The sequence below is a fragment of the Pongo pygmaeus genome, chromosome 3 (assembly GCF_028885625.2).
Source record: "Pongo pygmaeus isolate AG05252 chromosome 3, NHGRI_mPonPyg2-v2.0_pri, whole genome shotgun sequence".
NCBI classification, from domain to species: domain Eukaryota; kingdom Metazoa; phylum Chordata; class Mammalia; order Primates; family Hominidae; genus Pongo; species Pongo pygmaeus.
The window spans coordinates 73,616,789-73,688,877 of NC_072376.2; positions in this window are offsets into that span (position 1 = coordinate 73,616,789).

Here is a 72,089-nt window from a genome sequence, read left to right on the forward strand (position 1 = left end):
TGGAAAAGGGAATATCTTCACATAAACACTAGACAGAAGCATTCTCAGAAACTTCTTTGTGATGTGCGCATTCAACTCACAGAGTTGAAGCGGCCTTTTGATAGAGCCGTTTGGGAACAGCCTTTTTGTAACATCTGCAAGTGGATATTTGGAGCGATTTGAGGCCTATGTTGGAAAGGGAAACATCTTCACATAGAAACTAGACAGAAGCCTCCTCAGAAACTTCTGTGTGATGAGTGCATTCAACTCACAGACTTGAACCTTCCTTTTGATAGAGAAGTTTAGAAACACTCTTGCAGAGGCATCTGAATGAGGATCTTGGGAGCGCTTCGAGGCCAATGCTGGGAAACGAAATATCATCACATAGAAACTAGACAGAAGGATTCTCAGAAACTTCTTGGTGATGAGTGCGTTCCACTCACAGACTTGAACGTTCCTCTTGAGAGAACACTTTTGAAACACTCCTTTTGTAGAATCTGCAAGTGTTTATTTGGAGCGCTTTGAGGCCTATGTTGGAAAAGGAAATATCTTCCCACATAAACTAGACAGAAGCATTCTCAGAAACTTCTTTACGATGAGCGCATTCAACTCACAGACTTGAAGCTTCCTTTGGAAAGAGCAGTTTTGAAACACTCTTTTTGTAGAATCTGCAAGTGGATATGTGGAGCGCTTTCAGGCCTCTGCTGGAAAAGGAAATATCTTCACAGAAACACTAGACAGAAGCATTCTCAGAAACGTCTTGGTCATGTGTGCATTGAACTCACAGAGTTGAACCTTCCCTTTGATAGAGAAGTTTGGAAGCACTCTTTTAGTAGAATCTTCAGGTGGATGTATGGAGTGCTTTGAGGCCTATGCTGGAAAAGGAAATGTCTTCCCGTAGAAACGAGACGAAGGCATTCTCAGAAAGGTCCCTGTGCCTTGTGCATTCAACTCACAGAGTTCAGCCTTCTTTTTGATAGAGCAGTTTCGAAACACTCTTTTTGTAGAGTCTGCACGTGGATAATTAGAGCGCTTTGATGCCTATGCTGCAAAAGGAAATATCATTGCATAAAAACTAGATGGAAGCACTCTCACAAACTTCTTTGTGGTGAGTGCATTCAACTCACAGAGTTGAACCTTCGTTTTGATAGACCCGTTTTGAAACTCTGTTTTTTTAGTATTCGCAAGTGGATATTTGGAGCGCGTTGAGGCTGGAGTTGGAAAAAGGAAATCTCTTCACGTACCAGCTAGACGGAAGCATTCTCCGAAACTTCTTTGTCATGTGGGGATTGAACTCACAGAGTTGAACCTTCCTTTTCGTAGAGAGGTTCTGCAAGACTCTTTTTGTGGAAACTGCAAGTGGATATTTGGTGCGATTGCGGCATCCAGTGGAAAGGATCATACATTACGATGAAAACTAGATTGAACTATTCTCAGAAACTTCTTTGCGACGAGTGCCTTCTACTCACAGAGTCGAACCTTCCTTTCGAGAGAACAGTTTTGAAACACTCTTTCTGTGGACTCTGCAAGGGGATCACTAGGTCGCTTTGATGCCTAGGCTGGAAAAGGAAATATCTTCACACGAAAACAAGACAGAAGCATTCTCAGAAACCTTTTCTGATGTGCGCATTCAACTCACCGAGTTGAACCTTCCTTTTCATAGAGCAGTTTCGAAACACTCTTTTTGTAGAATCTGCAAGTGGAGATTTGGAGGGCTTTGAGTCCTACCCTGGAAAAGGAAATAACTTCACTTAGAACCTAGACGGAAGCATTCTCAGAGACTTCCCTGTGCTTTCCGCATTCAACTCACAGAGTTGAACCTTCCTTTTGATAGAACAGCTTTGAAACGCTCTTTTTGTAGAATCTGCAAGTCGATACTTGGAACGCTTTGAGGCCTATGCTGGAAAAGGAAATATCTTCACATAACAACTAGAGAGAAGCATTCTCAGAAACTTCTTTGTGATCTGCGCATTCAACCCAAAGAGTTGAAGCTTCCCTTTGCTATAGCAGTTTTGAAACTCTCTTTGAGTAGAATCTTCCAGGGGATATTCGGTGTGCCGAGAGGCCAACACTGGAAAAGGAAATATCTTCACTTGAAAACTAGACGGAAGCGTTCTCAGAAACTACCCTGTGCTTTATGCATTCAACTCACAGAGAGGACTCTTCCTTTGGAGAGCGCAGTTTTGAAACACTCTTTTTGCAGAATTTGCAAGGGGATGTTTGGAGCTTTTGGAGGCCTATGCTGGAAAAGGAAATATCTTCACAAACCAACTAGACGGAAGCATTCTCACAAACTTCTTTGTGATGAGTGCCTTCAACTCACAGACTTGAACCTTCCTTTGGAAAGAGCAGTTTTGAAACACTCCTTTTGTAGAATCTGCAAGTGGATATTTGGAGCGTTTTGAGGCCTTTGCTGGGAAATGAAATATCTTCACTTAAAAACTAGACAGAAGCATTCTCAGAAACATCATTGCGATGTGTGCATTCAACTCACAGGGTTGAACCTTCCTTTTGATAGAGCAGTTTTGAAACACACCTTGTGTAGAATCTGCAAGTGGATATTTGGAGCGCTTTGAGGCCTATGCTGGAAAAGGGAATATCTTCACATAAACACTAGACAGAAGCATTCTCAGAAACTTCTTTGTGATGTGCGCATTCAACTCACAGAGTTGAAGCGGCCTTTTGATAGAGCCGTTTGGGAACAGCCTTTTTGTAACATCTGCATGTGGATATTTGGAGCGATTTGAGGCCTATGATGGAAAGGGAAACATCTTCACATAGAAACTAGACAGAAGCCTCCTCAGAAACTTCTGTGTGATGAGTGCATTCAACTCACAGACTTGAACCTTCCTTTTGATAGAGAAGTTTAGAAACACTCTTGCAGAGGCATCTGAATGAGGATCTTGGGAGCGCTTCGAGGCCAATGCTGGGAAACGAAATATCATCACATAGAAACTAGACAGAAGGATTCTCAGAAACTTCTTGGTGATGAGTGCGTTCCACTCACAGACTTGAACGTTCCTCTTGAGAGAACACTTTTGAAACACTCCTTTTGTAGAATCTGCAAGTGCTTATTTGGAGCGCTTTGAGGCCTATGTTGGAAAAGGAAATATCTTCCCACATAAACTAGACAGAAGCATTCTCAGAAACTTCTTTACGATGAGTGCATTCAACGCACAGGCTTGAAGCTTCCTTTGGAAAGAGCAGTTTTGAAACACTCTTTTTGTAGAATCTGCAAGTGGATATGTGGAGCGCTTTGAGGCCTCTGCTGCAAAAGGAAATATCTTCACAGAAACACTAGACAGAAGCATTCTCAGAAACGTCTTGGTCATGTGTGCATTGAACTCACAGAGTTGAACCTTCCTTTTGATAGAGAAGTTTGGAAGCACTCTTTTAGTAGAATCTTCAGGTGGATGTATGGAGTGCTTTGAGGCCTATGCTGGAAAAGGAAATGTCTTCACGTAGAAACGAGACAAAGGCATTCTCAGAAAGGTCCCTGTGCCTTGCGCATTCAACTCACAGAGTTCAGCCTTCTTTTTGATAGAGCAGTTTCGAAACACTCTTTTGTAGAGTCTGCAAGTGGATAATTGGAGCGCTTTGATGCCTATGCTGCAAAAGGAAATATCATTGCATAAAAACTAGATGGAAGCACTCTCACAAACTTCTTTGTGGTGAGTGCATTCAACTCACAGAGTTGAACCTTCGTTTTGATAGACCCGTTTTGAAACACTGTTTTTGTAGTCTTCGCAAGTGGATATTTGGAGCGCGTTGAGGCTGGAGTTGGAAAAGGAAATCTCTTCACGTACCAGCTAGACGGAAGCATTCTCCGAAACTTCTTTGTCATGTGGGGATTGAACTCACAGAGTTGAACCTTCCTTTTCGTAGAGAGGTTCTGCAAGACTCTTTTTGTGGAAACTGCAAGTGGATATTTGGTGCGATTGCGGCATCCAGTGGAAAGGATCATACATTACGATGAAAACTAGATTGAACTATTCTCAGAAACTTCTTTGCGACGAGTGCCTTCTACTCACAGAGTCGAACCTTCCTTTCGAGAGAACAGTTTTGAAACACTCTTTCTGTGGACTCTGCAAGGGGATCACTAGGTCGCTTTGATGCCTAGGCTGGAAAAGGAAATATCTTCACACGAAAACAAGACAGAAGCATTCTCAGAAACCTTTTCTGATGTGCGCATTCAACTCACCGAGTTGAACCTTCCTTTTCATAGAGCAGTTTCGAAACACTCTTTTTGTAGAATCTGCAAGTGGAGATTTGGAGGGCTTTGAGTCCTACCCTGGAAAAGGAAATAACTTCACTTAGAACCTAGACGGAAGCATTCTCAGAGACTTCCCTGTGCTTTCCGCATTCAACTCACAGAGTTGAACCTTCCTTTTGATAGAACAGCTTTGAAACGCTCTTTTTGTAGAATCTGCAAGTCGATACTTGGAACGCTTTGAGGCCTATGCTGGAAAAGGAAATATCTTCACATAACAACTAGAGAGAAGCATTCTCAGAAACTTCTTTGTGATCTGCGCATTCAACCCAAAGAGTTGAAGCTTCCCTTTGCTATAGCAGTTTTGAAACTCTCTTTGAGTAGAATCTTCCAGGGGATATTCGGTGTGCCGAGAGGCCAACACTGGAAAAGGAAATATCTTCACTTGAAAACTAGACGGAAGCGTTCTCAGAAACTACCCTGTGCTTTATGCATTCAACTCACAGAGAGGACTCTTCCTTTGGAGAGCGCAGTTTTGAAACACTCTTTTTGCAGAATTTGCAAGGGGATGTTTGGAGCTTTTGGAGGCCTATGCTGGAAAAGGAAATATCTTCACAAACCAACTAGACGGAAGCATTCTCACAAACTTCTTTGTGATGAGTGCCTTCAACTCACAGACTTGAACCTTCCTTTGGAAAGAGCAGTTTTGAAACACTCCTTTTGTAGAATCTGCAAGTGGATATTTGGAGCGTTTTGAGGCCTTTGCTGGGAAATGAAATATCTTCACTTAAAAACTAGACAGAAGCATTCTCAGAAACATCATTGCGATGTGTGCATTCAACTCACAGGGTTGAACCTTCCTTTTGATAGAGCAGTTTTGAAACACACCTTGTGTAGAATCTGCAAGTGGATATTTGGAGCGCTTTGAGGCCTATGCTGGAAAAGGGAATATCTTCACATAAACACTAGACAGAAGCATTCTCAGAAACTTCTTTGTGATGTGCGCATTCAACTCACAGAGTTGAAGCGGCCTTTTGATAGAGCCGTTTGGGAACAGCCTTTTTGTAACATCTGCATGTGGATATTTGGAGCGATTTGAGGCCTATGATGGAAAGGGAAACATCTTCACATAGAAACTAGACAGAAGCCTCCTCAGAAACTTCTGTGTGATGAGTGCATTCAACTCACAGACTTGAACCTTCCTTTTGATAGAGAAGTTTAGAAACACTCTTGCAGAGGCATCTGAATGAGGATCTTGGGAGCGCTTCGAGGCCAATGCTGGGAAACGAAATATCATCACATAGAAACTAGACAGAAGGATTCTCAGAAACTTCTTGGTGATGAGTGCGTTCCACTCACAGACTTGAACGTTCCTCTTGAGAGAACACTTTTGAAACACTCCTTTTGTAGAATCTGCAAGTGCTTATTTGGAGCGCTTTGAGGCCTATGTTGGAAAAGGAAATATCTTCCCACATAAACTAGACAGAAGCATTCTCAGAAACTTCTTTACGATGAGTGCATTCAACGCACAGGCTTGAAGCTTCCTTTGGAAAGAGCAGTTTTGAAACACTCTTTTTGTAGAATCTGCAAGTGGATATGTGGAGCGCTTTGAGGCCTCTGCTGCAAAAGGAAATATCTTCACAGAAACACTAGACAGAAGCATTCTCAGAAACGTCTTGGTCATGTGTGCATTGAACTCACAGAGTTGAACCTTCCTTTTGATAGAGAAGTTTGGAAGCACTCTTTTAGTAGAATCTTCAGGTGGATGTATGGAGTGCTTTGAGGCCTATGCTGGAAAAGGAAATGTCTTCACGTAGAAACGAGACAAAGGCATTCTCAGAAAGGTCCCTGTGCCTTGCGCATTCAACTCACAGAGTTCAGCCTTCTTTTTGATAGAGCAGTTTCGAAACACTCTTTTGTAGAGTCTGCAAGTGGATAATTGGAGCGCTTTGATGCCTATGCTGCAAAAGGAAATATCATTGCATAAAAACTAGATGGAAGCACTCTCACAAACTTCTTTGTGGTGAGTGCATTCAACTCACAGAGTTGAACCTTCGTTTTGATAGACCCGTTTTGAAACACTGTTTTTGTAGTCTTCGCAAGTGGATATTTGGAGCGCGTTGAGGCTGGAGTTGGAAAAGGAAATCTCTTCACGTACCAGCTAGACGGAAGCATTCTCCGAAACTTCTTTGTCATGTGGGGATTGAACTCACAGAGTTGAACCTTCCTTTTCGTAGAGAGGTTCTGCAAGACTCTTTTTGTGGAAACTGCAAGTGGATATTTGGTGCGATTGCGGCATCCAGTGGAAAGGATCATACATTACGATGAAAACTAGATTGAACTATTCTCAGAAACTTCTTTGCGACGAGTGCCTTCTACTCACAGAGTCGAACCTTCCTTTCGAGAGAACAGTTTTGAAACACTCTTTCTGTGGACTCTGCAAGGGGATCACTAGGTCGCTTTGATGCCTAGGCTGGAAAAGGAAATATCTTCACACGAAAACAAGACAGAAGCATTCTCAGAAACCTTTTCTGATGTGCGCATTCAACTCACCGAGTTGAACCTTCCTTTTCATAGAGCAGTTTCGAAACACTCTTTTTGTAGAATCTGCAAGTGGAGATTTGGAGGGCTTTGAGTCCTACCCTGGAAAAGGAAATAACTTCACTTAGAACCTAGACGGAAGCATTCTCAGAGACTTCCCTGTGCTTTCCGCATTCAACTCACAGAGTTGAACCTTCCTTTTGATAGAACAGCTTTGAAACGCTCTTTTTGTAGAATCTGCAAGTCGATACTTGGAACGCTTTGAGGCCTATGCTGGAAAAGGAAATATCTTCACATAAAAACTAGAGAGAAGCATTCTCAGAAACTTCTTTGTGATCTGCGCATTCAACCCACAGAGTTTAAGCTTCCCTTTGCTATAGCAGTTTTGAAACTCTCTTTGAGTAGAATCTTCCAGGGGATATTCGGTGTGCCGAGAGGCCAACACTGGAAAAGGAAATATCTTCACTTGAAAACTAGACGGAAGCGTTCTCAGAAACTACCCTGTGCTTTATGCATTCAACTCACAGAGAGGACTCTTCCTTTGGAGAGCGCAGTTTTGAAACACTCTTTTTGCAGAATTTGCAAGGGGATGTTTGGAGCTTTTGGAGGCCTATGCTGGAAAAGGAAATATCTTCACAAACCAACTAGACGGAAGCATTCTCACAAACTTCTTTGTGATGAGTGCCTTCAACTCACAGACTTGAACCTTCCTTTTGAAAGAGCAGTTTTGAAACACTCCTTTTGGAGAATCTGCAAGTGGATATTTGGAGCGTTTTGAGGCCTTTGCTGGGAAATGAAATATCTTCACCTAAAAACTAGACAGAAGCATTCTCAGAAACATCATTGCGATGTGTGCATTCAACTCACAGGGTTGAACCTTCCTTTTGATAGAGCAGTTTTGAAACACACCTTGTGTAGAATCTGCAAGTGGATATTTGGAGCGCTTTGAGGCCTATGCTGGAAAAGGGAATATCTTCACATAAACACTAGACAGAAGCATTCTCAGAAACTTCTTTGTGATGTGCGCATTCAACTCACAGAGTTGAACCGGCCTTTTGATAGAGCCGTTTGGGAACAGCCTTTTTGTAACATCTGCAAGTGGATATTTGGAGCGATTTGAGGCCTATGATGGAAAGGGAAACATCTTCACATAGAAACTAGACAGAAGCCTCCTCAGAAACTTCTGTGTGATGAGTGCATTCAACTCACAGACTTGAACCTTCCTTTTGATAGAGAAGTTTAGAAACACTCTTGCAGAGGCATCTGAATGAGGATCTTGGGAGCGCTTCGAGGCCAATGCTGGGAAACGAAATATCATCACATAGAAACTAGACAGAAGGATTCTCAGAAACTTCTTGGTGATGAGTGCGTTCCACTCACAGACTTGAACGTTCCTCTTGAGAGAACACTTTTGAAACACTCCTTTTGTAGAATCTGCAAGTGCTTATTTGGAGCGCTTTGAGGCCTATGTTGGAAAAGGAAATATCTTCACATATAAACTAGACAGAAGCATTCTCAGAAACTTCTTTACGATGAGTGCATTCAACGCACAGGCTTGAAGCTTCCTTTGGAAAGAGCAGTTTTGAAACACTCTTTTTGTAGAATCTGCAAGTGGATATGTGGAGCGCTTTGAGGCCTCTGCTGCAAAAGGAAATATCTTCACAGAAACACTAGACAGAAGCATTCTCAGAAACGTCTTGGTCATGTGTGCATTGAACTCACAGAGTTGAACCTTCCTTTTGATAGAGAAGTTTGGAAGCACTCTTTTAGTAGAATCTTCAGGTGGATGTATGGAGTGCTTTGAGGCCTATGCTGGAAAAGGAAATGTCTTCACGTAGAAACGAGACAAAGGCATTCTCAGAAAGGTCCCTGTGCCTTGCGCATTCAACTCACAGAGTTCAGCCTTCTTTTTGATAGAGCAGTTTCGAAACACTCTTTTTGTAGAGTCTGCAAGTGGATAATTGGAGCGCTTTGATGCCTATGCTGCAAAAGGAAATATCATTGCATAAAAACTAGATGGAAGCACTCTCACAAACTTCTTTGTGGTGAGTGCATTCAACTCACAGAGTTGAACCTTCGTTTTGATAGACCCGTTTTGAAACACTGTTTTTGTAGTCTTCGCAAGTGGATATTTGGAGCGCGTTGAGGCTGGAGTTGGAAAAGGAAATCTCTTCACGTACCAGCTAGACGGAAGCATTCTCCGAAACTTCTTTGTCATGTGGGGATTGAACTCACAGAGTTGAACCTTCCTTTTCGTAGAGAGATTCTGCAAGACTCTTTTTGTGGAAACTGCAAGTGGATATTTGGTGCGATTGCGGCATCCAGTGGAAAGGATCATACATTACGATGAAAACTAGATTGAACTATTCTCAGAAACTTCTTTGCGACGAGTGCCTTCTACTCACAGAGTCGAACCTTCCTTTCGAGAGAACAGTTTTGAAACACTCTTTCTGTGGACTCTGCAAGGGGATCACTAGGTCGCTTTGATGCCTAGGCTGGAAAAGGAAATATCTTCACACGAAAACAAGACAGAAGCATTCTCAGAAACCTTTTCTGATGTGCGCATTCAACTCACCGAGTTGAACCTTCCTTTTCATAGAGCAGTTTCGAAACACTCTTTTTGTAGAATCTGCAAGTGGAGATTTGGAGGGCTTTGAGTCCTACCCTGGAAAAGGAAATAACTTCACTTAGAACCTAGACGGAAGCATTCTCAGAGACTTCCCTGTGCTTTCTGCATTCAACTCACAGAGTTGAACCTTCCTTTTGATAGAACAGCTTTGAAACGCTCTTTTTGTAGAATCTGCAAGTCGATACTTGGAACGCTTTGAGGCCTATGCTGGAAAAGGAAATATCTTCACATAACAACTAGAGAGAAGCATTCTCAGAAACTTCTTTGTGATCTGCGCATTCAACCCACAGAGTTGAAGCTTCCCTTTGCTATAGCAGTTTTGAAACTCTCTTTGAGTAGAATCTTCCAGGGGATATTCGGTGTGCCGAGAGGCCAACACTGGAAAAGGAAATATCTTCACTTGAAAACTAGACGGAAGCGTTCTCAGAAACTACCCTGTGCTTTATGCATTCAACTCACAGAGAGGACTCTTCCTTTGGAGAGCGCAGTTTTGAAACACTCTTTTTGCAGAATTTGCTAGGGGATGTTTGGAGCTTTTGGAGGCCTATGCTGGAAAAGGAAATATCTTCACAAACCAACTAGACGGAAGCATTCTCACAAACTTCTTTGTGATGAGTGCCTTCAACTCACAGACTTGAACCTTCCATTGGAAAGAGCAGTTTTGAAACACTCCTTTTGTAGAATCTGCAAGTGGATATTTGGAGCGTTTTGAGGCCTTTGCTGGGAAATGAAATATCTTCACTTAAAAACTAGACAGAAGCATTCTCAGAAACATCATTGCGATGTGTGCATTCAACTCACAGGGTTGAACCTTCCTTTTGATAGAGCAGTTTTGAAACACACCTTGTGTAGAATCTGCAAGTGGATATTTGGAGCGCTTTGAGGCCTATGCTGGAAAAGGGAATATCTTCACATAAACACTAGACAGAAGCATTCTCAGAAACTTCTTTGTGATGTGCGCATTCAACTCACAGAGTTGAAGCGGCCTTTTGATAGAGCCGTTTGGGAACAGCCTTTTTGTAACATCTGCAAGTGGATATTTGGAGCGGTTTGAGGCCTATGATGGAAAGGGAAACATCTTCACATAGAAACTAGACAGAAGCCTCCTCAGAAACTTCTGTGTGATGAGTGCATTCAACTCACAGACTTGAACCTTCCTTTTGATAGAGAAGTTTAGAAACACTCTTGCAGAGGCATCTGAATGAGGATCTTGGGAGCGCTTCGAGGCCAATGCTGGGAAACGAAATATCATCACATAGAAACTAGACAGAAGGATTCTCAGAAACTTCTTGGTGATGAGTGCATTCCACTCACAGACTTGAACGTTCCTCTTGAGAGAACACTTTTGAAACACTCCTTTTGTAGAATCTGCAAGTGCTTATTTGGAGCGCTTTGAGGCCTATGTTGGAAAAGGAAATATCTTCACATATAAACTAGACAGAAGCATTCTCAGAAACTTCTTTACGATGAGTGCATTCAACGCACAGGCTTGAAGCTTCCTTTGGAAAGAGCAGTTTTGAAACACTCTTTTTGTAGAATCTGCAAGTGGATATGTGGAGCGCTTTGAGGCCTCTGCTGCAAAAGGAAATATCTTCACAGAAACACTAGACAGAAGCATTCTCAGAAACGTCTTGGTCATGTGTGCATTGAACTCACAGAGTTGAACCTTCCTTTTGATAGAGAAGTTTGGAAGCACTCTTTTAGTAGAATCTTCAGGTGGATGTATGGAGTGCTTTGAGGCCTATGCTGGAAAAGGAAATGTCTTCCCGTAGAAACGAGACAAAGGCATTCTCAGAAAGGTCCCTGTGCCTTGCGCATTCAACTCACAGAGTTCAGCCTTCTTTTTGATAGAGCAGTTTCGAAACACTCTTTTTGTAGAGTCTGCAAGTGGATAATTGGAGCGCTTTGATGCCTATGCTGCAAAAGGAAATATCATTGCATAAAAACTAGATGGAAGCACTCTCACAAACTTCTTTGTGGTGAGTGCATTCAACTCACAGAGTTGAACCTTCGTTTTGATAGACCCGTTTTGAAACACTGTTTTTGTAGTCTTCGCAAGTGGATATTTGGAGCGCGTTGAGGCTGGAGTTGGAAAAGGAAATCTCTTCACGTACCAGCTAGACGGAAGCATTCTCCGAAACTTCTTTGTCATGTGGGGATTGAACTCACAGAGTTGAACCTTCCTTTTCGTAGAGAGGTTCTGCAAGACTCTTTTTGTGGAAACTGCAAGTGGATATTTGGTGCGATTGCGGCATCCAGTGGAAAGGATCATACATTACGATGAAAACTAGATTGAACTATTCTCAGAAACTTCTTTGCAACGAGTGCCTTCTACTCACAGAGTCGAACCTTCCTTTCGAGAGAACAGTTTTGAAACACTCTTTCTGTGGACTCTGCAAGGGGATCACTAGGTCGCTTTGATGCCTAGGCTGGAAAAGGAAATATCTTCACACGAAAACAAGACAGAAGCATTCTCAGAAACCTTTTCTGATGTGCGCATTCAACTCAATGAGTTGAACCTTCCTTTTCATAGAGCAGTTTCGAAACACTCTTTTTGTAGAATCTGCAAGTGGAGATTTGGAGGGCTTTGAGTCCTACCCTGGAAAAGGAAATAACTTCACTTAGAACCTAGACGGAAGCATTCTCAGAGACTTCCCTGTGCTTTCCGCATTCAACTCACAGAGTTGAACCTTCCTTTTGATAGAACAGCTTTGAAACGCTCTTTTTGTAGAATCTGCAAGTCGATACTTGGAACGCTTTGAGGCCTATGCTGGAAAAGGAAATATCTTCACATAAAAACTAGAGAGAAGCATTCTCAGAAACTTCTTTGTGATCTGCGCATTCAACCCACAGAGTTGAAGCTTCCCTTTGCTATAGCAGTTTTGAAACTCTCTTTGAGTAGAATCTTCCAGGGGATATTCGGTGTGCCGAGAGGCCAACACTGGAAAAGGAAATATCTTCACTTGAAAACTAGACGGAAGCGTTCTCAGAAGCTACCCTGTGCTTTATGCATTCAACTCACAGAGAGGACTCTTCCTTTGGAGAGCGAAGTTTTGAAACACTCTTTTTGCAGAATTTGCAAGGGGATGTTTGGAGCTTTTGGAGGCCTATGCTGGAAAAGGAAATATCTTCACAAACCAACTAGACGGAAGCATTCTCACAAACTTCTTTGTGATGAGTGCCTTCAACTCACAGACTTGAACCTTCCTTTTGAAAGAGCAGTTTTGAAACACTCCTTTTGTAGAATCTGCAAGTGGATATTTGGAGCGCTTTGAGGCCTTTGCTGGGAAATGAAATATCTTCACCTAAAAACTAGACAGAAGCATTCTCAGAAACATCATTGCGATGTGTGCATTCAACTGACAGGGTTGAACCTTCCTTTTGATAGAGCAGTTTTGAAACACACCTTGTGTAGAATCTGCAAGTGGATATTTGGAGCGCTTTGAGGCCTATGCTGGAAAAGGGAATATCTTCACATAAACACTAGACAGAAGCATTCTCAGAAACTTCTTTGTGATGTGCGCATTCAACTCACAGAGTTGAACCGGCCTTTTGATAGAGCCGTTTGGGAACAGCCTTTTTGTAACATCTGCAAGTGGATATTTGGAGCGATTTGAGGCCTATGATGGAAAGGGAAACATCTTCACATAGAAACTAGACAGAAGCCTCCTCAGAAACTTCTGTGTGATGAGTGCATTCAACTCACAGACTTGAACCTTCCTTTTGATAGAGAAGTTTAGAAACACTCTTGCAGAGGCATCTGAATGAGGATCTTGGGAGCGCTTCGAGGCCAATGCTGGGAAACGAAATATCATCACATAGAAACTAGACAGAAGGATTCTCAGAAACTTCTTGGTGATGAGTGCGTTCCACTCACAGACTTGAACGTTCCTCTTGAGAGAACACTTTTGAAACACTCCTTTTGTAGAATCTGCAAGTGTTTATTTGGAGCGCTTTGAGGCCTATGTTGGAAAAGGAAATATTTTCCCACATAAACTAGACAGAAGCATTCTCAGAAACTTCTTTACGATGAGCGCATTCAACTCACAGACTTGAAGCTTCCTTTGGAAAGAGCAGTTTTGAAACACTCTTTTTGTAGAATCTGCCAGTGGATATGTGGAGCGCTTTCAGGCCTCTGCTGGAAAAGGAAATATCTTCACAGAAACACTAGACAGAAGCATTCTCAGAAACGTCTTGGTCATGTGTGCATTGAACTCACAGAGTTGAACCTTCCTTTTGATAGAGAAGTTTGGAAGCACTCTTTTAGTAGAATCTTCATGTGGATGTATGGAGTGCTTTGAGGCCTATGCTGGAAAAGGAAATGTCTTCCCGTAGAAACGAGACAAAGGCATTCTCAGAAAGGTCCCTGTGCCTTGCGCATTCAACTCACAGAGTTCAGCCTTCTTTTTGATAGAGCAGTTTCGAAACACTCTTTTTGTAGAGTCTGCACGTGGATAATTAGAGCGCTTTGATGCCTATGCTGCAAAAGGAAATATCATTGCATAAAAACTAGATGGAAGCACTCTCACAAACTTCTTTGTGGTGAGTGCATTCAACTCACAGAGTTGAACCTTCGTTTTGATAGACCCGTTTTGAAACACTGTTTTTTTAGTATTCGCAAGTGGATATTTGGAGCGCGTTGAGGCTGGAGTTGGAAAAGGAATTCTCTTCACGTACCAGCTAGACGGAAGCATTCTCCGAAACTTCTTTGTCATGTGGGGATTGAACTCACAGAGTTGAACCTTCCTTTTCGTAGAGCGGTTCTGCAAGACTCTTTTTGTGGAAACTGCAAGTGGATATTTGGTGCGATTGCGGCATCCAGTGGAAAGGATCATACATTACGATGAAAACTAGATTGAACTATTCTCAGAAACTTCTTTGCGACGAGTGCCTTCTACTCACAGAGTCGAACCTTCCTTTCGAGAGAACAGTTTTGAAACACTCTTTCTGTGGACTCTGCAAGGGGATCACTAGGTCGCTTTGATGCCTAGGCTGGAAAAGGAAATATCTTCACACGAAAACAAGACAGAAGCATTCTCAGAAACCTTTTCTGATGTGCGCATTCAACTCACCGAGTTGAACCTTCCTTTTCATAGAGCAGTTTCGAAACACTCTTTTTGTAGAATCTGCAAGTGGAGATTTGGAGGGCTTTGAGTCCTACCCTGGAAAAGGAAATAACTTCACTTAGAACCTAGACGGAAGCATTCTCAGAGACTTCCCTGTGCTTTCTGCATTCAACTCACAGAGTTGAACCTTCCTTTTGATAGAACAGCTTTGAAACGCTCTTTTTGTAGAATCTGCAAGTCGATACTTGGAACGCTTTGAGGCCTAGGCTGGAAAAGGAAATATCTTCACATAACAACTAGAGAGAAGCATTCTCAGAAACTTCTTTGTGATCTGCGCATTCAACCCACAGAGTTGAAGCTTCCCTTTGCTATAGCAGTTTTGAAACTCTCTTTGAGTAAAATCTTCCAGGGGATATTCGGTGTGCCGAGAGGCCAACACTGGAAAAGGAAATATCTTCACTTGAAAACTAGACGGAAGCGTTCTCAGAAACTACCCTGTGCTTTATGCATTCAACTCACAGAGAGGACTCTTCCTTTGGAGAGCGCAGTTTTGAAACACTCTTTTTGCAGAATTTGCTAGGGGATGTTTGGAGCTTTTGGAGGCCTATGCTGGAAAAGGAAATATCTTCACAAACCAACTAGACGGAAGCATTCTCACAAACTTCTTTGTGATGAGTGCCTTCAACTCACAGACTTGAACCTTCCTTTGGAAAGAGCAGTTTTGAAACACTCCTTTTGTAGAATCTGCAAGTGGATATTTGGAGCGTTTTGAGGCCTTTGCTGGGAAATGAAATATCTTCACCTAAAAACTAGACAGAAGCATTCTCAGAAACATCATTGCGACGTGTGCATTCAACTCACAGGGTTGAACCTTCCTTTTGATAGAGCAGTTTTGAAACACACCTTGTGTAGAATCTGCAAGTGGATATTTGGAGCGCTTTGAGGCCTATGCTGGAAAAGGGAATATCTTCACATAAACACTAGACAGAAGCATTCTCAGAAACTTCTTTGTGATGTGCGCATTCAACTCACAGAGTTGAAGCGGCCTTTTGATAGAGCCGTTTGGGAACAGCCTTTTTGTAACATCTGCAAGTGGATATTTGGAGCGATTTGAGGCCTATGATGGAAAGGGAAACATCTTCACATAGAAACTAGACAGAAGCCTCCTCAGAAACTTCTGTGTGATGAGTGCATTCAACTCACAGACTTGAACCTTCCTTTTGATAGAGAAGTTTAGAAACACTCTTGCAGAGGCATCTGAATGAGGATCTTGGGAGCACTTCGAGGCCAATGCTGGGAAACGAAATATCATCACATAGAAACTAGACAGAAGGATTCTCAGAAACTTCTTGGTGATGAGTGCGTTCCACTCACAGACTTGAACGTTCCTCTTGAGAGAACACTTTTGAAACACTCCTTTTGTAGAATCTGCAAGTGAGTATTTGGAGCGCTTTGAGGCCTATGTTGGAAAAGGAAATATCTTCACATATAAACTAGACAGAAGCATTCTCAGAAACTTCTTTACGATGAGTGCATTCAACGCACAGGCTTGAAGCTTCCTTTGGAAAGAGCAGTTTTGAAACACTCTTTTTGTAGAATCTGCAAGTGGATATGTGGAGCGCTTTGAGGCCTCTGCTGCAAAAGGAAATATCTTCACAGAAACACTAGACAGAAGCATTCTCAGAAACGTCTTGGTCATGTGTGCATTGAACTCACAGAGTTGAACCTTCCTTTTGATAGAGAAGTTTGGAAGCACTCTTTTAGTAGAATCTTCAGGTGGATGTATGGAGTGCTTTGAGGCCTATGCTGGAAAAGGAAATGTCTTCCCGTAGAAACGAGACAAAGGCATTCTCAGAAAGGTCCCTGTGCCTTGCGCATTCAACTCACAGAGTTCAGCCTTCTTTTTGATAGAGCAGTTTCGAAACACTCTTTTTGTAGAGTCTGCAAGTGGATAATTGGAGCGCTTTGATGCCTATGCTGCAAAAGGAAATATCATTGCATAAAAACTAGATGGAAGCACTCTCACAAACTTCTTTGTGGTGAGTGCATTCAACTCACAGAGTTGAACCTTCGTTTTGATAGACCCGTTTTGAAACACTGTTTTTGTAGTCTTCGCAAGTGGATATTTGGAGCGCGTTGAGGCTGGAGTTGTAAAAGGAAATCTCTTCACGTACCAGCTAGACGGAAGCATTCTCCGAAACTTCTTTGTCATGTGGGGATTGAACTCACAGAGTTGAACCTTCCTTTTCGTAGAGAGGTTCTGCAAGACTCTTTTTGTGGAAACTGCAAGTGGATATTTGGTGCGATTGCGGCATCCAGTGGAAAGGATCATACATTACGATGAAAACTAGATTGAACTATTCTCAGAAACTTCTTTGCGACGAGTGCCTTCTACTGACAGAGTCGAACCTTCCTTTCGAGAGAACAGTTTTGAAACACTCTTTCTGTGGACTCTGCAAGGGGATCACTAGGTCGCTTTGATGCCTAGGCTGGAAAAGGAAATATCTTCACACGAAAACAAGACAGAAGCATTCTCAGAAACCTTTTCTGATGTGCGCATTCAACTCACCGCGTTGAACCTTCCTTTTCATAGAGCAGTTTCGAAACACTCTTTTTGTAGAATCTGCAAGTGGAGATTTGGAGGGCTTTGAGTCCTACCCTGGAAAAGGAAATAACTTCACTTAGAACCTAGACGGAAGCATTCTCAGAGACTTCCCTGTGCTTTCCGCATTCAACTCACAGAGTTGAACCTTCCTTTGGATAGAACAGCTTTGAAACGCTCTTTTTGTAGAATCTGCAAGTCGATACTTGGAACGCTTTGAGGCCTATGCTGGAAAAGGAAATATCTTCACATAAAAACTAGAGAGAAGCATTCTCAGAAACTTCTTTGTGATCTGCACATTCAACCCACAGAGTTGAAGCTTCCCTTTGCTATAGCAGTTTTGAAACTCTCTTTGAGTAGAATCTTCCAGGGGATATTCGGTGTGCCGAGAGGCCAACACTGGAAAAGGAAATATCTTCACTTGAAAACTAGACGGAAGCGTTCTCAGAAACTACCCTGTGCTTTATGCATTCAACTCACAGAGAGGACTCTTCCTTTGGAGAGCGCAGTTTTGAAACACTCTTTTTGCAGAATTTGCTAGGGGATGTTTGGAGCTTTTGGAGGCCTATGCTGGAAAAGGAAATATCTTCACAAACCAACTAGACGGAAGCATTCTCACAAACTTCTTTGTGATGAGTGCCTTCAACTCACAGACTTGAACCTTCCTTTGGAAAGAGCAGTTTTGAAACACTCCTTTTGTAGAATCTGCAAGTGGATATTTGGAGCGTTTTGAGGCCTTTGCTGGGAAATGAAATATCTTCACCTAAAAACTAGACAGAAGCATTCTCAGAAACATCATTGCGATGTGTGCATTCAACTCACAGGGTTGAACCTTCCTTTTGATAGAGCAGTTTTGAAACACACCTTGTGTAGAATCTGCAAGTGGATATTTGGAGCGCTTTGAGGCCTATGCTGGAAAAGGGAATATCTTCACATAAACACTAGACAGAAGCATTCTCAGAAACTTCTTTGTGATGTGCGCATTCAACTCACAGAGTTGAAGCGGCCTTTTGATAGAGCCGTTTGGGAACAGCCTTTTTGTAACATCTGCAAGTGGATATTTGGAGCGATTTGAGGCCTATGATGGAAAGGGAAACATCTTCACATAGAAACTAGACAGAAGCCTCCTCAGAAACTTCTGTGTGATGAGTGCATTCAACTCACAGACTTGAACCTTCCTTTTGATAGAGAAGTTTAGAAACACTCTTGCAGAGGCATCTGAATGAGGATCTTGGGAGCGCTTCGAGGCCAATGCTGGGAAACGAAATATCATCACATAGAAACTAGACAGAAGGATTCTCAGAAACTTCTTGGTGATGAGTGCGTTCCACTCACAGACTTGAACGTTCCTCTTGAGAGAACACTTTTGAAACACTCCTTTTGTAGAATCTGCAAGTGAGTATTTGGAGCGCTTTGAGGCCTATGTTGGAAAAGGAAATATCTTCACATATAAACTAGACAGAAGCATTCTCAGAAACTTCTTTACGATGAGTGCATTCAACGCACAGGCTTGAAGCTTCCTTTGGAAAGAGCAGTTTTGAAACACTCTTTTTGTAGAATCTGCAAGTGGATATGTGGAGCGCTTTGAGGCCTCTGCTGCAAAAGGAAATATCTTCACAGAAACACTAGACAGAAGCATTCTCAGAAACGTCTTGGTCATGTGTGCATTGAACTCACAGAGTTGAACCTTCCTTTTGATAGAGAAGTTTGGAAGCACTCTTTTAGTAGAATCTTCAGGTGGATGTATGGAGTGCTTTGAGGCCTATGCTGGAAAAGGAAATGTCTTCCCGTAGAAACGAGACAAAGGCATTCTCAGAAAGGTCCCTGTGCCTTGCGCATTCAACTCACAGAGTTCAGCCTTCTTTTTGATAGAGCAGTTTCGAAACACTCTTTTTGTAGAGTCTGCAAGTGGATAATTGGAGCGCTTTGATGCCTATGCTGCAAAAGGAAATATCATTGCATAAAAACTAGATGGAAGCACTCTCACAAACTTCTTTGTGGTGACTGCATTCAACTCACAGAGTTGAACCTTCGTTTTGATAGACCCGTTTTGAAACACTGTTTTTGTAGTCTTCGCAAGTGGATATTTGGAGCGCGTTGAGGCTGGAGTTGGAAAAGGAAATCTCTTCACGTACCAGCTAGACGGAAGCATTCTCCGAAACTTCTTTGTCATGTGGGGATTGAACTCACAGAGTTGAACCTTCCTTTTCGTAGAGAGGTTCTGCAAGACTCTTTTTGTGGAAACTGCAAGTGGATATTTGGTGCGATTGCGGCATCCAGTGGAAAGGATCATACATTACGATGAAAACTAGATTGAACTATTCTCAGAAACTTCTTTGCGACGAGTGCCTTCTACTCACAGAGTCGAACCTTCCTTTCGAGAGAACAGTTTTGAAACACTCTTTCTGTGGACTCTGCAAGGGGATCACTAGGTCGCTTTGATGCCTAGGCTGGAAAAGGAAATATCTTCACACGAAAACAAGACAGAAGCATTCTCAGAAACCTTTTCTGATGTGCGCATTCAACTCACCGAGTTGAACCTTCCTTTTCATAGAGCAGTTTCGAAACACTCTTTTTGTAGAATCTGCAAGTGGAGATTTGGAGGGCTTTGAGTCCTACCCTGGAAAAGGAAATAACTTCACTTAGAACCTAGACGGAAGCATTCTCAGAGACTTCCCTGTGCTTTCCGCATTCAACTCACAGAGTTGAACCTTCCTTTTGATAGAACAGCTTTGAAACGCTCTTTTTGTAGAATCTGCAAGTCGATACTTGGAACGCTTTGAGGCCTATGCTGGAAAAGGAAATATCTTCACATAACAACTAGAGAGAAGCATTCTCAGAAACTTCTTTGTGATCTGCACATTCAACCCACAGAGTTGAAGCTTCCCTTTGCTATAGCAGTTTTGAAACTCTCTTTGAGTAGAATCTTCCAGGGGATATTCGGTGTGCCGAGAGGCCAACACTGGAAAAGGAAATATCTTCACTTGAAAACTAGACGGAAGCGTTCTCAGAAACTACCCTGTGCTTTATGCATTCAACTCACAGAGAGGACTCTTCCTTTGGAGAGCGCAGTTTTGAAACACTCTTTTTGCAGAATTTGCTAGGGGATGTTTGGAGCTTTTGGAGGCCTATGCTGGAAAAGGAAATATCTTCACAAACCAACTAGACGGAAGCATTCTCACAAACTTCTTTGTGATGAGTGCCTTCAACTCACAGACTTGAACCTTCCTTTGGAAAGAGCAGTTTTGAAACACTCCTTTTGTAGAATCTGCAAGTGGATATTTGGAGCGTTTTGAGGCCTTTGCTGGGAAATGAAATATCTTCACCTAAAAACTAGACAGAAGCATTCTCAGAAACATCATTGCGATGTGTGCATTCAACTCACAGGGTTGAACCTTCCTTTTGATAGAGCAGTTTTGAAACACACCTTGTGTAGAATCTGCAAGTGGATATTTGGAGCGCTTTGAGGCCTATGCTGGAAAAGGGAATATCTTCACATAAACACTAGACAGAAGCATTCTCAGAAACTTCTTTGTGATGTGCGCATTCAACTCACAGAGTTGAAGCGGCCTTTTGATAGAGCCGTTTGGGAACAGCCTTTTTGTAACATCTGCAAGTGGATATTTGGAGCGGTTTGAGGCCTATGATGGAAAGGGAAACATCTTCACATAGAAACTAGACAGAAGCCTCCTCAGAAACTTCTGTGTGATGAGTGCATTCAACTCACAGACTTGAACCTTCCTTTTGATAGAGAAGTTTAGAAACACTCTTGCAGAGGCATCTGAATGAGGATCTTGGGAGCGCTTCGAGGCCAATGCTGGGAAACGAAATATCATCACATAGAAACTAGACAGAAGGATTCTCAGAAACTTCTTGGTGATGAGTGCGTTCCACTCACAGACTTGAACGTTCCTCTTGAGAGAACACTTTTGAAACACTCCTTTTGTAGAATCTGCAAGTGTTTATTTGGAGCGCTTTGAGGCCTATGTTGGAAAAGGAAATATCTTCCCACATAAACTAGACAGAAGCATTCTCAGAAACTTCTTTACGATGAGCGCATTCAACTCACAGACTTGAAGCTTCCTTTGGAAAGAGCAGTTTTGAAACACTCTTTTTGTAGAATCTGCCAGTGGATATGTGGAGCGCTTTCAGGCCTCTGCTGGAAAAGGAAATATCTTCACAGAAACACTAGACAGAAGCATTCTCAGAAACGTCTTGGTCATGTGTGCATTGAACTCACAGAGTTGAACCTTCCTTTTGATAGAGAAGTTTGGAAGCACTCTTTTAGTAGAATCTTCATGTGGATGTATGGAGTGCTTTGAGGCCTATGCTGGAAAAGGAAATGTCTTCACGTAGAAACGAGACAAAGGCATTCTCAGAAAGGTCCCTGTGCCTTGCGCATTCAACTCACAGAGTTCAGCCTTCTTTTTGATAGAGCAGTTTCGAAACACTCTTTTTGTAGAGTCTGCACGTGGATAATTAGAGCGCTTTGATGCCTATGCTGCAAAAGGAAATATCATTGCATAAAAACTAGATGGAAGCACTCTCACAAACTTCTTTGTGGTGAGTGCATTCAACTCACAGAGTTGAACCTTCGTTTTGATAGACCCGTTTTGAAACACTGTTTTTTTAGTATTCGCAAGTGGATATTTGGAGCGCGTTGAGGCTGGAGTTGGAAAAGGAATTCTCTTCACGTACCAGCTAGACGGAAGCATTCTCCGAAACTTCTTTGTCATGTGGGGATTGAACTCACAGAGTTGAACCTTCCTTTTCGTAGAGCGGTTCTGCAAGACTCTTTTTGTGGAAACTGCAAGTGGATATTTGGTGCGATTGCGGCATCCAGTGGAAAGGATCATACATTACGATGAAAACTAGATTGAACTATTCTCAGAAACTTCTTTGCGACGAGTGCCTTCTACTCACAGAGTCGAACCTTCCTTTCGAGAGAACAGTTTTGAAACACTCTTTCTGTGGACTCTGCAAGGGGATCACTAGGTCGCTTTGATGCCTAGGCTGGAAAAGGAAATATCTTCACACGAAAACAAGACAGAAGCATTCTCAGAAACCTTTTCTGATGTGCGCATTCAACTCACCGAGTTGAACCTTCCTTTTCATAGAGCAGTTTCGAAACACTCTTTTTGTAGAATCTGCAAGTGGAGATTTGGAGGGCTTTGAGTCCTACCCTGGAAAAGGAAATAACTTCACTTAGAACCTAGACGGAAGCATTCTCAGAGACTTCCCTGTGCTTTCTGCATTCAACTCACAGAGTTGAACCTTCCTTTTGATAGAACAGCTTTGAAACGCTCTTTTTGTAGAATCTGCAAGTCGATACTTGGAACGCTTTGAGGCCTATGCTGGAAAAGGAAATATCTTCACATAACAACTAGAGAGAAGCATTCTCAGAAACTTCTTTGTGATCTGCGCATTCAACCCACAGAGTTGAAGCTTCCCTTTGCTATAGCAGTTTTGAAACTCTCTTTGAGTAAAATCTTCCAGGGGATATTCGGTGTGCCGAGAGGCCAACACTGGAAAAGGAAATATCTTCACTTGAAAACTAGACGGAAGCGTTCTCAGAAACTACCCTGTGCTTTATGCATTCAACTCACAGAGAGGACTCTTCCTTTGGAGAGCGCAGTTTTGAAACACTCTTTTTGCAGAATTTGCTAGGGGATGTTTGGAGCTTTTGGAGGCCTATGCTGGAAAAGGAAATATCTTCACAAACCAACTAGACGGAAGCATTCTCACAAACTTCTTTGTGATGAGTGCCTTCAACTCACAGACTTGAACCTTCCTTTGGAAAGAGCAGTTTTGAAACACTCCTTTTGTAGAATCTGCAAGTGGATATTTGGAGCGTTTTGAGGCCTTTGCTGGGAAATGAAATATCTTCACCTAAAAACTAGACAGAAGCATTCTCAGAAACATCATTGCGACGTGTGCATTCAACTCACAGGGTTGAACCTTCCTTTTGATAGAGCAGTTTTGAAACACACCTTGTGTAGAATCTGCAAGTGGATATTTGGAGCGCTTTGAGGCCTATGCTGGAAAAGGGAATATCTTCACATAAACACTAGACAGAAGCATTCTCAGAAACTTCTTTGTGATGTGCGCATTCAACTCACAGAGTTGAAGCGGCCTTTTGATAGAGCCGTTTGGGAACAGCCTTTTTGTAACATCTGCAAGTGGATATTTGGAGCGATTTGAGGCCTATGATGGAAAGGGAAACATCTTCACATAGAAACTAGACAGAAGCCTCCTCAGAAACTTCTGTGTGATGAGTGCATTCAACTCACAGACTTGAACCTTCCTTTTGATAGAGAAGTTTAGAAACACTCTTGCAGAGGCATCTGAATGAGGATCTTGGGAGCACTTCGAGGCCAATGCTGGGAAACGAAATATCATCACATAGAAACTAGACAGAAGGATTCTCAGAAACTTCTTGGTGATGAGTGCGTTCCACTCACAGACTTGAACGTTCCTCTTGAGAGAACACTTTTGAAACACTCCTTTTGTAGAATCTGCAAGTGAGTATTTGGAGCGCTTTGAGGCCTATGTTGGAAAAGGAAATATCTTCACATATAAACTAGACAGAAGCATTCTCAGAAACTTCTTTACGATGAGTGCATTCAACGCACAGGTTTGAAGCTTCCTTTGGAAAGAGCAGTTTTGAAACACTCTTTTTGTAGAATCTGCAAGTGGATATGTGGAGCGCTTTGAGGCCTCTGCTGCAAAAGGAAATATCTTCACAGAAACACTAGACAGAAGCATTCTCAGAAACGTCTTGGTCATGTGTGCATTGAACTCACAGAGTTGAACCTTCCTTTTGATAGAGAAGTTTGGAAGCACTCTTTTAGTAGAATCTTCAGGTGGATGTATGGAGTGCTTTGAGGCCTATGCTGGAAAAGGAAATGTCTTCACGTAGAAACGAGACAAAGGCATTCTCAGAAAGGTCCCTGTGCCTTGCGCATTCAACTCACAGAGTTCAGCCTTCTTTTTGATAGAGCAGTTTCGAAACACTCTTTTTGTAGAGTCTGCAAGTGGATAATTGGAGCGCTTTGATGCCTATGCTGCAAAAGGAAATATCATTGCATAAAAACTAGATGGAAGCACTCTCACAAACTTCTTTGTGGTGAGTGCATTCAACTCACAGAGTTGAACCTTCGTTTTGATAGACCCGTTTTGAAACACTGTTTTTGTAGTCTTCGCAAGTGGATATTTGGAGCGCGTTGAGGCTGGAGTTGGAAAAGGAAATCTCTTCACGTACCAGCTAGACGGAAGCATTCTCCGAAACTTCTTTGTCATGTGGGGATTGAACTCACAGAGTTGAACCTTCCTTTTCGTAGAGAGGTTCTGCAAGACTCTTTTTGTGGAAACTGCAAGTGGATATTTGGTGCGATTGCGGCATCCAGTGGAAAGGATCATACATTACGATGAAAACTAGATTGAACTATTCTCAGAAACTTCTTTGCGACGAGTGCCTTCTACTCACAGAGTCGAACCTTCCTTTCGAGAGAACAGTTTTGAAACACTCTTTCTGTGGACTCTGCAAGGGGATCACTAGGTCGCTTTGATGCCTAGGCTGGAAAAGGAAATATCTTCACACGAAAACAAGACAGAAGCATTCTCAGAAACCTTTTCTGATGTGCGCATTCAACTCACCGCGTTGAACCTTCCTTTTCATAGAGCAGTTTCGAAACACTCTTTTTGTAGAATCTGCAAGTGGAGATTTGGAGGGCTTTGAGTCCTACCCTGGAAAAGGAAATAACTTCACTTAGAACCTAGACGGAAGCATTCTCAGAGACTTCCCTGTGCTTTCCGCATTCAACTCACAGAGTTGAACCTTCCTTTGGATAGAACAGCTTTGAAACGCTCTTTTTGTAGAATCTGCAAGTCGATACTTGGAACGCTTTGAGGCCTATGCTGGAAAAGGAAATATCTTCACATAAAAACTAGAGAGAAGCATTCTCAGAAACTTCTTTGTGATCTGCACATTCAACCCACAGAGTTGAAGCTTCCCTTTGCTATAGCAGTTTTGAAACTCTCTTTGAGTAGAATCTTCCAGGGGATATTCGGTGTGCCGAGAGGCCAACACTGGAAAAGGAAATATCTTCACTTGAAAACTAGATGGAAGCGTTCTCAGAAACTACCCTGTGCTTTATGCATTCAACTCACAGAGAGGACTCTTCCTTTGGAGAGCGCAGTTTTGAAACACTCTTTTTGCAGAATTTGCTAGGGGATGTTTGGAGCTTTTGGAGGCCTATGCTGGAAAAGGAAATATCTTCACAAACCAACTAGATGGAAGCATTCTCACAAACTTCTTTGTGATGAGTGCCTTCAACTCACAGACTTGAACCTTCCTTTGGAAAGAGCAGTTTTGAAACACTCCTTTTGTAGAATCTGCAAGTGGATATTTGGAGCGTTTTGAGGCCTTTGCTGGGAAATGAAATATCTTCACTTAAAAACTAGACAGAAGCATTCTCAGAAACATCATTGCGATGTGTGCATTCAACTCACAGGGTTGAACCTTCCTTTTGATAGAGCAGTTTTGAAACACACCTTGTGTAGAATCTGCAAGTGGATATTTGGAGCGCTTTGAGGCCTATGCTGGAAAAGGGAATATCTTCACATAAACACTAGACAGAAGCATTCTCAGAAACTTCTTTGTGATGTGCGCATTCAACTCACAGAGTTGAAGCGGCCTTTTGATAGAGCCGTTTGGGAACAGCCTTTTTGTAACATCTGCATGTGGATATTTGGAGCGATTTGAGGCCTATGATGGAAAGGGAAACATCTTCACATAGAAACTAGACAGAAGCCTCCTCAGAAACTTCTGTGTGATGAGTGCATTCAACTCACAGACTTGAACCTTCCTTTTGATAGAGAAGTTTAGAAACACTCTTGCAGAGGCATCTGAATGAGGATCTTGGGAGCGCTTCGAGGAAAATGCTGGGAAACGAAATATCATCACATAGAAACTAGACAGAAGGATTCTCAGAAACTTCTTGGTGATGAGTGCGTTCCACTCACAGACTTGAACGTTCCTCTTGAGAGAACACTTTTGAAACACTCCTTTTGAAGAATCTGCAAGTGTTTATTTGGAGCGCTTTGAGGCCTATGTTGGAAAAGGAAATATCTTCACATATAAACTAGACAGAAGCATTCTCAGAAACTTCTTTACGATGAGTGCATTCAACGCACAGGCTTGAAGCTTCCTTTGGAAAGAGCAGTTTTGAAACACTCTTTTTGTAGAATCTGCAAGTGGATATGTGGAGCGCTTTGAGGCCTCTGCTGCAAAAGGAAATATCTTCACAGAAACACTAGACAGAAGCATTCTCAGAAACGTCTTGGTCATGTGTGCATTGAACTCACAGAGTTGAACCTTCCTTTTGATAGAGAAGTTTGGAAGCACTCTTTTAGTAGAATCTTCAGGTGGATGTATGGAGTGCTTTGAGGCCTATGCTGGAAAAGGAAATGTCTTCACGTAGAAACGAGACAAAGGCATTCTCAGAAAGGTCCCTGTGCCTTGCGCATTCAACTCACAGAGTTCAGCCTTCTTTTTGATAGAGCAGTTTCGAAACACTCTTTTTGTAGAGTCTGCAAGTGGATAATTGGAGCGCTTTGATGCCTATGCTGCAAAAGGAAATATCATTGCATAAAAACTAGATGGAAGCACTCTCACAAACTTCTTTGTGGTGACTGCATTCAACTCACAGAGTTGAACCTTCGTTTTGATAGACCCGTTTTGAAACACTGTTTTTGTAGTCTTCGCAAGTGGATATTTGGAGCGCGTTGAGGCTGGAGTTGGAAAAGGAATTCTCTTCACGTACCAGCTAGACGGAAGCATTCTCCGAAACTTCTTTGTCATGTGGGGATTGAACTCACAGAGTTGAACCTTCCTTTTCGTAGAGCGGTTCTGCAAGACTCTTTTTGTGGAAACTGCAAGTGGATATTTGGTGCGATTGCGGCATCCAGTGGAAAGGATCATACATTACGATGAAAACTAGATTGAACTATTCTCAGAAACTTCTTTGCGACGAGTGCCTTCTACTCACAGAGTCGAACCTTCCTTTCGAGAGAACAGTTTTGAAACACTCTTTCTGTGGACTCTGCAAGGGGATCACTAGGTCGCTTTGATGCCTAGGCTGGAAAAGGAAATATCTTCACACGAAAACAAGACAGAAGCATTCTCAGAAACCTTTTCTGATGTGCGCATTCAACTCACCGAGTTGAACCTTCCTTTTCATAGAGCAGTTTCGAAACACTCTTTTTGTAGAATCTGCAAGTGGAGATTTGGAGGGCTTTGAGTCCTACCCTGGAAAAGGAAATAACTTCACTTAGAACCTAGACGGAAGCATTCTCAGAGACTTCCCTGTGCTTTCTGCATTCAACTCACAGAGTTGAACCTTCCTTTTGATAGAACAGCTTTGAAACGCTCTTTTTGTAGAATCTGCAAGTCGATACTTGGAACGCTTTGAGGCCTATGCTGGAAAAGGAAATATCTTCACATAACAACTAGAGAGAAGCATTCTCAGAAACTTCTTTGTGATCTGCGCATTCAACCCACAGAGTTGAAGCTTCCCTTTGCTATAGCAGTTTTGAAACTCTCTTTGAGTAAAATCTTCCAGGGGATATTCGGTGTGCCGAGAGGCCAACACTGGAAAAGGAAATATCTTCACTTGAAAACTAGACGGAAGCGTTCTCAGAAACTACCCTGTGCTTTATGCATTCAACTCACAGAGAGGACTCTTCCTTTGGAGAGCGCAGTTTTGAAACACTCTTTTTGCAGAATTTGCTAGGGGATGTTTGGAGCTTTTGGAGGCCTATGCTGGAAAAGGAAATATCTTCACAAACCAACTAGACGGAAGCATTCTCACAAACTTCTTTGTGATGAGTGCCTTCAACTCACAGACTTGAACCTTCCTTTGGAAAGAGCAGTTTTGAAACACTCCTTTTGTAGAATCTGCAAGTGGATATTTGGAGCGTTTTGAGGCCTTTGCTGGGAAATGAAATATCTTCACCTAAAAACTAGACAGAAGCATTCTCAGAAACATCATTGCGACGTGTGCATTCAACTCACAGGGTTGAACCTTCCTTTTGATAGAGCAGTTTTGAAACACACCTTGTGTAGAATCTGCAAGTGGATATTTGGAGCGCTTTGAGGCCTATGCTGGAAAAGGGAATATCTTCACATAAACACTAGACAGAAGCATTCTCAGAAACTTCTTTGTGATGTGCGCATTCAACTCACAGAGTTGAAGCGGCCTTTTGATAGAGCCGTTTGGGAACAGCCTTTTTGTAACATCTGCAAGTGGATATTTGGAGCGATTTGAGGCCTATGATGGAAAGGGAAACATCTTCACATACAAACTAGACAGAAGCCTCCTCAGAAACTTCTGTGTGATGAGTGCATTCAACTCACAGACTTGAACCTTCCTTTTGATAGAGAAGTTTAGAAACACTCTTGCAGAGGCATCTGAATGAGGATCTTGGGAGCACTTCGAGGCCAATGCTGGGAAACGAAATATCATCACATAGAAACTAGACAGAAGGATTCTCAGAAACTTCTTGGTGATGAGTGCGTTCCACTCACAGACTTGAACGTTCCTCTTGAGAGAACACTTTTGAAACACTCCTTTTGTAGAATCTGCAAGTGAGTATTTGGAGCGCTTTGAGGCCTATGTTGGAAAAGGAAATATCTTCACATATAAACTAGACAGAAGCATTCTCAGAAACTTCTTTACGATGAGTGCATTCAACGCACAGGCTTGAAGCTTCCTTTGGAAAGAGCAGTTTTGAAACACTCTTTTTGTAGAATCTGCAAGTGGATATGTGGAGCGCTTTGAGGCCTCTGCTGCAAAAGGAAATATCTTCACAGAAACACTAGACAGAAGCATTCTCAGAAACGTCTTGGTCATGTGTGCATTGAACTCACAGAGTTGAACCTTCCTTTTGATAGAGAAGTTTGGAAGCACTCTTTTAGTAGAATCTTCAGGTGGATGTATGGAGTGCTTTGAGGCCTATGCTGGAAAAGGAAATGTCTTCCCGTAGAAACGAGACAAAGGCATTCTCAGAAAGGTCCCTGTGCCTTGCGCATTCAACTCACAGAGTTCAGCCTTCTTTTTGATAGAGCAGTTTCGAAACACTCTTTTTGTAGAGTCTGCAAGTGGATAATTGGAGCGCTTTGATGCCTATGCTGCAAAAGGAAATATCATTGCATAAAAACTAGATGGAAGCACTCTCACAAACTTCTTTGTGGTGACTGCATTCAACTCACAGAGTTGAACCTTCGTTTTGATAGACCCGTTTTGAAACACTGTTTTTGTAGTCTTCGCAAGTGGATATTTGGAGCGCGTTGAGGCTGGAGTTGGAAAAGGAAATCTCTTCACGTACCAGCTAGACGGAAGCATTCTCCGAAACTTCTTTGTCATGTGGGGATTGAACTCACAGAGTTGAACCTTCCTTTTCGTAGAGAGGTTCTGCAAGACTCTTTTTGTGGAAACTGCAAGTGGATATTTGGTGCGATTGCGGCATCCAGTGGAAAGGATCATACATTACGATGAAAACTAGATTGAACTATTCTCAGAAACTTCTTTGCGACGAGTGCCTTCTACTCACAGAGTCGAACCTTCCTTTCGAGAGAACAGTTTTGAAACACTCTTTCTGTGGACTCTGCAAGGGGATCACTAGGTCGCTTTGATGCCTAGGCTGGAAAAGGAAATATCTTCACACGAAAACAAGACAGAAGCATTCTCAGAAACCTTTTCTGATGTGCGCATTCAACTCACCGCGTTGAACCTTCCTTTTCATAGAGCAGTTTCGAAACACTCTTTTTGTAGAATCTGCAAGTGGAGATTTGGAGGGCTTTGAGTCCTACCCTGGAAAAGGAAATAACTTCACTTAGAACCTAGACGGAAGCATTCTCAGAGACTTCCCTGTGCTTTCCGCATTCAACTCACAGAGTTGAACCTTCCTTTGGATAGAACAGCTTTGAAACGCTCTTTTTGTAGAATCTGCAAGTCGATACTTGGAACGCTTTGAGGCCTATGCTGGAAAAGGAAATATCTTCACATAAAAACTAGAGAGAAGCATTCTCAGAAACTTCTTTGTGATCTGCACATTCAACCCACAGAGTTGAAGCTTCCCTTTGCTATAGCAGTTTTGAAACTCTCTTTGAGTAGAATCTTCCAGGGGATATTCGGTGTGCCGAGAGGCCAACACTGGAAAAGGAAATATCTTCACTTGAAAACTAGATGGAAGCGTTCTCAGAAACTACCCTGTGCTTTATGCATTCAACTCACAGAGAGGACTCTTCCTTTGGAGAGCGCAGTTTTGAAACACTCTTTTTGCAGAATTTGCTAGGGGATGTTTGGAGCTTTTGGAGGCCTATGCTGGAAAAGGAAATATCTTCACAAACCAACTAGATGGAAGCATTCTCACAAACTTCTTTGTGATGAGTGCCTTCAACTCACAGACTTGAACCTTCCTTTGGAAAGAGCAGTTTTGAAACACTCCTTTTGTAGAATCTGCAAGTGGATATTTGGAGCGTTTTGAGGCCTTTGCTGGGAAATGAAATATCTTCACTTAAAAACTAGACAGAAGCATTCTCAGAAACATCATTGCGATGTGTGCATTCAACTCACAGGGTTGAACCTTCCTTTTGATAGAGCAGTTTTGAAACACACCTTGTGTAGAATCTGCAAGTGGATATTTGGAGCGCTTTGAGGCCTATGCTGGAAAAGGGAATATCTTCACATAAACACTAGACAGAAGCATTCTCAGAAACTTCTTTGTGATGTGCGCATTCAACTCACAGAGTTGAAGCGGCCTTTTGATAGAGCCGTTTGGGAACAGCCTTTTTGTAACATCTGCATGTGGATATTTGGAGCGATTTGAGGCCTATGATGGAAAGGGAAACATCTTCACATAGAAACTAGACAGAAGCCTCCTCAGAAACTTCTGTGTGATGAGTGCATTCAACTCACAGACTTGAACCTTCCTTTTGATAGAGAAGTTTAGAAACACTCTTGCAGAGGCATCTGAATGAGGATCTTGGGAGCGCTTCGAGGAAAATGCTGGGAAACGAAATATCATCACATAGAAACTAGACAGAAGGATTCTCAGAAACTTCTTGGTGATGAGTGCGTTCCACTCACAGACTTGAACGTTCCTCTTGAGAGAACACTTTTGAAACACTCCTTTTGAAGAATCTGCAAGTGTTTATTTGGAGCGCTTTGAGGCCTATGTTGGAAAAGGAAATATCTTCACATATAAACTAGACAGAAGCATTCTCAGAAACTTCTTTACGATGAGTGCATTCAACGCACAGGCTTGAAGCTTCCTTTGGAAAGAGCAGTTTTGAAACACTCTTTTTGTAGAATCTGCAAGTGGATATGTGGAGCGCTTTGAGGCCTCTGCTGCAAAAGGAAATATCTTCACAGAAACACTAGACAGAAGCATTCTCAGAAACGTCTTGGTCATGTGTGCATTGAACTCACAGAGTTGAACCTTCCTTTTGATAGAGAAGTTTGGAAGCACTCTTTTAGTAGAATCTTCAGGTGGATGTATGGAGTGCTTTGAGGCCTATGCTGGAAAAGGAAATGTCTTCACGTAGAAACGAGACAAAGGCATTCTCAGAAAGGTCCCTGTGCCTTGCGCATTCAACTCACAGAGTTCAGCCTTCTTTTTGATAGAGCAGTTTCGAAACACTCTTTTTGTAGAGTCTGCAAGTGGATAATTGGAGCGCTTTGATGCCTATGCTGCAAAAGGAAATATCATTGCATAAAAACTAGATGGAAGCACTCTCACAAACTTCTTTGTGGTGACTGCATTCAACTCACAGAGTTGAACCTTCGTTTTGATAGACCCGTTTTGAAACACTGTTTTTGTAGTCTTCGCAAGTGGATATTTGGAGCGCGTTGAGGCTGGAGTTGGAAAAGGAATTCTCTTCACGTACCAGCTAGACGGAAGCATTCTCCGAAACTTCTTTGTCATGTGGGGATTGAACTCACAGAGTTGAACCTTCCTTTTCGTAGAGCGGTTCTGCAAGACTCTTTTTGTGGAAACTGCAAGTGGATATTTGGTGCGATTGCGGCATCCAGTGGAAAGGATCATACATTACGATGAAAACTAGATTGAACTATTCTCAGAAACTTCTTTGCGACGAGTGCCTTCTACTCACAGAGTCGAACCTTCCTTTCGAGAGAACAGTTTTGAAACACTCTTTCTGTGGACTCTGCAAGGGGATCACTAGGTCGCTTTGATGCCTAGGCTGGAAAAGGAAATATCTTCACACGAAAACAAGACAGAAGCATTCTCAGAAACCTTTTCTGATGTGCGCATTCAACTCACCGAGTTGAACCTTCCTTTTCATAGAGCAGTTTCGAAACACTCTTTTTGTAGAATCTGCAAGTGGAGATTTGGAGGGCTTTGAGTCCTACCCTGGAAAAGGAAATAACTTCACTTAGAACCTAGACGGAAGCATTCTCAGAGACTTCCCTGTGCTTTCTGCATTCAACTCACAGAGTTGAACCTTCCTTTTGATAGAACAGCTTTGAAACGCTCTTTTTGTAGAATCTGCAAGTCGATACTTGGAACGCTTTGAGGCCTATGCTGGAAAAGGAAATATCTTCACATAACAACTAGAGAGAAGCATTCTCAGAAACTTCTTTGTGATCTGCGCATTCAACCCACAGAGTTGAAGCTTCCCTTTGCTATAGCAGTTTTGAAACTCTCTTTGAGTAAAATCTTCCAGGGGATATTCGGTGTGCCGAGAGGCCAACACTGGAAAAGGAAATATCTTCACTTGAAAACTAGACGGAAGCGTTCTCAGAAACTACCCTGTGCTTTATGCATTCAACTCACAGAGAGGACTCTTCCTTTGGAGAGCGCAGTTTTGAAACACTCTTTTTGCAGAATTTGCTAGGGGATGTTTGGAGCTTTTGGAGGCCTATGCTGGAAAAGGAAATATCTTCACAAACCAACTAGACGGAAGCATTCTCACAAACTTCTTTGTGATGAGTGCCTTCAACTCACAGACTTGAACCTTCCTTTGGAAAGAGCAGTTTTGAAACACTCCTTTTGTAGAATCTGCAAGTGGATATTTGGAGCGTTTTGAGGCCTTTGCTGGGAAATGAAATATCTTCACCTAAAAACTAGACAGAAGCATTCTCAGAAACATCATTGCGACGTGTGCATTCAACTCACAGGGTTGAACCTTCCTTTTGATAGAGCAGTTTTGAAACACACCTTGTGTAGAATCTGCAAGTGGATATTTGGAGCGCTTTGAGGCCTATGCTGGAAAAGGGAATATCTTCACATAAACACTAGACAGAAGCATTCTCAGAAACTTCTTTGTGATGTGCGCATTCAACTCACAGAGTTGAAGCGGCCTTTTGATAGAGCCGTTTGGGAACAGCCTTTTTGTAACATCTGCAAGTGGATATTTGGAGCGATTTGAGGCCTATGATGGAAAGGGAAACATCTTCACATAGAAACTAGACAGAAGCCTCCTCAGAAACTTCTGTGTGATGAGTGCATTCAACTCACAGACTTGAACCTTCCTTTTGATAGAGAAGTTTAGAAACACTCTTGCAGAGGCATCTGAATGAGGATCTTGGGAGCACTTCGAGGCCAATGCTGGGAAACGAAATATCATCACATAGAAACTAGACAGAAGGATTCTCAGAAACTTCTTGGTGATGAGTGCGTTCCACTCACAGACTTGAACGTTCCTCTTGAGAGAACACTTTTGAAACACTCCTTTTGTAGAATCTGCAAGTGAGTATTTGGAGCGCTTTGAGGCCTATGTTGGAAAAGGAAATATCTTCACATATAAACTAGACAGAAGCATTCTCAGAAACTTCTTTACGATGAGTGCATTCAACGCACAGGCTTGAAGCTTCCTTTGGAAAGAGCAGTTTTGAAACACTCTTTTTGTAGAATCTGCAAGTGGATATGTGGAGCGCTTTGAGGCCTCTGCTGCAAAAGGAAATATCTTCACAGAAACACTAGACAGAAGCATTCTCAGAAACGTCTTGGTCATGTGTGCATTGAACTCACAGAGTTGAACCTTCCTTTTGATAGAGAAGTTTGGAAGCACTCTTTTAGTAGAATCTTCAGGTGGATGTATGGAGTGCTTTGAGGCCTATGCTGGAAAAGGAAATGTCTTCACGTAGAAACGAGACAAAGGCATTCTCAGAAAGGTCCCTGTGCCTTGCGCATTCAACTCACAGAGTTCAGCCTTCTTTTTGATAGAGCAGTTTCGAAACACTCTTTTTGTAGAGTCTGCAAGTGGATAATTGGAGCGCTTTGATGCCTATGCTGCAAAAGGAAATATCATTGCATAAAAACTAGATGGAAGCACTCTCACAAACTTCTTTGTGGTGACTGCATTCAACTCACAGAGTTGAACCTTCGTTTTGATAGACCCGTTTTGAAACACTGTTTTTGTAGTCTTCGCAAGTGGATATTTGGAGCGCGTTGAGGCTGGAGTTGGAAAAGGAATTCTCTTCACGTACCAGCTAGACGGAAGCATTCTCCGAAACTTCTTTGTCATGTGGGGATTGAACTCACAGAGTTGAACCTTCCTTTTCGTAGAGCGGTTCTGCAAGACTCTTTTTGTGGAAACTGCAAGTGGATATTTGGTGCGATTGCGGCATCCAGTGGAAAGGATCATACATTACGATGAAAACTAGATTGAACTATTCTCAGAAACTTCTTTGCGACGAGTGCCTTCTACTCACAGAGTCGAACCTTCCTTTCGAGAGAACAGTTTTGAAACACTCTTTCTGTGGACTCTGCAAGGGGATCACTAGGTCGCTTTGATGCCTAGGCTGGAAAAGGAAATATCTTCACACGAAAACAAGACAGAAGCATTCTCAGAAACCTTTTCTGATGTGCGCATTCAACTCACCGAGTTGAACCTTCCTTTTCATAGAGCAGTTTCGAAACACTCTTTTTGTAGAATCTGCAAGTGGAGATTTGGAGGGCTTTGAGTCCTACCCTGGAAAAGGAAATAACTTCACTTAGAACCTAGACGGAAGCATTCTCAGAGACTTCCCTGTGCTTTCTGCATTCAACTCACAGAGTTGAACCTTCCTTTTGATAGAACAGCTTTGAAACGCTCTTTTTGTAGAATCTGCAAGTCGATACTTGGAACGCTTTGAGGCCTATGCTGGAAAAGGAAATATCTTCACATAACAACTAGAGAGAAGCATTCTCAGAAACTTCTTTGTGATCTGCGCATTCAACCCACAGAGTTGAAGCTTCCCTTTGCTATAGCAGTTTTGAAACTCTCTTTGAGTAAAATCTTCCAGGGGATATTCGGTGTGCCGAGAGGCCAACACTGGAAAAGGAAATATCTTCACTTGAAAACTAGACGGAAGCATTCTCAGAAACTACCCTGTGCTTTATGCATTCAACTCACAGAGAGGACTCTTCCTTTGGAGAGCGCAGTTTTGAAACACTCTTTTTGCAGAATTTGCTAGGGGATGTTTGGAGCTTTTGGAGGCCTATGCTGGAAAAGGAAATATCTTCACAAACCAACTAGACGGAAGCATTCTCACAAACTTCTTTGTGATGAGTGCCTTCAACTCACAGACTTGAACCTTCCTTTGGAAAGAGCAGTTTTGAAACACTCCTTTTGTAGAATCTGCAAGTGGATATTTGGAGCGTTTTGAGGCCTTTGCTGGGAAATGAAATATCTTCACCTAAAAACTAGACAGAAGCATTCTCAGAAACATCATTGCGACGTGTGCATTCAACTCACAGGGTTGAACCTTCCTTTTGATAGAGCAGTTTTGAAACACACCTTGTGTAGAATCTGCAAGTGGATATTTGGAGCGCTTTGAGGCCTATGCTGGAAAAGGGAATATCTTCACATAAACACTAGACAGAAGCATTCTCAGAAACTTCTTTGTGATGTGCGCATTCAACTCACAGAGTTGAAGCGGCCTTTTGATAGAGCCGTTTGGGAACAGCCTTTTTGTAACATCTGCAAGTGGATATTTGGAGCGATTTGAGGCCTATGATGGAAAGGGAAACATCTTCACATAGAAACTAGACAGAAGCCTCCTCAGAAACTTCTGTGTGATGAGTGCATTCAACTCACAGACTTGAACCTTCCTTTTGATAGAGAAGTTTAGAAACACTCTTGCAGAGGCATCTGAATGAGGATCTTGGGAGCACTTCGAGGCCAATGCTGGGAAACGAAATATCATCACATAGAAACTAGACAGAAGGATTCTCAGAAACTTCTTGGTGATGAGTGCGTTCCACTCACAGACTTGAACGTTCCTCTTGAGAGAACACTTTTGAAACACTCCTTTTGTAGAATCTGCAAGTGAGTATTTGGAGCGCTTTGAGGCCTATGTTGGAAAAGGAAATATCTTCACATATAAACTAGACAGAAGCATTCTCAGAAACTTCTTTACGATGAGTGCATTCAACGCACAGGCTTGAAGCTTCCTTTGGAAAGAGCAGTTTTGAAACACTCTTTTTGTAGAATCTGCAAGTGGATATGTGGAGCGCTTTGAGGCCTCTGCTGCAAAAGGAAATATCTTCACAGAAACACTAGACAGAAGCATTCTCAGAAACGTCTTGGTCATGTGTGCATTGAACTCACAGAGTTGAACCTTCCTTTTGATAGAGAAGTTTGGAAGCACTCTTTTAGTAGAATCTTCAGGTGGATGTATGGAGTGCTTTGAGGCCTATGCTGGAAAAGGAAATGTCTTCACGTAGAAACGAGACAAAGGCATTCTCAGAAAGGTCCCTGTGCCTTGCGCATTCAACTCACAGAGTTCAGCCTTCTTTTTGATAGAGCAGTTTCGAAACACTCTTTTTGTAGAGTCTGCAAGTGGATAATTGGAGCGCTTTGATGCCTATGCTGCAAAAGGAAATATCATTGCATAAAAACTAGATGGAAGCACTCTCACAAACTTCTTTGTGGTGAGTGCATTCAACTCACAGAGTTGAACCTTCGTTTTGATAGACCCGTTTTGAAACACTGTTTTTGTAGTCTTCGCAAGTGGATATTTGGAGCGCGTTGAGGCTGGAGTTGGAAAAGGAAATCTCTTCACGTACCAGCTAGACGGAAGCATTCTCCGAAACTTCTTTGTCATGTGGGGATTGAACTCACAGAGTTGAACCTTCCTTTTCGTAGAGAGGTTCTGCAAGACTCTTTTTGTGGAAACTGCAAGTGGATATTTGGTGCGATTGCGGCATCCAGTGGAAAGGATCATACATTACGATGAAAACTAGATTGAACTATTCTCAGAAACTTCTTTGCGACGAGTGCCTTCTACTCACAGAGTCGAACCTTCCTTTCGAGAGAACAGTTTTGAAACACTCTTTCTGTGGACTCTGCAAGGGGATCACTAGGTCGCTTTGATGCCTAGGCTGGAAAAGGAAATATCTTCACACGAAAACAAGACAGAAGCATTCTCAGAAACCTTTTCTGATGTGCGCATTCAACTCACCGCGTTGAACCTTCCTTTTCATAGAGCAGTTTCGAAACACTCTTTTTGTAGAATCTGCAAGTGGAGATTTGGAGGGCTTTGAGTCCTACCCTGGAAAAGGAAATAACTTCACTTAGAACCTAGACGGAAGCATTCTCAGAGACTTCCCTGTGCTTTCCGCATTCAACTCACAGAGTTGAACCTTCCTTTGGATAGAACAGCTTTGAAACGCTCTTTTTGTAGAATCTGCAAGTCGATACTTGGAAAGCTTTGAGGCCTATGCTGGAAAAGGAAATATCTTCACATAAAAACTAGAGAGAAGCATTCTCAGAAACTTCTTTGTGATCTGCACATTCAACCCACAGAGTTGAAGCTTCCCTTTGCTATAGCAGTTTTGAAACTCTCTTTGAGTAGAATCTTCCAGGGGATATTCGGTGTGCCGAGAGGCCAACACTGGAAAAGGAAATATCTTCACTTGAAAACTAGACGGAAGCGTTCTCAGAAACTACCCTGTGCTTTATGCATTCAACTCACAGAGAGGACTCTTCCTTTGGAGAGCGCAGTTTTGAAACACTCTTTTTGCAGAATTTGCTAGGGGATGTTTGGAGCTTTTGGAGGCCTATGCTGGAAAAGGAAATATCTTCACAAACCAACTAGATGGAAGCATTCTCACAAACTTCTTTGTGATGAGTGCCTTCAACTCACAGACTTGAACCTTCCTTTGGAAAGAGCAGTTTTGAAACACTCCTTTTGTAGAATCTGCAAGTGGATATTTGGAGCGTTTTGAGGCCTTTGCTGGGAAATGAAATATCTTCACTTAAAAACTAGACAGAAGCATTCTCAGAAACATCATTGCGATGTGTGCATTCAACTCACAGGGTTGAACCTTCCTTTTGATAGAGCAGTTTTGAAGCACACCTTGTGTAGAATCTGCAAGTGGATATTTGGAGCGCTTTGAGGCCTATGCTGGAAAAGGGAATATCTTCACATAAACACTAGACAGAAGCATTCTCAGAAACTTCTTTGTGATGTGCGCATTCAACTCACAGAGTTGAAGCGGCCTTTTGATAGAGCCGTTTGGGAACAGCCTTTTTGTAACATCTGCATGTGGATATTTGGAGCGATTTGAGGCCTATGATGGAAAGGGAAACATCTTCACATAGAAACTAGACAGAAGCCTCCTCAGAAACTTCTGTGTGATGAGTGCATTCAACTCACAGACTTGAACCTTCCTTTTGATAGAGAAGTTTAGAAACACTCTTGCAGAGGCATCTGAATGAGGATCTTGGGAGCGCTTCGAGGAAAATGCTGGGAAACGAAATATCATCACATAGAAACTAGACAGAAGGATTCTCAGAAACTTCTTGGTGATGAGTGCGTTCCACTCACAGACTTGAACGTTCCTCTTGAGAGAACACTTTTGAAACACTCCTTTTGAAGAATCTGCAAGTGTTTATTTGGAGCGCTTTGAGGCCTATGTTGGAAAAGGAAATATCTTCACATATAAACTAGACAGAAGCATTCTCAGAAACTTCTTTACGATGAGTGCATTCAACGCACAGGCTTGAAGCTTCCTTTGGAAAGAGCAGTTTTGAAACACTCTTTTTGTAGAATCTGCAAGTGGATATGTGGAGCGCTTTGAGGCCTCTGCTGCAAAAGGAAATATCTTCACAGAAACACTAGACAGAAGCATTCTCAGAAACGTCTTGGTCATGTGTGCATTGAACTCACAGAGTTGAACCTTCCTTTTGATAGAGAAGTTTGGAAGCACTCTTTTAGTAGAATCTTCAGGTGGATGTATGGAGTGCTTTGAGGCCTATGCTGGAAAAGGAAATGTCTTCACGTAGAAACGAGACAAAGGCATTCTCAGAAAGGTCCCTGTGCCTTGCGCATTCAACTCACAGAGTTCAGCCTTCTTTTTGATAGAGCAGTTTCGAAACACTCTTTTTGTAGAGTCTGCAAGTGGATAATTGGAGCGCTTTGATGCCTATGCTGCAAAAGGAAATATCATTGCATAAAAACTAGATGGAAGCACTCTCACAAACTTCTTTGTGGTGAGTGCATTCAACTCACAGAGTTGAACCTTCGTTTTGATAGACCCGTTTTGAAACACTGTTTTTGTAGTCTTCGCAAGTGGATATTTGGAGCGCGTTGAGGCTGGAGTTGGAAAAGGAAATCTCTTCACGTACCAGCTAGACGGAAGCATTCTCCGAAACTTCTTTGTCATGTGGGGATTGAACTCACAGAGTTGAACCTTCCTTTTCGTAGAGAGGTTCTGCAAGACTCTTTTTGTGGAAACTGCAAGTGGATATTTGGTGCGATTGCGGCATCCAGTGGAAAGGATCATACATTACGATGAAAACTAGATTGAACTATTCTCAGAAACTTCTTTGCGACGAGTGCCTTCTACTCACAGAGTCGAACCTTCCTTTCGAGAGAACAGTTTTGAAACACTCTTTCTGTGGACTCTGCAAGGGGATCACTAGGTCGCTTTGATGCCTAGGCTGGAAAAGGAAATATCTTCACACGAAAACAAGACAGAAGCATTCTCAGAAACCTTTTCTGATGTGCGCATTCAACTCACCGAGTTGAACCTTCCTTTTCATAGAGCAGTTTCGAAACACTCTTTTTGTAGAATCTGCAAGTGGAGATTTGGAGGGCTTTGAGTCCTACCCTGGAAAAGGAAATAACTTCACTTAGAACCTAGACGGAAGCATTCTCAGAGACTTCCCTGTGCTTTCCCCATTCAACTCACAGAGTTGAACCTTCCTTTTGATAGAACAGCTTTGAAACGCCCTTTTTGTAGAATCTGCAAGTCGATACTTGGAACGCTTTGAGGCCTATGCTGGAAAAGGAAATATCTTCACATAAAAACTAGAGAGAAGCATTCTCAGAAACTTCTTTGTGATCTGCGCATTCAACCCACAGAGTTGAAGCTTCCCTTTGCTATAGCAGTTTTGAAACTCTCTTTGAGTAGAATCTTCCAGGGGATATTCGGTGTGCCGAGAGGCCAACACTGGAAAAGGAAATATCTTCACTTGAAAACTAGACGGAAGCGTTCTCAGAAACTACCCTGTGCTTTATGCATTCAACTCACAGAGAGGACTCTTCCTTTGGAGAGCGCAGTTTTGAAACACTCTTTTTGCAGAATTTGCTAGGGGATGTTTGGAGCTTTTGGAGGCCTATGCTGGAAAAGGAAATATCTTCACAAACCAACTAGACGGAAGCATTCTCACAAACTTCTTTGTGATGAGTGCCTTCAACTCACAGACTTGAACCTTCCTTTGGAAAGAGCAGTTTTGAAACACTCCTTTTGTAGAATCTGCAAGTGGATATTTGGAGCGTTTTGAGGCCTTTGCTGGGAAATGAAATATCTTCACCTAAAAACTAGACAGAAGCATTCTCAGAAACATCATTGCGATGTGTGCATTCAACTCACAGGGTTGAACCTTCCTTTTGATAGAGCAGTTTTGAAACACACCTTGTGTAGAATCTGCAAGTGGATATTTGGAGCGCTTTGAGGCCTATGCTGGAAAAGGGAATATCTTCACATAAACACTAGACAGAAGCATTCTCAGAAACTTCTTTGTGATGTGCGCATTCAACTCACAGAGTTGAAGCGGCCTTTTGATAGAGCCGTTTGGGAACAGCCTTTTTGTAACATCTGCATGTGGATATTTGGAGCGATTTGAGGCCTATGATGGAAAGGGAAACATCTTCACATAGAAACTAGACAGAAGCCTCCTCAGAAACTTCTGTGTGATGAGTGCATTCAACTCACAGACTTGAACCTTCCTTTTGATAGAGAAGTTTAGAAACACTCTTGCAGAGGCATCTGAATGAGGATCTTGGGAGCGCTTCGAGGCCAATGCTGGGAAACGAAATATCATCACATAGAAACTAGACAGAAGGATTCTCAGAAACTTCTTGGTGATGAGTGCGTTCCACTCACAGACTTGAACGTTCCTCTTGAGAGAACACTTTTGAAACACTCCTTTTGTAGAATCTGCAAGTGCGTATTTGGAGCGCTTTGAGGCCTATGTTGGAAAAGGAAATATCTTCACATATAAACTAGACAGAAGCATTCTCAGAAACTTCTTTACGATGAGTGCATTCAACGCACAGGCTTGAAGCTTCCTTTGGAAAGAGCAGTTTTGAAACACTCTTTTTGTAGAATCTGCAAGTGGATATGTGGAGCGCTTTGAGGCCTCTGCTGCAAAAGGAAATATCTTCACAGAAACACTAGACAGAAGCATTCTCAGAAACGTCTTGGTCATGTGTGCATTGAACTCACAGAGTTGAACCTTCCTTTTGATAGAGAAGTTTGGAAGCACTCTTTTAGTAGAATCTTCAGGTGGATGTATGGAGTGCTTTGAGGCCTATGCTGGAAAAGGAAATGTCTTCACGTAGAAACGAGACAAAGGCATTCTCAGAAAGGTCCCTGTGCCTTGCGCATTCAACTCACAGAGTTCAGCCTTCTTTTTGATAGAGCAGTTTCGAAACACTCTTTTTGTAGAGTCTGCAAGTGGATAATTGGAGCGCTTTGATGCCTATGCTGCAAAAGGAAATATCATTGCATAAAAACTAGATGGAAGCACTCTCACAAACTTCTTTGTGGTGAGTGCATTCAACTCACAGAGTTGAACCTTCGTTTTGATAGACCCGTTTTGAAACACTGTTTTTGTAGTCTTCGCAAGTGGATATTTGGAGCGCGTTGAGGCTGGAGTTGGAAAAGGAAATCTCTTCACGTACCAGCTAGACGGAAGCATTCTCCGAAACTTCTTTGTCATGTGGGGATTGAACTCACAGAGTTGAACCTTCCTTTTCGTAGAGAGGTTCTGCAAGACTCTTTTTGTGGAAACTGCAAGTGGATATTTGGTGCGATTGCGGCATCCAGTGGAAAGGATCATACATTACGATGAAAACTAGATTGAACTATTCTCAGAAACTTCTTTGCGACGAGTGCCTTCTACTCACAGAGTCGAACCTTCCTTTCGAGAGAACAGTTTTGAAACACTCTTTCTGTGGACTCTGCAAGGGGATCACTAGGTCGCTTTGATGCCTAGGCTGGAAAAGGAAATATCTTCACACGAAAACAAGACAGAAGCATTCTCAGAAACCTTTTCTGATGTGCGCATTCAACTCACCGCGTTGAACCTTCCTTTTCATAGAGCAGTTTCGAAACACTCTTTTTGTAGAATCTGCAAGTGGAGATTTGGAGGGCTTTGAGTCCTACCCTGGAAAAGGAAATAACTTCACTTAGAACCTAGACGGAAGCATTCTCAGAGACTTCCCTGTGCTTTCTGCATTCAACTCACAGAGTTGAACCTTCCTTTTGATAGAACAGCTTTGAAACGCTCTTTTTGTAGAATCTGCAAGTCGATACTTGGAACGCTTTCAGGCCTATGCTGGAAAAGGAAATATCTTCACATAACAACTAGAGAGAAGCATTCTCAGAAACTTCTTTGTGATCTGCGCATTCAACCCACAGAGTTGAAGCTTCCCTTTGCTATAGCAGTTTTGGAACTCTCTTTGAGTAGAATCTTCCAGGGGATATTCGGTGTGCCGAGAGGCCAACACTGGAAAAGGAAATATCTTCACTTGAAAACTAGACGGAAGCGTTCTCAGAAACTACCCTGTGCTTTATGCATTCAACTCACAGAGAGGACTCTTCCTTTGGAGAGCGCAGTTTTGAAACACTCTTTTTGCAGAATTTGCAAGGGGATGTTTGGAGCTTTTGGAGGCCTATGCTGGAAAAGGAAATATCTTCACAAACCAACTAGACGGAAGCATTCTCACAAACTTCTTTGTGATGAGTGCCTTCAACTCACAGACTTGAACCTTCCTTTGGAAAGAGCAGTTTTGAAACACTCCTTTTGTAGAATCTGCAAGTGGATATTTGGAGCGTTTTGAGGCCTTTGCTGGGAAATGAAATATCTTCACCTAAAAACTAGACAGAAGCATTCTCAGAAACATCATTGCGATGTGTGCATTCAACTCACAGGGTTGAACCTTCCTTTTGATAGAGCAGTTTTGAAACACACCTTGTGTAGAATCTGCAAGTGGATATTTGGAGCGCTTTGAGGCCTATGCTGGAAAAGGGAATATCTTCACATAAACACTAGACAGAAGCATTCTCAGAAACTTCTTTGTGATGTGCGCATTCAACTCACAGAGTTGAACCGGCCTTTTGATAGAGCCGTTTGGGAACAGCCTTTTTGTAACATCTGCAAGTGGATATTTGGAGCGATTTGAGGCCTATGATGGAAAGGGAAACATCTTCACATAGAAACTAGACAGAAGCCTCCTCAGAAACTTCTGTGTGATGAGTGCATTCAACTCACAGACTTGAACCTTCCTTTTGATAGAGAAGTTTAGAAACACTCTTGCAGAGGCATCTGAATGAGGATCTTGGGAGCGCTTCGAGGCCAATGCTGGGAAACGAAATATCATCACATAGAAACTAGACAGAAGGATTCTCAGAAACTTCTTGGTGATGAGTGCGTTCCACTCACAGACTTGAACGTTCCTCTTGAGAGAACACTTTTGAAACACTCCTTTTGTAGAATCTGCAAGTGCTTATTTGGAGCGCTTTGAGGCCTATGTTGGAAAAGGAAATATCTTCACATATAAACTAGACAGAAGCATTCTCAGAAACTTCTTTACGATGAGTGCATTCAACGCACAGGCTTGAAGCTTCCTTTGGAAAGAGCAGTTTTGAAACACTCTTTTTGTAGAATCTGCAAGTGGATATGTGGAGCGCTTTGAGGCCTCTGCTGCAAAAGGAAATATCTTCACAGAAACACTAGACAGAAGCATTCTCAGAAACGTCTTGGTCATGTGTGCATTGAACTCACAGAGTTGAACCTTCCTTTTGATAGAGAAGTTTGGAAGCACTCTTTTAGTAGAATCTTCAGGTGGATGTATGGAGTGCTTTGAGGCCTATGCTGGAAAAGGAAATGTCTTCACGTAGAAACGAGACAAAGGCATTCTCAGAAAGGTCCCTGTGCCTTGCGCATTCAACTCACAGAGTTCAGCCTTCTTTTTGATAGAGCAGTTTCGAAACACTCTTTTTGTAGAGTCTGCAAGTGGATAATTGGAGCGCTTTGATGCCTATGCTGCAAAAGGAAATATCATTGCATAAAAACTAGATGGAAGCACTCTCACAAACTTCTTTGTGGTGAGTGCATTCAACTCACAGAGTTGAACCTTCGTTTTGATAGACCCGTTTTGAAACACTGTTTTTGTAGTCTTCGCAAGTGGATATTTGGAGCGCGTTGAGGCTGGAGTTGGAAAAGGAAATCTCTTCACGTACCAGCTAGACGGAAGCATTCTCCGAAACTTCTTTGTCATGTGGGGATTGAACTCACAGAGTTGAACCTTCCTTTTCGTAGAGAGGTTCTGCAAGACTCTTTTTGTGGAAACTGCAAGTGGATATTTGGTGCGATTGCGGCATCCAGTGGAAAGGATCATACATTACGATGAAAACTAGATTGAACTATTCTCAGAAACTTCTTTGCGACGAGTGCCTTCTACTCACAGAGTCGAACCTTCCTTTCGAGAGAACAGTTTTGAAACACTCTTTCTGTGGACTCTGCAAGGGGATCACTAGGTCGCTTTGATGCCTAGGCTGGAAAAGGAAATATCTTCACACGAAAACAAGACAGAAGCATTCTCAGAAACCTTTTCTGATGTGCGCATTCAACTCACCGCGTTGAACCTTCCTTTTCATAGAGCAGTTTCGAAACACTCTTTTTGTAGAATCTGCAAGTGGAGATTTGGAGGGCTTTGAGTCCTACCCTGGAAAAGGAAATAACTTCACTTAGAACCTAGACGGAAGCATTCTCAGAGACTTCCCTGTGCTTCCCGCATTCAACTCACAGAGTTGAACCTTCCTTTTGATAGAACAGCTTTGAAACGCTCTTTTTGTAGAATCTGCAAGTCGATACTTGGAACGCTTTCAGGCCTATGCTGGAAAAGGAAATATCTTCACATAACAACTAGAGAGAAGCATTCTCAGAAACTTCTTTGTGATCTGCGCATTCAACCCACAGAGTTGAAGCTTCCCTTTGCTATAGCAGTTTTGGAACTCTCTTTGAGTAGAATCTTCCAGGGGATATTCGGTGTGCCGAGAGGCCAACACTGGAAAAGGAAATATCTTCACTTGAAAACTAGACGGAAGCGTTCTCAGAAACTACCCTGTGCTTTATGCATTCAACTCACAGAGAGGACTCTTCCTTTGGAGAGCGCAGTTTTGAAACACTCTTTTTGCAGAATTTGCAAGGGGATGTTTGGAGCTTTTGGAGGCCTATGCTGGAAAAGGAAATATCTTCACAAACCAACTAGACGGAAGCATTCTCACAAACTTCTTTGTGATGAGTGCCTTCAACTCACAGACTTGAACCTTCCTTTGGAAAGAGCAGTTTTGAAACACTCCTTTTGTAGAATCTGCAAGTGGATATTTGGAGCGTTTTGAGGCCTTTGCTGGGAAATGAAATATCTTCACTTAAAAACTAGACAGAAGCATTCTCAGAAACATCATTGCGATGTGTGCATTCAACTCACAGGGTTGAACCTTCCTTTTGATAGAGCAGTTTTGAAACACACCTTGTGTAGAATCTGCAAGTGGATATTTGGAGCGCTTTGAGGCCTATGCTGGAAAAGGGAATATCTTCACATAAACACTAGACAGAAGCATTCTCAGAAACTTCTTTGTGATGTGCGCATTCAACTCACAGAGTTGAAGCGGCCTTTTGATAGAGCCGTTTGGGAACAGCCTTTTTGTAACATCTGCATGTGGATATTTGGAGCGATTTGAGGCCTATGATGGAAAGGGAAACATCTTCACATAGAAACTAGACAGAAGCCTCCTCAGAAACTTCTGTGTGATGAGTGCATTCAACTCACAGACTTGAACCTTCCTTTTGATAGAGAAGTTTAGAAACACTCTTGCAGAGGCATCTGAATGAGGATCTTGGGAGCGCTTCGAGGCCAATGCTGGGAAACGAAATATCATCACATAGAAACTAGACAGAAGGATTCTCAGAAACTTCTTGGTGATGAGTGCGTTCCACTCACAGACTTGAACGTTCCTCTTGAGAGAACACTTTTGAAACACTCCTTTTGTAGAATCTGCAAGTGCTTATTTGGAGCGCTTTGAGGCCTATGTTGGAAAAGGAAATATCTTCACATATAAACTAGACAGAAGCATTCTCAGAAACTTCTTTACGATGAGTGCATTCAACGCACAGGCTTGAAGCTTCCTTTGGAAAGAGCAGTTTTGAAACACTCTTTTTGTAGAATCTGCAAGTGGATATGTGGAGCGCTTTGAGGCCTCTGCTGCAAAAGGAAATATCTTCACAGAAACACTAGACAGAAGCATTCTCAGAAACGTCTTGGTCATGTGTGCATTGAACTCACAGAGTTGAACCTTCCTTTTGATAGAGAAGTTTGGAAGCACTCTTTTAGTAGAATCTTCAGGTGGATGTATGGAGTGCTTTGAGGCCTATGCTGGAAAAGGAAATGTCTTCACGTAGAAACGAGACAAAGGCATTCTCAGAAAGGTCCCTGTGCCTTGCGCATTCAACTCACAGAGTTCAGCCTTCTTTTTGATAGAGCAGTTTCGAAACACTCTTTTTGTAGAGTCTGCAAGTGGATAATTGGAGCGCTTTGATGCCTATGCTGCAAAAGGAAATATCATTGCATAAAAACTAGATGGAAGCACTCTCACAAACTTCTTTGTGGTGAGTGCATTCAACTCACAGAGTTGAACCTTCGTTTTGATAGACCCGTTTTGAAACACTGTTTTTGTAGTCTTCGCAAGTGGATATTTGGAGCGCGTTGAGGCTGGAGTTGGAAAAGGAAATCTCTTCACGTACCAGCTAGACGGAAGCATTCTCCGAAACTTCTTTGTCATGTGGGGATTGAACTCACAGAGTTGAACCTTCCTTTTCGTAGAGAGGTTCTGCAAGACTCTTTTTGTGGAAACTGCAAGTGGATATTTGGTGCGATTGCGGCATCCAGTGGAAAGGATCATACATTACGATGAAAACTAGATTGAACTATTCTCAGAAACTTCTTTGCGACGAGTGCCTTCTACTCACAGAGTCGAACCTTCCTTTCGAGAGAACAGTTTTGAAACACTCTTTCTGTGGACTCTGCAAGGGGATCACTAGGTCGCTTTGATGCCTAGGCTGGAAAAGGAAATATCTTCACACGAAAACAAGACAGAAGCATTCTCAGAAACCTTTTCTGATGTGCGCATTCAACTCACCGAGTTGAACCTTCCTTTTCATAGAGCAGTTTCGAAACACTCTTTTTGTAGAATCTGCAAGTGGAGATTTGGAGGGCTTTGAGTCCTACCCTGGAAAAGGAAATAACTTCACTTAGAACCTAGACGGAAGCATTCTCAGAGACTTCCCTGTGCTTTCCCCATTCAACTCACAGAGTTGAACCTTCCTTTTGATAGAACAGCTTTGAAACGCCCTTTTTGTAGAATCTGCAAGTCGATACTTGGAACGCTTTGAGGCCTATGCTGGAAAAGGAAATATCTTCACATAAAAACTAGAGAGAAGCATTCTCAGAAACTTCTTTGTGATCTGCGCATTCAACCCACAGAGTTGAAGCTTCCCTTTGCTATAGCAGTTTTGAAACTCTCTTTGAGTAGAATCTTCCAGGGGATATTCGGTGTGCCGAGAGGCCAACACTGGAAAAGGAAATATCTTCACTTGAAAACTAGACGGAAGCGTTCTCAGAAACTACCCTGTGCTTTATGCATTCAACTCACAGAGAGGACTCTTCCTTTGGAGAGCGCAGTTTTGAAACACTCTTTTTGCAGAATTTGCTAGGGGATGTTTGGAGCTTTTGGAGGCCTATGCTGGAAAAGGAAATATCTTCACAAACCAACTAGACGGAAGCATTCTCACAAACTTCTTTGTGATGAGTGCCTTCAACTCACAGACTTGAACCTTCCTTTGGAAAGAGCAGTTTTGAAACACTCCTTTTGTAGAATCTGCAAGTGGATATTTGGAGCGTTTTGAGGCCTTTGCTGGGAAATGAAATATCTTCACTTAAAAACTAGACAGAAGCATTCTCAGAAACATCATTGCGATGTGTGCATTCAACTCACAGGGTTGAACCTTCCTTTTGATAGAGCAGTTTTGAAACACACCTTGTGTAGAATCTGCAAGTGGATATTTGGAGCGCTTTGAGGCCTATGCTGGAAAAGGGAATATCTTCACATAAACACTAGACAGAAGCATTCTCAGAAACTTCTTTGTGATGTGCGCATTCAACTCACAGAGTTGAAGCGGCCTTTTGATAGAGCCGTTTGGGAACAGCCTTTTTGTAACATCTGCAAGTGGATATTTGGAGCGATTTGAGGCCTATGATGGAAAGGGAAACATCTTCACATAGAAACTAGACAGAAGCCTCCTCAGAAACTTCTGTGTGATGAGTGCATTCAACTCACAGACTTGAACCTTCCTTTTGATAGAGAAGTTTAGAAACACTCTTGCAGAGGCATCTGAATGAGGATCTTGGGAGCACTTCGAGGCCAATGCTGGGAAACGAAATATCATCACATAGAAACTAGACAGAAGGATTCTCAGAAACTTCTTGGTGATGAGTGCGTTCCACTCACAGACTTGAACGTTCCTCTTGAGAGAACACTTTTGAAACACTCCTTTTGTAGAATCTGCAAGTGAGTATTTGGAGCGCTTTGAGGCCTATGTTGGAAAAGGAAATATCTTCACATATAAACTAGACAGAAGCATTCTCAGAAACTTCTTTACGATGAGTGCATTCAACGCACAGGCTTGAAGCTTCCTTTGGAAAGAGCAGTTTTGAAACACTCTTTTTGTAGAATCTGCAAGTGGATATGTGGAGCGCTTTGAGGCCTCTGCTGCAAAAGGAAATATCTTCACAGAAACACTAGACAGAAGCATTCTCAGAAACGTCTTGGTCATGTGTGCATTGAACTCACAGAGTTGAACCTTCCTTTTGATAGAGAAGTTTGGAAGCACTCTTTTAGTAGAATCTTCAGGTGGATGTATGGAGTGCTTTGAGGCCTATGCTGGAAAAGGAAATGTCTTCACGTAGAAACGAGACAAAGGCATTCTCAGAAAGGTCCCTGTGCCTTGCGCATTCAACTCACAGAGTTCAGCCTTCTTTTTGATAGAGCAGTTTCGAAACACTCTTTTTGTAGAGTCTGCAAGTGGATAATTGGAGCGCTTTGATGCCTATGCTGCAAAAGGAAATATCATTGCATAAAAACTAGATGGAAGCACTCTCACAAACTTCTTTGTGGTGAGTGCATTCAACTCACAGAGTTGAACCTTCGTTTTGATAGACCCGTTTTGAAACACTGTTTTTGTAGTCTTCGCAAGTGGATATTTGGAGCGCGTTGAGGCTGGAGTTGGAAAAGGAAATCTCTTCACGTACCAGCTAGACGGAAGCATTCTCCGAAACTTCTTTGTCATGTGGGGATTGAACTCACAGAGTTGAACCTTCCTTTTCGTAGAGAGGTTCTGCAAGACTCTTTTTGTGGAAACTGCAAGTGGATATTTGGTGCGATTGCGGCATCCAGTGGAAAGGATCATACATTACGATGAAAACTAGATTGAACTATTCTCAGAAACTTCTTTGCGACGAGTGCCTTCTACTCACAGAGTCGAACCTTCCTTTCGAGAGAACAGTTTTGAAACACTCTTTCTGTGGACTCTGCAAGGGGATCACTAGGTCGCTTTGATGCCTAGGCTGGAAAAGGAAATATCTTCACACGAAAACAAGACAGAAGCATTCTCAGAAACCTTTTCTGATGTGCGCATTCAACTCACCGCGTTGAACCTTCCTTTTCATAGAGCAGTTTCGAAACACTCTTTTTGTAGAATCTGCAAGTGGAGATTTGGAGGGCTTTGAGTCCTACCCTGGAAAAGGAAATAACTTCACTTAGAACCTAGACGGAAGCATTCTCAGAGACTTCCCTGTGCTTTCCGCATTCAACTCACAGAGTTGAACCTTCCTTTGGATAGAACAGCTTTGAAACGCTCTTTTTGTAGAATCTGCAAGTCGATACTTGGAAAGCTTTGAGGCCTATGCTGGAAAAGGAAATATCTTCACATAAAAACTAGAGAGAAGCATTCTCAGAAACTTCTTTGTGATCTGCACATTCAACCCACAGAGTTGAAGCTTCCCTTTGCTATAGCAGTTTTGAAACTCTCTTTGAGTAGAATCTTCCAGGGGATATTCGGTGTGCCGAGAGGCCAACACTGGAAAAGGAAATATCTTCACTTGAAAACTAGACGGAAGCGTTCTCAGAAACTACCCTGTGCTTTATGCATTCAACTCACAGAGAGGACTCTTCCTTTGGAGAGCGCAGTTTTGAAACACTCTTTTTGCAGAATTTGCTAGGGGATGTTTGGAGCTTTTGGAGGCCTATGCTGGAAAAGGAAATATCTTCACAAACCAACTAGATGGAAGCATTCTCACAAACTTCTTTGTGATGAGTGCCTTCAACTCACAGACTTGAACCTTCCTTTGGAAAGAGCAGTTTTGAAACACTCCTTTTGTAGAATCTGCAAGTGGATATTTGGAGCGTTTTGAGGCCTTTGCTGGGAAATGAAATATCTTCACTTAAAAACTAGACAGAAGCATTCTCAGAAACATCATTGCGATGTGTGCATTCAACTCACAGGGTTGAACCTTCCTTTTGATAGAGCAGTTTTGAAACACACCTTGTGTAGAATCTGCAAGTGGATATTTGGAGCGCTTTGAGGCCTATGCTGGAAAAGGGAATATCTTCACATAAACACTAGACAGAAGCATTCTCAGAAACTTCTTTGTGATGTGCGCATTCAACTCACAGAGTTGAAGCGGCCTTTTGATAGAGCCGTTTGGGAACAGCCTTTTTGTAACATCTGCATGTGGATATTTGGAGCGATTTGAGGCCTATGATGGAAAGGGAAACATCTTCACATAGAAACTAGACAGAAGCCTCCTCAGAAACTTCTGTGTGATGAGTGCATTCAACTCACAGACTTGAACCTTCCTTTTGATAGAGAAGTTTAGAAACACTCTTGCAGAGGCATCTGAATGAGGATCTTGGGAGCGCTTCGAGGAAAATGCTGGGAAACGAAATATCATCACATAGAAACTAGACAGAAGGATTCTCAGAAACTTCTTGGTGATGAGTGCGTTCCACTCACAGACTTGAACGTTCCTCTTGAGAGAACACTTTTGAAACACTCCTTTTGAAGAATCTGCAAGTGTTTATTTGGAGCGCTTTGAGGCCTATGTTGGAAAAGGAAATATCTTCACATATAAACTAGACAGAAGCATTCTCAGAAACTTCTTTACGATGAGTGCATTCAACGCACAGGCTTGAAGCTTCCTTTGGAAAGAGCAGTTTTGAAACACTCTTTTTGTAGAATCTGCAAGTGGATATGTGGAGCGCTTTGAGGCCTCTGCTGCAAAAGGAAATATCTTCACAGAAACACTAGACAGAAGCATTCTCAGAAACGTCTTGGTCATGTGTGCATTGAACTCACAGAGTTGAACCTTCCTTTTGATAGAGAAGTTTGGAAGCACTCTTTTAGTAGAATCTTCAGGTGGATGTATGGAGTGCTTTGAGGCCTATGCTGGAAAAGGAAATGTCTTCACGTAGAAACGAGACAAAGGCATTCTCAGAAAGGTCCCTGTGCCTTGCGCATTCAACTCACAGAGTTCAGCCTTCTTTTTGATAGAGCAGTTTCGAAACACTCTTTTTGTAGAGTCTGCAAGTGGATAATTGGAGCGCTTTGATGCCTATGCTGCAAAAGGAAATATCATTGCATAAAAACTAGATGGAAGCACTCTCACAAACTTCTTTGTGGTGAGTGCATTCAACTCACAGAGTTGAACCTTCGTTTTGATAGACCCGTTTTGAAACACTGTTTTTGTAGTCTTCGCAAGTGGATATTTGGAGCGCGTTGAGGCTGGAGTTGGAAAAGGAAATCTCTTCACGTACCAGCTAGACGGAAGCATTCTCCGAAACTTCTTTGTCATGTGGGGATTGAACTCACAGAGTTGAACCTTCCTTTTCGTAGAGAGGTTCTGCAAGACTCTTTTTGTGGAAACTGCAAGTGGATATTTGGTGCGATTGCGGCATCCAGTGGAAAGGATCATACATTACGATGAAAACTAGATTGAACTATTCTCAGAAACTTCTTTGCGACGAGTGCCTTCTACTCACAGAGTCGAACCTTCCTTTCGAGAGAACAGTTTTGAAACACTCTTTCTGTGGACTCTGCAAGGGGATCACTAGGTCGCTTTGATGCCTAGGCTGGAAAAGGAAATATCTTCACACGAAAACAAGACAGAAGCATTCTCAGAAACCTTTTCTGATGTGCGCATTCAACTCACCGAGTTGAACCTTCCTTTTCATAGAGCAGTTTCGAAACACTCTTTTTGTAGAATCTGCAAGTGGAGATTTGGAGGGCTTTGAGTCCTACCCTGGAAAAGGAAATAACTTCACTTAGAACCTAGACGGAAGCATTCTCAGAGACTTCCCTGTGCTTTCCCCATTCAACTCACAGAGTTGAACCTTCCTTTTGATAGAACAGCTTTGAAACGCCCTTTTTGTAGAATCTGCAAGTCGATACTTGGAACGCTTTGAGGCCTATGCTGGAAAAGGAAATATCTTCACATAAAAACTAGAGAGAAGCATTCTCAGAAACTTCTTTGTGATCTGCGCATTCAACCCACAGAGTTGAAGCTTCCCTTTGCTATAGCAGTTTTGAAACTCTCTTTGAGTAGAATCTTCCAGGGGATATTCGGTGTGCCGAGAGGCCAACACTGGAAAAGGAAATATCTTCACTTGAAAACTAGACGGAAGCGTTCTCAGAAACTACCCTGTGCTTTATGCATTCAACTCACAGAGAGGACTCTTCCTTTGGAGAGCGCAGTTTTGAAACACTCTTTTTGCAGAATTTGCTAGGGGATGTTTGGAGCTTTTGGAGGCCTATGCTGGAAAAGGAAATATCTTCACAAACCAACTAGACGGAAGCATTCTCACAAACTTCTTTGTGATGAGTGCCTTCAACTCACAGACTTGAACCTTCCTTTGGAAAGAGCAGTTTTGAAACACTCCTTTTGTAGAATCTGCAAGTGGATATTTGGAGCGTTTTGAGGCCTTTGCTGGGAAATGAAATATCTTCACCTAAAAACTAGACAGAAGCATTCTCAGAAACATCATTGCGATGTGTGCATTCAACTCACAGGGTTGAACCTTCCTTTTGATAGAGCAGTTTTGAAACACACCTTGTGTAGAATCTGCAAGTGGATATTTGGAGCGCTTTGAGGCCTATGCTGGAAAAGGGAATATCTTCACATAAACACTAGACAGAAGCATTCTCAGAAACTTCTTTGTGATGTGCGCATTCAACTCACAGAGTTGAAGCGGCCTTTTGATAGAGCCGTTTGGGAACAGCCTTTTTGTAACATCTGCATGTGGATATTTGGAGCGATTTGAGGCCTATGATGGAAAGGGAAACATCTTCACATAGAAACTAGACAGAAGCCTCCTCAGAAACTTCTGTGTGATGAGTGCATTCAACTCACAGACTTGAACCTTCCTTTTGATAGAGAAGTTTAGAAACACTCTTGCAGAGGCATCTGAATGAGGATCTTGGGAGCGCTTCGAGGCCAATGCTGGGAAACGAAATATCATCACATAGAAACTAGACAGAAGGATTCTCAGAAACTTCTTGGTGATGAGTGCGTTCCACTCACAGACTTGAACGTTCCTCTTGAGAGAACACTTTTGAAACACTCCTTTTGTAGAATCTGCAAGTGCGTATTTGGAGCGCTTTGAGGCCTATGTTGGAAAAGGAAATATCTTCACATATAAACTAGACAGAAGCATTCTCAGAAACTTCTTTACGATGAGTGCATTCAACGCACAGGCTTGAAGCTTCCTTTGGAAAGAGCAGTTTTGAAACACTCTTTTTGTAGAATCTGCAAGTGGATATGTGGAGCGCTTTGAGGCCTCTGCTGCAAAAGGAAATATCTTCACAGAAACACTAGACAGAAGCATTCTCAGAAACGTCTTGGTCATGTGTGCATTGAACTCACAGAGTTGAACCTTCCTTTTGATAGAGAAGTTTGGAAGCACTCTTTTAGTAGAATCTTCAGGTGGATGTATGGAGTGCTTTGAGGCCTATGCTGGAAAAGGAAATGTCTTCACGTAGAAACGAGACAAAGGCATTCTCAGAAAGGTCCCTGTGCCTTGCGCATTCAACTCACAGAGTTCAGCCTTCTTTTTGATAGAGCAGTTTCGAAACACTCTTTTTGTAGAGTCTGCAAGTGGATAATTGGAGCGCTTTGATGCCTATGCTGCAAAAGGAAATATCATTGCATAAAAACTAGATGGAAGCACTCTCACAAACTTCTTTGTGGTGAGTGCATTCAACTCACAGAGTTGAACCTTCGTTTTGATAGACCCGTTTTGAAACACTGTTTTTGTAGTCTTCGCAAGTGGATATTTGGAGCGCGTTGAGGCTGGAGTTGGAAAAGGAAATCTCTTCACGTACCAGCTAGACGGAAGCATTCTCCGAAACTTCTTTGTCATGTGGGGATTGAACTCACAGAGTTGAACCTTCCTTTTCGTAGAGAGGTTCTGCAAGACTCTTTTTGTGGAAACTGCAAGTGGATATTTGGTGCGATTGCGGCATCCAGTGGAAAGGATCATACATTACGATGAAAACTAGATTGAACTATTCTCAGAAACTTCTTTGCGACGAGTGCCTTCTACTCACAGAGTCGAACCTTCCTTTCGAGAGAACAGTTTTGAAACACTCTTTCTGTGGACTCTGCAAGGGGATCACTAGGTCGCTTTGATGCCTAGGCTGGAAAAGGAAATATCTTCACACGAAAACAAGACAGAAGCATTCTCAGAAACCTTTTCTGATGTGCGCATTCAACTCACCGAGTTGAACCTTCCTTTTCATAGAGCAGTTTCGAAACACTCTTTTTGTAGAATCTGCAAGTGGAGATTTGGAGGGCTTTGAGTCCTACCCTGGAAAAGGAAATAACTTCACTTAGAACCTAGACGGAAGCATTCTCAGAGACTTCCCTGTGCTTTCCCCATTCAACTCACAGAGTTGAACCTTCCTTTTGATAGAACAGCTTTGAAACGCCCTTTTTGTAGAATCTGCAAGTCGATACTTGGAACGCTTTGAGGCCTATGCTGGAAAAGGAAATATCTTCACATAAAAACTAGAGAGAAGCATTCTCAGAAACTTCTTTGTGATCTGCGCATTCAACCCACAGAGTTGAAGCTTCCCTTTGCTATAGCAGTTTTGAAACTCTCTTTGAGTAGAATCTTCCAGGGGATATTCGGTGTGCCGAGAGGCCAACACTGGAAAAGGAAATATCTTCACTTGAAAACTAGACGGAAGCGTTCTCAGAAACTACCCTGTGCTTTATGCATTCAACTCACAGAGAGGACTCTTCCTTTGGAGAGCGCAGTTTTGAAACACTCTTTTTGCAGAATTTGCTAGGGGATGTTTGGAGCTTTTGGAGGCCTATGCTGGAAAAGGAAATATCTTCACAAACCAACTAGACGGAAGCATTCTCACAAACTTCTTTGTGATGAGTGCCTTCAACTCACAGACTTGAACCTTCCTTTGGAAAGAGCAGTTTTGAAACACTCCTTTTGTAGAATCTGCAAGTGGATATTTGGAGCGTTTTGAGGCCTTTGCTGGGAAATGAAATATCTTCACTTAAAAACTAGACAGAAGCATTCTCAGAAACATCATTGCGATGTGTGCATTCAACTCACAGGGTTGAACCTTCCTTTTGATAGAGCAGTTTTGAAACACACCTTGTGTAGAATCTGCAAGTGGATATTTGGAGCGCTTTGAGGCCTATGCTGGAAAAGGGAATATCTTCACATAAACACTAGACAGAAGCATTCTCAGAAACTTCTTTGTGATGTGCGCATTCAACTCACAGAGTTGAAGCGGCCTTTTGATAGAGCCGTTTGGGAACAGCCTTTTTGTAACATCTGCAAGTGGATATTTGGAGCGATTTGAGGCCTATGATGGAAAGGGAAACATCTTCACATAGAAACTAGACAGAAGCCTCCTCAGAAACTTCTGTGTGATGAGTGCATTCAACTCACAGACTTGAACCTTCCTTTTGATAGAGAAGTTTAGAAACACTCTTGCAGAGGCATCTGAATGAGGATCTTGGGAGCGCTTCGAGGCCAATGCTGGGAAACGAAATATCATCACATAGAAACTAGACAGAAGGATTCTCAGAAACTTCTTGGTGATGAGTGCGTTCCACTCACAGACTTGAACGTTCCTCTTGAGAGAACACTTTTGAAACACTCCTTTTGTAGAATCTGCAAGTGCTTATTTGGAGCGCTTTGAGGCCTATGTTGGAAAAGGAAATATCTTCACATATAAACTAGACAGAAGCATTCTCAGAAACTTCTTTACGATGAGTGCATTCAACGCACAGGCTTGAAGCTTCCTTTGGAAAGAGCAGTTTTGAAACACTCTTTTTGTAGAATCTGCAAGTGGATATGTGGAGCGCTTTGAGGCCTCTGCTGCAAAAGGAAATATCTTCACAGAAACACTAGACAGAAGCATTCTCAGAAACGTCTTGGTCATGTGTGCATTGAACTCACAGAGTTGAACCTTCCTTTTGATAGAGAAGTTTGGAAGCACTCTTTTAGTAGAATCTTCAGGTGGATGTATGGAGTGCTTTGAGGCCTATGCTGGAAAAGGAAATGTCTTCACGTAGAAACGAGACAAAGGCATTCTCAGAAAGGTCCCTGTGCCTTGCGCATTCAACTCACAGAGTTCAGCCTTCTTTTTGATAGAGCAGTTTCGAAACACTCTTTTTGTAGAGTCTGCAAGTGGATAATTGGAGCGCTTTGATGCCTATGCTGCAAAAGGAAATATCATTGCATAAAAACTAGATGGAAGCACTCTCACAAACTTCTTTGTGGTGAGTGCATTCAACTCACAGAGTTGAACCTTCGTTTTGATAGACCCGTTTTGAAACACTGTTTTTGTAGTCTTCGCAAGTGGATATTTGGAGCGCGTTGAGGCTGGAGTTGGAAAAGGAAATCTCTTCACGTACCAGCTAGACGGAAGCATTCTCCGAAACTTCTTTGTCATGTGGGGATTGAACTCACAGAGTTGAACCTTCCTTTTCGTAGAGAGGTTCTGCAAGACTCTTTTTGTGGAAACTGCAAGTGGATATTTGGTGCGATTGCGGCATCCAGTGGAAAGGATCATACATTACGATGAAAACTAGATTGAACTATTCTCAGAAACTTCTTTGCGACGAGTGCCTTCTACTCACAGAGTCGAACCTTCCTTTCGAGAGAACAGTTTTGAAACACTCTTTCTGTGGACTCTGCAAGGGGATCACTAGGTCGCTTTGATGCCTAGGCTGGAAAAGGAAATATCTTCACACGAAAACAAGACAGAAGCATTCTCAGAAACCTTTTCTGATGTGCGCATTCAACTCACCGAGTTGAACCTTCCTTTTCATAGAGCAGTTTCGAAACACTCTTTTTGTAGAATCTGCAAGTGGAGATTTGGAGGGCTTTGAGTCCTACCCTGGAAAAGGAAATAACTTCACTTAGAACCTAGACGGAAGCATTCTCAGAGACTTCCCTGTGCTTTCCCCATTCAACTCACAGAGTTGAACCTTCCTTTTGATAGAACAGCTTTGAAACGCCCTTTTTGTAGAATCTGCAAGTCGATACTTGGAACGCTTTGAGGCCTATGCTGGAAAAGGAAATATCTTCACATAAAAACTAGAGAGAAGCATTCTCAGAAACTTCTTTGTGATCTGCGCATTCAACCCACAGAGTTGAAGCTTCCCTTTGCTATAGCAGTTTTGAAACTCTCTTTGAGTAGAATCTTCCAGGGGATATTCGGTGTGCCGAGAGGCCAACACTGGAAAAGGAAATATCTTCACTTGAAAACTAGACGGAAGCGTTCTCAGAAACTACCCTGTGCTTTATGCATTCAACTCACAGAGAGGACTCTTCCTTTGGAGAGCGCAGTTTTGAAACACTCTTTTTGCAGAATTTGCTAGGGGATGTTTGGAGCTTTTGGAGGCCTATGCTGGAAAAGGAAATATCTTCACAAACCAACTAGACGGAAGCATTCTCACAAACTTCTTTGTGATGAGTGCCTTCAACTCACAGACTTGAACCTTCCTTTGGAAAGAGCAGTTTTGAAACACTCCTTTTGTAGAATCTGCAAGTGGATATTTGGAGCGTTTTGAGGCCTTTGCTGGGAAATGAAATATCTTCACTTAAAAACTAGACAGAAGCATTCTCAGAAACATCATTGCGATGTGTGCATTCAACTCACAGGGTTGAACCTTCCTTTTGATAGAGCAGTTTTGAAACACACCTTGTGTAGAATCTGCAAGTGGATATTTGGAGCGCTTTGAGGCCTATGCTGGAAAAGGGAATATCTTCACATAAACACTAGACAGAAGCATTCTCAGAAACTTCTTTGTGATGTGCGCATTCAACTCACAGAGTTGAAGCGGCCTTTTGATAGAGCCGTTTGGGAACAGCCTTTTTGTAACATCTGCATGTGGATATTTGGAGCGATTTGAGGCCTATGATGGAAAGGGAAACATCTTCACATAGAAACTAGACAGAAGCCTCCTCAGAAACTTCTGTGTGATGAGTGCATTCAACTCACAGACTTGAACCTTCCTTTTGATAGAGAAGTTTAGAAACACTCTTGCAGAGGCATCTGAATGAGGATCTTGGGAGCGCTTCGAGGCCAATGCTGGGAAACGAAATATCATCACATAGAAACTAGACAGAAGGATTCTCAGAAACTTCTTGGTGATGAGTGCGTTCCACTCACAGACTTGAACGTTCCTCTTGAGAGAACACTTTTGAAACACTCCTTTTGTAGAATCTGCAAGTGCTTATTTGGAGCGCTTTGAGGCCTATGTTGGAAAAGGAAATATCTTCACATATAAACTAGACAGAAGCATTCTCAGAAACTTCTTTACGATGAGTGCATTCAACGCACAGGCTTGAAGCTTCCTTTGGAAAGAGCAGTTTTGAAACACTCTTTTTGTAGAATCTGCAAGTGGATATGTGGAGCGCTTTGAGGCCTCTGCTGCAAAAGGAAATATCTTCACAGAAACACTAGACAGAAGCATTCTCAGAAACGTCTTGGTCATGTGTGCATTGAACTCACAGAGTTGAACCTTCCTTTTGATAGAGAAGTTTGGAAGCACTCTTTTAGTAGAATCTTCAGGTGGATGTATGGAGTGCTTTGAGGCCTATGCTGGAAAAGGAAATGTCTTCACGTAGAAACGAGACAAAGGCATTCTCAGAAAGGTCCCTGTGCCCTGCGCATTCAACTCACAGAGTTCAGCCTTCTTTTTGATACAGCAGTTTCGAAACACTCTTTTTGTAGAGTCTGCAAGTGGATAATTGGAGCGCTTTGATGCCTATGCTGCAAAAGGAAATATCATTGCATAAAAACTAGATGGAAGCACTCTCACAAACTTCTTTGTGGTGAGTGCATTCAACTTACAGAGTTGAACCTTCGTTTTGATAGACCCGTTTTGAAACACTGTTTTTGTAGTCTTCGCAAGTGGATATTTGGAGCGCGTTGAGGCTGGAGTTGGAAAAGGAAATCTCTTCACGTACCAGCTAGACGGAAGCATTCTCCGAAACTTCTTTGTCATGTGGGGATTGAACTCACAGAGTTGAACCTTCCTTTTCGTAGAGAGGTTCTGCAAGACTCTTTTTGTGGAAACTGCAAGTGGATATTTGGTGCGATTGCGGCATCCAGTGGAAAGGATCATACATTACGATGAAAACTAGATTGAACTATTCTCAGAAACTTCTTTGCGACGAGTGCCTTCTACTCACAGAGTCGAACCTTCCTTTCGAGAGAACAGTTTTGAAACACTCTTTCTGTGGACTCTGCAAGGGGATCACTAGGTCGCTTTGATGCCTAGGCTGGAAAAGGAAATATCTTCACACGAAAACAAGACAGAAGCATTCTCAGAAACCTTTTCTGATGTGCGCATTCAACTCACCGAGTTGAACCTTCCTTTTCATAGAGCAGTTTCGAAACACTCTTTTTGTAGAATCTGCAAGTGGAGATTTGGAGGGCTTTGAGTCCTACCCTGGAAAAGGAAATAACTTCACTTAGAACCTAGACGGAAGCATTCTCAGAGACTTCCCTGTGCTTTCCGCATTCAACTCACAGAGTTGAACCTTCCTTTTGATAGAACAGCTTTGAAACGCTCTTTTTGTAGAATCTGCAAGTCGATACTTGGAACGCTTTGAGGCCTATGCTGGAAAAGGAAATATCTTCACATAAAAACTAGAGAGAAGCATTCTCAGAAACTTCTTTGTGATCTGCGCATTCAACCCACAGAGTTGAAGCTTCCCTTTGCTATAGCAGTTTTGAAACTCTCTTTGAGTAGAATCTTCCAGGGGATATTCGGTGTGCCGAGAGGCCAACACTGGAAAAGGAAATATCTTCACTTGAAAACTAGACGGAAGCGTTCTCAGAAACTACCCTGTGCTTTATGCATTCAACTCACAGAGAGGACTCTTCCTTTGGAGAGCGCAGTTTTGAAACACTCTTTTTGCAGAATTTGCTAGGGGATGTTTGGAGCTTTTGGAGGCCTATGCTGGAAAAGGAAATATCTTCACAAACCAACTAGACGGAAGCATTCTCACAAACTTCTTTGTGATGAGTGCCTTCAACTCACAGACTTGAACCTTCCTTTGGAAAGAGCAGTTTTGAAACACTCCTTTTGTAGAATCTGCAAGTGGATATTTGGAGCGTTTTGAGGCCTTTGCTGGGAAATGAAATATCTTCACTTAAAAACTAGACAGAAGCATTCTCAGAAACATCATTGCGATGTGTGCATTCAACTCACAGGGTTGAACCTTCCTTTTGATAGAGCAGTTTTGAAACACACCTTGTGTAGAATCTGCAAGTGGATATTTGGAGCGCTTTGAGGCCTATGCTGGAAAAGGGAATATCTTCACATAAACACTAGACAGAAGCATTCTCAGAAACTTCTTTGTGATGTGCGCATTCAACTCACAGAGTTGAAGCGGCCTTTTGATAGAGCCGTTTGGGAACAGCCTTTTTGTAACATCTGCATGTGGATATTTGGAGCGATTTGAGGCCTATGATGGAAAGGGAAACATCTTCACATAGAAACTAGACAGAAGCCTCCTCAGAAACTTCTGTGTGATGAGTGCATTCAACTCACAGACTTGAACCTTCCTTTTGATAGAGAAGTTTAGAAACACTCTTGCAGAGGCATCTGAATGAGGATCTTGGGAGCGCTTCGAGGCCAATGCTGGGAAACGAAATATCATCACATAGAAACTAGACAGAAGGATTCTCAGAAACTTCTTGGTGATGAGTGCGTTCCACTCACAGACTTGAACGTTCCTCTTGAGAGAACACTTTTGAAACACTCCTTTTGTAGAATCTGCAAGTGCTTATTTGGAGCGCTTTGAGGCCTATGTTGGAAAAGGAAATATCTTCACATATAAACTAGACAGAAGCATTCTCAGAAACTTCTTTACGATGAGTGCATTCAACGCACAGGCTTGAAGCTTCCTTTGGAAAGAGCAGTTTTGAAACACTCTTTTTGTAGAATCTGCAAGTGGATATGTGGAGCGCTTTGAGGCCTCTGCTGCAAAAGGAAATATCTTCACAGAAACACTAGACAGAAGCATTCTCAGAAACGTCTTGGTCATGTGTGCATTGAACTCACAGAGTTGAACCTTCCTTTTGATAGAGAAGTTTGGAAGCACTCTTTTAGTAGAATCTTCAGGTGGATGTATGGAGTGCTTTGAGGCCTATGCTGGAAAAGGAAATGTCTTCACGTAGAAACGAGACAAAGGCATTCTCAGAAAGGTCCCTGTGCCTTGCGCATTCAACTCACAGAGTTCAGCTTTCTTTTTGATAGAGCAGTTTCGAAACACTCTTTTTGTAGAGTCTGCAAGTGGATAATTGGAGCGCTTTGATGCCTATGCTGCAAAAGGAAATATCATTGCATAAAAACTAGATGGAAGCACTCTCACAAACTTCTTTGTGGTGAGTGCATTCAACTCACAGAGTTGAACCTTCGATTTGATAGACCCGTTTTGAAACACTGTTTTTGTAGTCTTCGCAAGTGGATATTTGGAGCGCGTTGAGGCTGGAGTTGGAAAAGGAAATCTCTTCACGTACCAGCTAGACGGAAGCATTCTCCGAAACTTCTTTGTCATGTGGGGATTGAACTCACAGAGTTGAACCTTCCTTTTCGTAGAGAGGTTCTGCAAGACTCTTTTTGTGGAAACTGCAAGTGGATATTTGGTGCGATTTCGGCATCCAGTGGAAAGGATCATACATTACGATGAAAACTAGATTGAACTATTCTCAGAAACTTCTTTGCGACGAGTGCCTTCTACTCACAGAGTCGAACCTTCCTTTCGAGAGAACAGTTTTGAAACACTCTTTCTGTGGACTCTGCAAGGGGATCACTAGGTCGCTTTGATGCCTAGGCTGGAAAAGGAAATATCTTCACACGAAAACAAGACAGAAGCATTCTCAGAAACCTTTTCTGATGTGCGCATTCAACTCACCGAGTTGAACCTTCCTTTTCATAGAGCAGTTTCGAAACACTCTTTTTGTAGAATCTGCAAGTGGGGATTTGGAGGGCTTTGAGTCCTACCCTGGAAAAGGAAATAACTTCACTTAGAACCTAGACGGAAGCATTCTCAGAGACTTCCCTGTGCTTTCCGCATTCAACTCACAGAGTTGAACCTTCCTTTTGATAGAACAGCTTTGAAACGCTCTTTTTGTAGAATCTGCAAGTCGATACTTGGAACGCTTTGAGGCCTATGCTGGAAAAGGAAATATCTTCACATAACAACTAGAGAGAAGCATTCTCAGAAACTTCTTTGTGATCTGTGCATTCAACCCACAGAGTTGAAGCTTCCCTTTGCTATAGCAGTTTTGAAACTCTCTTTGAGTAGAATCTTCCAGGGGATATTCGGTGTGCCGAGAGGCCAACACTGGAAAAGGAAATATCTTCACTTGAAAACTAGACGGAAGCGTTCTCAGAAACTACCCTGTGCTTTATGCATTCAACTCACAGAGAGGACTCTTCCTTTGGAGAGCGCAGTTTTGAAACACTCTTTTTGCAGAATTTGCTAGGGGATGTTTGGAGCTTTTGGAGGCCTATGCTGGAAGAGGAAATATCTTCACATACCAAGTAGACGGAAGCATTCTCACAAACTTCTTTGTGATGAGTGCCTTCAACTCACAGACTTGAACCTTCCTTTGGAAAGAGCAGTTTTGAAACACTCCTTTTGTAGAATCTGCAAGTGGATATTTGGAGCGTTTTGAGGCCTTTGCTGGGAAATGAAATATCTTCACCTAAAAACTAGACAGAAGCATTCTCAGAAACATCATTGCGATGTGTGCATTCAACTCACAGGGTTGAACCTTCCTTTTGATAGAGCAGTTTTGAAACACACCTTGTGTAGAATCTGCAAGTGGATATTTGGAGCGCTTTGAGGCCTATGCTGGAAAAGGGAATATCTTCACATAAACACTAGACAGAAGCATTCTCAGAAACTTCTTTGTGATGTGCGCATTCAACTCACAGAGTTGAAGCGGCCTTTTGATAGAGCCGTTTGGGAACAGCCTTTTTGTAACATCTGCAAGTGGATATTTGGAGCGATTTGAGGCCTATGATGGAAAGGGAAACATCTTCACATAGAAACTAGACAGAAGCCTCCTCAGAAACTTCTGTGTGATGAGTGCATTCAACTCACAGACTTGAACCTTCCTTTTGATAGAGAAGTTTAGAAACACTCTTGCAGAGGCATCTGAATGAGGATCTTGGGAGCGCTTCGAGGCCAATGCTGGGAAACGAAATATCATCACATAGAAACTAGACAGAAGGATTCTCAGAAACTTCTTGGTGATGAGTGCGTTCCACTCACAGACTTGAACGTTCCTCTTGAGAGAACACTTTTGAAACACTCCTTTTGTAGAATCTGCAAGTGCTTATTTGGAGCGCTTTGAGGCCTATGTTGGAAAAGGAAATATCTTCACATATAAACTAGACAGAAGCATTCTCAGAAACTTCTTTACGATGAGCGCATTCAACGCACAGGCTTGAAGCTTCCTTTGGAAAGAGCAGTTTTGAAACACTCTTTTTGTAGAATCTGCAAGTGGATATGTGGAGCGCTTTGAGGCCTCTGCTGCAAAAGGAAATATCTTCACAGAAACACTAGACAGAAGCATTCTCAGAAACGTCTTGGTCATGTGTGCATTGAACTCACAGAGTTGAACCTTCCTTTTGATAGAGAAGTTTGGAAGCACTCTTTTAGTAGAATCTTCAGGTGGATGTATGGAGTGCTTTGAGGCCTATGCTGGAAAAGGAAATGTCTTCACGTAGAAACGAGACAAAGGCATTCTCAGAAAGGTCCCTGTGCCTTGCGCATTCAACTCACAGAGTTCAGCCTTCTTTTTGATAGAGCAGTTTCGAAACACTCTTTTTGTAGAGTCTGCAAGTGGATAATTGGAGCGCTTTGATGCCTATGCTGCAAAAGGAAATATCATTGCATAAAAACTAGATGGAAGCACTCTCACAAACTTCTTTGTGGTGAGTGCATTCAACTCACAGAGTTGAACCTTCGTTTTGATAGACCCGTTTTGAAACACTGTTTTTGTAGTCTTCGCAAGTGGATATTTGGAGCGCGTTGAGGCTGGAGTTGGAAAAGGAAATCTCTTCACGTACCAGCTAGACGGAAGCATTCTCCGAAACTTCTTTGTCATGTGGGGATTGAACTCACAGAGTTGAACCTTCCTTTTCGTAGAGAGGTTCTGCAAGACTCTTTTTGTGGAAACTGCAAGTGGATATTTGGTGCGATTGCGGCATCCAGTGGAAAGGATCATACATTACGATGAAAACTAGATTGAACTATTCTCAGAAACTTCTTTGCGACGAGTGCCTTCTACTCACAGAGTCGAACCTTCCTTTCGAGAGAACAGTTTTGAAACACTCTTTCTGTGGACTCTGCAAGGGGATCACTAGGTCGCTTTGATGCCTAGGCTGGAAAAGGAAATATCTTCACACGAAAACAAGACAGAAGCATTCTCAGAAACCTTTTCTGATGTGCGCATTCAACTCACCGAGTTGAACCTTCCTTTTCATAGAGCAGTTTCGAAACACTCTTTTTGTAGAATCTGCAAGTGGAGATTTGGAGGGCTTTGAGTCCTACCCTGGAAAAGGAAATAACTTCACTTAGAACCTAGACGGAAGCATTCTCAGAGACTTCCCTGTGCTTTCCCCATTCAACTCACAGAGTTGAACCTTCCTTTTGATAGAACAGCTTTGAAACGCCCTTTTTGTAGAATCTGCAAGTCGATACTTGGAACGCTTTGAGGCCTATGCTGGAAAAGGAAATATCTTCACATAAAAACTAGAGAGAAGCATTCTCAGAAACTTCTTTGTGATCTGCGCATTCAACCCACAGAGTTGAAGCTTCCCTTTGCTATAGCAGTTTTGAAACTCTCTTTGAGTAGAATCTTCCAGGGGATATTCGGTGTGCCGAGAGGCCAACACTGGAAAAGGAAATATCTTCACTTGAAAACTAGACGGAAGCGTTCTCAGAAACTACCCTGTGCTTTATGCATTCAACTCACAGAGAGGACTCTTCCTTTGGAGAGCGCAGTTTTGAAACACTCTTTTTGCAGAATTTGCTAGGGGATGTTTGGAGCTTTTGGAGGCCTATGCTGGAAAAGGAAATATCTTCACAAACCAACTAGACGGAAGCATTCTCACAAACTTCTTTGTGATGAGTGCCTTCAACTCACAGACTTGAACCTTCCTTTGGAAAGAGCAGTTTTGAAACACTCCTTTTGTAGAATCTGCAAGTGGATATTTGGAGCGTTTTGAGGCCTTTGCTGGGAAATGAAATATCTTCACTTAAAAACTAGACAGAAGCATTCTCAGAAACATCATTGCGATGTGTGCATTCAACTCACAGGGTTGAACCTTCCTTTTGATAGAGCAGTTTTGAAACACACCTTGTGTAGAATCTGCAAGTGGATATTTGGAGCGCTTTGAGGCCTATGCTGGAAAAGGGAATATCTTCACATAAACACTAGACAGAAGCATTCTCAGAAACTTCTTTGTGATGTGCGCATTCAACTCACAGAGTTGAAGCGGCCTTTTGATAGAGCCGTTTGGGAACAGCCTTTTTGTAACATCTGCATGTGGATATTTGGAGCGATTTGAGGCCTATGATGGAAAGGGAAACATCTTCACATAGAAACTAGACAGAAGCCTCCTCAGAAACTTCTGTGTGATGAGTGCATTCAACTCACAGACTTGAACCTTCCTTTTGATAGAGAAGTTTAGAAACACTCTTGCAGAGGCATCTGAATGAGGATCTTGGGAGCGCTTCGAGGCCAATGCTGGGAAACGAAATATCATCACATAGAAACTAGACAGAAGGATTCTCAGAAACTTCTTGGTGATGAGTGCGTTCCACTCACAGACTTGAACGTTCCTCTTGAGAGAACACTTTTGAAACACTCCTTTTGTAGAATCTGCAAGTGCTTATTTGGAGCGCTTTGAGGCCTATGTTGGAAAAGGAAATATCTTCACATATAAACTAGACAGAAGCATTCTCAGAAACTTCTTTACGATGAGCGCATTCAACGCACAGGCTTGAAGCTTCCTTTGGAAAGAGCAGTTTTGAAACACTCTTTTTGTAGAATCTGCAAGTGGATATGTGGAGCGCTTTGAGGCCTCTGCTGCAAAAGGAAATATCTTCACAGAAACACTAGACAGAAGCATTCTCAGAAACGTCTTGGTCATGTGTGCATTGAACTCACAGAGTTGAACCTTCCTTTTGATAGAGAAGTTTGGAAGCACTCTTTTAGTAGAATCTTCAGGTGGATGTATGGAGTGCTTTGAGGCCTATGCTGGAAAAGGAAATGTCTTCACGTAGAAACGAGACAAAGGCATTCTCAGAAAGGTCCCTGTGCCTTGCGCATTCAACTCACAGAGTTCAGCCTTCTTTTTGATAGAGCAGTTTCGAAACACTCTTTTTGTAGAGTCTGCAAGTGGATAATTGGAGCGCTTTGATGCCTATGCTGCAAAAGGAAATATCATTGCATAAAAACTAGATGGAAGCACTCTCACAAACTTCTTTGTGGTGAGTGCATTCAACTCACAGAGTTGAACCTTCGTTTTGATAGACCCGTTTTGAAACACTGTTTTTGTAGTCTTCGCAAGTGGATATTTGGAGCGCGTTGAGGCTGGAGTTGGAAAAGGAAATCTCTTCACGTACCAGCTAGACGGAAGCATTCTCCGAAACTTCTTTGTCATGTGGGGATTGAACTCACAGAGTTGAACCTTCCTTTTCGTAGAGAGGTTCTGCAAGACTCTTTTTGTGGAAACTGCAAGTGGATATTTGGTGCGATTGCGGCATCCAGTGGAAAGGATCATACATTACGATGAAAACTAGATTGAACTATTCTCAGAAACTTCTTTGCGACGAGTGCCTTCTACTCACAGAGTCGAACCTTCCTTTCGAGAGAACAGTTTTGAAACACTCTTTCTGTGGACTCTGCAAGGGGATCACTAGGTCGCTTTGATGCCTAGGCTGGAAAAGGAAATATCTTCACACGAAAACAAGACAGAAGCATTCTCAGAAACCTTTTCTGATGTGCGCATTCAACTCACCGAGTTGAACCTTCCTTTTCATAGAGCAGTTTCGAAACACTCTTTTTGTAGAATCTGCAAGTGGAGATTTGGAGGGCTTTGAGTCCTACCCTGGAAAAGGAAATAACTTCACTTAGAACCTAGACGGAAGCATTCTCAGAGACTTCCCTGTGCTTTCCCCATTCAACTCACAGAGTTGAACCTTCCTTTTGATAGAACAGCTTTGAAACGCCCTTTTTGTAGAATCTGCAAGTCGATACTTGGAACGCTTTGAGGCCTATGCTGGAAAAGGAAATATCTTCACATAAAAACTAGAGAGAAGCATTCTCAGAAACTTCTTTGTGATCTGCGCATTCAACCCACAGAGTTGAAGCTTCCCTTTGCTATAGCAGTTTTGAAACTCTCTTTGAGTAGAATCTTCCAGGGGATATTCGGTGTGCCGAGAGGCCAACACTGGAAAAGGAAATATCTTCACTTGAAAACTAGACGGAAGCGTTCTCAGAAACTACCCTGTGCTTTATGCATTCAACTCACAGAGAGGACTCTTCCTTTGGAGAGCGCAGTTTTGAAACACTCTTTTTGCAGAATTTGCTAGGGGATGTTTGGAGCTTTTGGAGGCCTATGCTGGAAAAGGAAATATCTTCACAAACCAACTAGACGGAAGCATTCTCACAAACTTCTTTGTGATGAGTGCCTTCAACTCACAGACTTGAACCTTCCTTTGGAAAGAGCAGTTTTGAAACACTCCTTTTGTAGAATCTGCAAGTGGATATTTGGAGCGTTTTGAGGCCTTTGCTGGGAAATGAAATATCTTCACTTAAAAACTAGACAGAAGCATTCTCAGAAACATCATTGCGATGTGTGCATTCAACTCACAGGGTTGAACCTTCCTTTTGATAGAGCAGTTTTGAAACACACCTTGTGTAGAATCTGCAAGTGGATATTTGGAGCGCTTTGAGGCCTATGCTGGAAAAGGGAATATCTTCACATAAACACTAGACAGAAGCATTCTCAGAAACTTCTTTGTGATGTGCGCATTCAACTCACAGAGTTGAAGCGGCCTTTTGATAGAGCCGTTTGGGAACAGCCTTTTTGTAACATCTGCATGTGGATATTTGGAGCGATTTGAGGCCTATGATGGAAAGGGAAACATCTTCACATAGAAACTAGACAGAAGCCTCCTCAGAAACTTCTGTGTGATGAGTGCATTCAACTCACAGACTTGAACCTTCCTTTTGATAGAGAAGTTTAGAAACACTCTTGCAGAGGCATCTGAATGAGGATCTTGGGAGCGCTTCGAGGCCAATGCTGGGAAACGAAATATCATCACATAGAAACTAGACAGAAGGATTCTCAGAAACTTCTTGGTGATGAGTGCGTTCCACTCACAGACTTGAACGTTCCTCTTGAGAGAACACTTTTGAAACACTCCTTTTGTAGAATCTGCAAGTGCTTATTTGGAGCGCTTTGAGGCCTATGTTGGAAAAGGAAATATCTTCACATATAAACTAGACAGAAGCATTCTCAGAAACTTCTTTACGATGAGTGCATTCAACGCACAGGCTTGAAGCTTCCTTTGGAAAGAGCAGTTTTGAAACACTCTTTTTGTAGAATCTGCAAGTGGATATGTGGAGCGCTTTGAGGCCTCTGCTGCAAAAGGAAATATCTTCACAGAAACACTAGACAGAAGCATTCTCAGAAACGTCTTGGTCATGTGTGCATTGAACTCACAGAGTTGAACCTTCCTTTTGATAGAGAAGTTTGGAAGCACTCTTTTAGTAGAATCTTCAGGTGGATGTATGGAGTGCTTTGAGGCCTATGCTGGAAAAGGAAATGTCTTCACGTAGAAACGAGACAAAGGCATTCTCAGAAAGGTCCCTGTGCCTTGCGCATTCAACTCACAGAGTTCAGCCTTCTTTTTGATAGAGCAGTTTCGAAACACTCTTTTTGTAGAGTCTGCAAGTGGATAATTGGAGCGCTTTGATGCCTATGCTGCAAAAGGAAATATCATTGCATAAAAACTAGATGGAAGCACTCTCACAAACTTCTTTGTGGTGAGTGCATTCAACTCACAGAGTTGAACCTTCGTTTTGATAGACCCGTTTTGAAACACTGTTTTTGTAGTCTTCGCAAGTGGATATTTGGAGCGCGTTGAGGCTGGAGTTGGAAAAGGAAATCTCTTCACGTACCAGCTAGACGGAAGCATTCTCCGAAACTTCTTTGTCATGTGGGGATTGAACTCACAGAGTTGAACCTTCCTTTTCGTAGAGAGGTTCTGCAAGACTCTTTTTGTGGAAACTGCAAGTGGATATTTGGTGCGATTGCGGCATCCAGTGGAAAGGATCATACATTACGATGAAAACTAGATTGAACTATTCTCAGAAACTTCTTTGCGACGAGTGCCTTCTACTCACAGAGTCGAACCTTCCTTTCGAGAGAACAGTTTTGAAACACTCTTTCTGTGGACTCTGCAAGGGGATCACTAGGTCGCTTTGATGCCTAGGCTGGAAAAGGAAATATCTTCACACGAAAACAAGACAGAAGCATTCTCAGAAACCTTTTCTGATGTGCGCATTCAACTCACCGAGTTGAACCTTCCTTTTCATAGAGCAGTTTCGAAACACTCTTTTTGTAGAATCTGCAAGTGGAGATTTGGAGGGCTTTGAGTCCTACCCTGGAAAAGGAAATAACTTCACTTAGAACCTAGACGGAAGCATTCTCAGAGACTTCCCTGTGCTTTCCCCATTCAACTCACAGAGTTGAACCTTCCTTTTGATAGAACAGCTTTGAAACGCCCTTTTTGTAGAATCTGCAAGTCGATACTTGGAACGCTTTGAGGCCTATGCTGGAAAAGGAAATATCTTCACATAAAAACTAGAGAGAAGCATTCTCAGAAACTTCTTTGTGATCTGCGCATTCAACCCACAGAGTTGAAGCTTCCCTTTGCTATAGCAGTTTTGAAACTCTCTTTGAGTAGAATCTTCCAGGGGATATTCGGTGTGCCGAGAGGCCAACACTGGAAAAGGAAATATCTTCACTTGAAAACTAGACGGAAGCGTTCTCAGAAACTACCCTGTGCTTTATGCATTCAACTCACAGAGAGGACTCTTCCTTTGGAGAGCGCAGTTTTGAAACACTCTTTTTGCAGAATTTGCTAGGGGATGTTTGGAGCTTTTGGAGGCCTATGCTGGAAAAGGAAATATCTTCACAAACCAACTAGACGGAAGCATTCTCACAAACTTCTTTGTGATGAGTGCCTTCAACTCACAGACTTGAACCTTCCTTTGGAAAGAGCAGTTTTGAAACACTCCTTTTGTAGAATCTGCAAGTGGATATTTGGAGCGTTTTGAGGCCTTTGCTGGGAAATGAAATATCTTCACTTAAAAACTAGACAGAAGCATTCTCAGAAACATCATTGCGATGTGTGCATTCAACTCACAGGGTTGAACCTTCCTTTTGATAGAGCAGTTTTGAAACACACCTTGTGTAGAATCTGCAAGTGGATATTTGGAGCGCTTTGAGGCCTATGCTGGAAAAGGGAATATCTTCACATAAACACTAGACAGAAGCATTCTCAGAAACTTCTTTGTGATGTGCGCATTCAACTCACAGAGTTGAAGCGGCCTTTTGATAGAGCCGTTTGGGAACAGCCTTTTTGTAACATCTGCATGTGGATATTTGGAGCGATTTGAGGCCTATGATGGAAAGGGAAACATCTTCACATAGAAACTAGACAGAAGCCTCCTCAGAAACTTCTGTGTGATGAGTGCATTCAACTCACAGACTTGAACCTTCCTTTTGATAGAGAAGTTTAGAAACACTCTTGCAGAGGCATCTGAATGAGGATCTTGGGAGC